Below are 72,089 nucleotides of genomic sequence, written 5' to 3'. Positions count from 1 at the left end.
AGAAAAGGGGCCATGTTAGGAAAAAGTGGGTTGAAGATTGTAAGACCTGGTTCCTGGGTGCCAAATAATTCACAAGTTGGAATAAGCTGGGTTTTTGTAACACTTCTCTATGACTGCCATTGATACTGAACTATGCCAAGGAACTAAGTCCTACCAAGGAAAAGCAGGAGGAAAACAGGTGTAAGAAAACATTTCCTGTCAGTGTGTCCAGAGATAGCATGAGTCAACAGCGGCTCCTCATGAAGCCATCGATTCGTAACACTGGAGTATCTAGAATGCATCTGGGTCGAATTATTAAAAAGAAAGTTCTTCTCAAGCTAGTTGTAATGGTAGCTAATTTAAAAAATTAATGTTCTGCGATTCTGATAAAAATCTATGTGGTGAACCAACAATAAAGGCGGCTGAAGATATTGGTATGAAATAGTTATTTTTCCTTATATACCTGGATGTTCATGTAAGAAATTATACTTTTGGAAGGTCTGTCATATTCTCAGTGTATAAGAGTGGAATCATTTTTAGAAGTTATTGTCAGAATTTTGCTTTAATAGTGCAATAAAGTGTGCATTCTCTCTCTCTCATTTTCATTCAACAGCCTCTACAAATTGAGCCTGGCTCAAAGGTCTTTCCCTCTTGGAATATGACTCCTCCCCTGTCCCTCTACATAGGCTATTCTATAACAAATTATTTGGCTGTCTTGATTTTTTCAGAGACCTCATGCTAGTAGTAGAGAGCCAGGAGAAAGTGAGATGTCCTATATAAAAGGCCTGCTAGAAAAAGAAATCAGCACTGAGTTCTAAGGATACTGAACAACTTTTTAAAAAACAAGCAAGCCATATTAAACACATTAGTTACAACCAAATTAGATAAAACAATGAAAATTATCCAAGAAGAAAAAGTACATCACCTGTCTAGGTTTAAAATTGCTTAAGGCTGCCATCCAAGGACCATCTATGATAACAAATACAGTAGTCTGTATTGACACAAAGTTTTAGTGATAGACGTAATTACATTCTTCTGCTGGTGGTGTTCTAGAATAAATGGAATATCTGCTGATCAAATCTGAATGCATCCCATAATATTAGCATGTAGGATCCCAGATCTGCAGGCACTATCTCTTTCTCAGATCTACACTTTGAATATTATGTTAGTTAAAATGAGAAGTATGTTAGAAAATGTCTTTTAGAAAAGAAATATTGGCTGAGTATGGTGGCTCATGCCTGTAATCCCAACACTCTGGGAGGCCAAGGTGAGAAGATCTCTTGAGCTCAAGAATTTGAGACCAGCTTGGGCAACATATCTATAAAAAATTTTAAAAATTAGCCAGTGTGGTGGTGCACACCTATAGGCACAGCTACTTCAGAGGCTGAATCAAGAGGATCACTTGAGCTTGGGAGTTTGAGGTTGCAGTGAACTATGAACATGGCACTGAACTCCAGTCTGGGCAACAGAGTGAGAACTTGTCTTCAAAAAAATAAAAAAGAAGAAAAAAATAGGAAACATTGTGTTCACATATGCTATGGTACTCTTTCTTATATAAACTATTTCTTTGCAGTATTCTAGAGGATTTAAGACAAATTTACCACTGAATAATTTCATATGGTATATTATTGCATTAGTATAGTATGTTATTATATAATTAGTATAAGTGACCAGTGCTGCAACAACCACATTCCAAAAAGTATTGTGATCCTCCAAAATTACAATGTCTAAATGACATTATTCTCCTTCATGAGACCATTATACCTTAATTTTTCAGCACCATGAAAATCTACAAACGCCCTCTAAACTATATTTAGAAAACGTGGGAAAAAAATAGATACAGTTTCAGAAGATACATATATTTTGAAAATTAGCCTTTTTGGAATAAATTATTCTTTATGACATATAAATAAACACATTTTTCAGACTGGCGGGGTAACATTTGCATCAGTCAAAATAATTAGATTACTAAAACCTGTAATCTTATTAGAAAAATGGTTTATTCAGAGAATCATTGGAATTATTAGCCTTCAAGCTGCTATATATTGAATCTGATCAAAATAATTAAGATAATATTATTTCATTTTTCAGTATAATATCTCCTTAGTATTTGTGTTTCTTATTTAATATGTGATTATATTTACTTCTGTGAATAATATGGATGAAGATCATTACAGTGTCAAGATCACTGGGTTCAGAACACAGAAACCTCAAGTCTATTCTTTTTTCTTAAATACCTGTAAGACTTTAAAGAAGACAGAGTTTCTGGACTCTAATTTCTCTATCTGTAGAATAAATGGGTTAGACCAAATAACTCCCTTCTGCTTATAAATTTTCTAATTATATGACTGGGCTTACACCTGGAAAACAGTCTATCTCCTGTATAAATTAATGATAGAAATGAAAACCACCATGTTTCATGAAATTAACCACATAAATATTAACATCAACTGCTCAGAAGGACTTAAGTGCAAGTATCACAGGAATTCTGAAGCACAGAGAACTAAATATAAGAAATGTAACACTTCGTATTTTCAAAGAAGATTTTAATAATATATGTAAACACAGTAGCCTGTTCATAAGAAAAAAGAAAAGTGACGTCTTAGCATATTCAGGGTTCAACCAAAACTACTACTGGAATGTAAATCAAAGTAATATTCACCTAACTGTCATAATTGGCATGAATAATTTTAAGTAAAACACTTTTGACATTAAATGTGAACAATAAGCCAAAACAGAGAAAATTAATCAATTGATCATTTATTGAAACTGAAATAAAAATATATAATTATTGAAGCCTCTTATATACATAAACCAATCATTGCTTAAATGAGCTGACATACTAGCTCCATAGTTTTATGTCACTAAGGAACTCTTTTGAACACAATAAAGAAACCAGAATTGAGCACAAAGAATGATGAACTGGGAAGTTCATGGCTTTCTATCTACTAATTAGGAGTACAATCATTAAGTCAAACAGCCACTCAACAAACATTTAGCATACAGCTTCTGGATACCAGGTACTGGTGTAGGTGCTAGAGCAACAAGGAAATATTCCCTGCATTCAGTGAGCTCACAGGCAAGTAAACAAGTAAGTATAAAGACTGCATGACTGATTGGGAGTGGTGGCTCATGCCTGTAATCCCAGCACTTTGGGAGGCCAACGTGGGCAGATCACGAGGTCAAGAGATCGAGACCATCCTGGCCAACATAGTGAAACCCCGTCTCTACTAAAAATACAAAAATTAGCTGGGCACGGTGGTGCATGGCTTTAGTTACTTGGGAGGCTGAGGCAAGAGAATCAATTGAACCTGGAAGGTAAAGGTTGCAGTGAGCTGAGATCACACCACTGCACTCCAGCCTGGTGACAGAGTGAGACTCTGTCTCAAAAAAAAAAAAAAAAGACTCCATGATAAATGTGTATCTACAAAAGGGCACAAAGGAATGAGTAGCTAATCCCCAAAGCCATATGGAGCAGTCAGTATAAGCTTCAGGAAAAGAAACTGAAGTAAAAAACTAACCTGAATCTGAAAAAAATGAGTAGGTATTTTCCAAGCATGTTTCAGGGGAAAAGTTGCAGGATGCAGAAGTCCTCCCAAGTACAAAAAGAGAATGAACTCTGGACAACTGGCAATTTATGGCACACAGGAATCAGTAAATGTAGGGATGAGAGGCACACAGAAACGTGGGCAAAAACAGGAATTTTGACTTTATTCCATAAATCATGGAAAGCCACCAATGGGTTTTAAGTAATAAAATACTAAGACCGGGTTTGCATTTTAGAAAGATCAATTTGATTTCAGTGAGGAGGTCCAAAAATGAGAGCAGCAAGGCCAGATAGAAGGTCCTACTGCAACTAGCTATGGTTAGAGATGCAGACCAAAACTAAGGTGAAATCATTTAGAAGAAATAACGTGGATATAAGAGCCATTGGTTTGGCCTCTCCACATCATTTTTTTTAATTTTATTTTCATTTATTTATTTATTTTTTTTTTTTTTTGAGGCAGAGTCTCGCTCTGTCACCAAGGCTGGAGTGCAGTGGCGTGATCTTGACTCACTGCAAGTTCTGCGTCCCGGGTTCACACTATTCTCCTGCCTCAGCCTCCCGAGTAGCTGGGACTACAGGCACGCGCCACCACGACCAGCTAATTTTTTCTATTTTTTAGGAGAGATGGGGTTTCACCGTGTTAGCCAGGATGGTCTCGATCTCCTGACCTCGTGATCCACCCACCTCGGCCTCCCAATGTGCTGGGATTACAGGCTTGAGCCACCATGCCCAGCTGGCCTCTCCACATCTTTACTGTTATACTGATAACATGGGGATGAAAATAAATATTATTTGTATTTAAACTATTATTGTTATGTGAAAATTAAACAAATAACATACTATGATAATATCTGAGGTTCAAGAAATATTAAGTCCTGAAAATAGGAAAGATGAAAGGAAGGAAACAGGGAGTGGGGAGGAAAGTAGGAGAAAGGAGAGAATATAGGAATGAGAGAGGAGGAAAATAATAAGAAAGAAGTAGAAAGCTAGGTACAGTTGCTCATGACTGTAATCCCAGTGCTTTGGGAGGCCGAGTCAGGCAGATCACAAGGTCAGGAGTTCAAGACCAGCCTGGCCAATATGGTGAAACCTTGTCTCCACTAAAAATACAAAAATTAGCTGGGTGTGGTGGCAGGCACCTATAGTCCCAGCTACTCGGGAGGCTGAGGCAGGAGAATCACTTGACCCTGGGAGGCAGAGGTTGCAGTGAGCTGAGATCACACCACTGCACTCCAGCCTGGGTGACAGAGAAAGATGCTGTCTCAAGAAAAAAAAAAAAAAAAAAAAGAAAGAAGTAGAAAAAGATATAGTATTTCTTAATCAGCAGAAGCTACTCTTATTTTTCAATACTCTACCTTTCTAATGTGTCACTGACAAGGAAAGGTCTTGAATAATTGACTGAAGTCAGAATAGGTAAGGCACTCTAGCTGTGGATACGTGAGAGGCCTTAAAAAGTTCATGGAAAATGTATATTATGAAAAAAACTATGCAAAGGTTTCAATATTGGCAGCAAAATAAACTCATACTAATTTATTATAGCATGTTTGAACAGGATCTAGTTTGAGACAGTAAGAAGGAGTAGACATTAGTTTGAAAAGAGCCCCTAGCAGAGCAATGTAAATTCTGCTAAAATTGAAGCAAGAACAAACATTAGATTATGATGAAGCTTGAGTGAAAGAATGGTGAAATCACTGATGCTTTACAAGAAGCTTGAGGGGACAATGCACCAAAGAAATCAGTAGTTCACAAGCGGACAGCTTTTTTAAAGAAGAAACGAGATGATGTGGAAGATGAAGTCCACAGGGACAGATCATCCATATCAATTTTCAAGGAAAAAAATTAATCTTGTTTGTGCCCTAATTGAAGAGGACTGATAATCAACAGCACAAACAATAGCCAACATCGTAGACATCTTAATTGGTTCAGCTTACACAGTTCTGACTAAAAAATTAAAGTTGAACCAACTTTCCACTGCATGGGTGCCAAAAGTGTTGTGCTCAGATCAGCTGCAGACAAGAGGAGAGCTCTCAATGGAAATTTTAAAGAACTAGGGTCAAGATCCTGAAGGATTTCTTTGAAGAATTGTAACAGAAGATAAAACATGGCTTTCCCAGTATGATCCTGAGGGCAAAACACAATCAAAGCAATGGCTACCAAAGGTGGAAGTGGTCCAGTCAAAGCAAAAGGGGATCACTCAAGAGCAAAGGTCACGGCAACAGTTTTTTGGGGACATTCCAGGCATTTTGCTTGTTGACTTTGTGGAAGGTCAAAGAACAATAATATCTGCATATCATGAGAGTGTTTTGAATAAGTTAGCCAAAGTTTTAGGGCAAAATACCTGGGAAAGCTTTAGCAGACAGTCCTCTAACACCACAATGTTTCTGCTCATTCCTGTCATCGAGCAAAGGCAATTTTGTGAGAGTCTCAATGGGAAATTGTCAGGCATCCACCTTACAGCTCTGATTTGGCTCCTTCTGACTTCTTTTTGTTTCCCAATCTCAACAAATGTGGAAAGGGCACCCATTTTTCTTAAGTTAATAATGTATAAGAGACTGCATTGACATTGTTAAGTTCCCAGGACCATCAGTTCTTTAGGGATGAAAACCGAAGATCACATTTTCAATGTTTATCTTTTAACTTCATTTTTCCACAAACTTTTTGAAGTTTCTCCATACAAATGTCTCCATACAAATGAGCACTTGCAAAATAAGCAGAGAGTCTCATTCAATGGACAGAATGTTCTGTGCCATCTAAAAATTATCTTAAGCAAGTTCAATGTGTAGCAACAGACTGTATTGATAAATATCAGTTAGGTTGACTTCTGCAATGACCATGATGGAGTAACAAGAACTAGACTTTCTCTCCCTCCTGAAACAACCAAAAAAATGGCCAAAATGTATGCCACAAAAGTTTGCAAGACCCTGTAAAGTCAGTCTCAAACAAGGTGAGCCTATCAACTGCCCTAATTTATGCCTGGAGAAAGTTTTCCAGCCCACTACTCCAGGAGAAGAGCCCAAGAGGAGCCCATTGTTCTCCCTGAGCTGAGGGGACAGAGCTGAGAGTCCACAGAAACCATGTTGACATGAGCTCTCAGGACAAGGTTTCCGAGAAGAAGGGGCTGCACAGAAAGAGAACTCCAGAGCTCTGCAAAGGGTCCCCCTAAAGTACATAGCTAAGTAATTGTTAGGACAGGCCTAGAGAAAAGTACCTACGGTTGGGGAAACAACACACAGATAAGATGAAAAGTAACAGTACACATGCTCACCAAGGTCCAGTAATAGTGCTTATTTTATCAGCCAACCCAGAAACACCTCAAGATTCCCAGGGATACCCAGAAGGATCTTGCCTCACTAGTTGGGAGTGATTAGCTCTAAAATGAGAACTGGTCTGATCCCACCTAATGAATTTTTAAAGCAAGACCAAAAAGAGTCAAACTCTTTCCAACTAAACTTAAATACATACCAATACAAAGATCAAGAATATTTATATATACTTCCAGCACTCAATAAGATAAAAGTCACCGTATCTGACATCCAGACACAGTTTAGTAGAGACGCAACAGTAACAACAAAAGACAGAAGAACGTGGCTCATAATAAGGAGAAAAATCACTGAGTCAGAACTGATCCAGAGTAAATCAAGGTGCCAGAGTTATCAGTTAAGAACATTAAAATGCTTATTGAAACAGTATTCTATATGTTCTAAAATAGAGACATGCAAGATACACTAAAGGAGGCTGGGCGCAGTGGCTCACGCCTGTAATCTCAGCATTTTGCGAGGCCGAGGCAGGTGGATCACGAAGTCAGGAGTTCAGGAGCAGCCTGACCAATATGGTGAAATCCCATCTCTACTAAAAATACAAAAATTAGTGGGGCATAGTAGCATGCGGCTGTAGTCCCAGCTACATGGTAGGCTGATAGCACATTAGTCATTAAAGAAGAAAAGATAGACACCTCTCAAAATAAAATATAGAGAGAAAATAAATTTTTAAAAAACATGAACAGAGCAATAGTAGACAGTACATTTCAAGTAACTGAATTTACGTGTAATCTCAGTTCCCAAAGGAGAGGAGAGGGAAGATGTGAAAACATTTGGGACTTTGAGTCAGGCAAAGCTTTCTTTGATATGACCCCACAGCATGATTTATATAATAATATATTGATAAGAAAAACTCATCAAATTTAAAAAAAAGAATCTGCTCTTCAAAAGAATCTATTAAGAGACTGAAAAGACAAGCTGCAGGCTGGGAGAAAATATTTGCAACTCATATATCTGATAAAAGGCTTGCATCAAAAATATATTTTAAAAGCTCAAAATTTAATAATGAAAAACAAACAACCCCATTTAAAACTTGGGTGAAAGACTGGAACAGACATTTCAAAGTAGACATTTGTTTGGTAAATAAGCACATATGCTCAACATAATTAATGCTTAGGGCAATGCAAATTAAAACCAAAATGAGACGCCACTATCTATTTTTAAATAGCTAAGATTAGCATGACTGATAATAGCCAAGCACTGGCTTGGATGTGGAGAAGCTGAAACTCTCATACACTGCTGATGGGAATACAAAAAAGTGTAACCTTTGAAAAACAGTTCAAGAGTCCCTTAAAACGTTAAACATACTTCTGCCGTAAGACTAAGCCATTGCACTCCTGGGTATTTACCCAAGAGAGATAAAAGTAGGTGTTCATATAATGATATCAACACAAATGTTCATAGCACATGTATTCATAATAGCCCAAACTAGAAACAGTCTAAATATCAATCAATACATTAATGAATTAACTTGCTTTATCCGAATTAATTATGGATACATACTATAACATGAATGAATCTCAAAATAATTATACTAAGTGAAACAAGGCAGACTCTAGAGGTAAAACATGCAGAGAAAAAAACATAAAATGTCAGACAAAAAAGTGCATAGTGTAAAATTGTATTTATATACATTTTTTGACTGTATAAATTACTGTCCAGTGACAGAAAGCAGTTTGGTGGTTTTTAAGGGCCAGGAATGAGGGGCCAGAGAAATGTATTATAAAGAGGCATCAGGAAACTGGAGGTGAAGTATATTTCCATCACCTCGATTGTGTGCTGATGGTTTCTAAACTTTCAATATTTTTAGTTTATTATATGTTATACAAAATAAAGCTTGTAATAAAAATCAAAAGATTGAGCCATCCTTATTTTCTCTATAAAAGAGCAGAATTCTCCTTTTAGAGATTTGGAAAGATTATTAAAAGATAAGTTACAAAATACAGTACCTGACACGTATAAAATATTAAATAAATATTAGCCATGCTTAATTATTTTGTTTTAAGTCTATATGAGTCAAGTTTTAGTAGAAATATGGGCTAGAAAAAAAAAAAACAGAAAGCGGGACTCTGTGATCCGACTTGGGCTTATAGAACAGACTGTACTAGTTTGTTCTCATGCTGCTAATAAAGTCCTACCCAAGACCGGGTAATTTATAAAGGAAAGAGGTTTAATGAACTCACAATTCCACATGGCTGGGGAGGCCTCACAGTCACGGCAGAAGGCAAAAAAGAAGCAAAGGCACATCTTAAATGGTAGCAGAGAAGAAAGCTTGTGTAGGAAAACTCCCATTTTAAAAGCATCAGATCTCGTGAGACTTATTCGCTACCAGGAGAACAGTAGGGGGAACCCGCCCCTATGATTCAATTATCTCCACCTGACTCCATCCTTGACATGCGGGGATAATTACAATCAAGGTGAGATTCGGCCGGAGACACAGCCGAATCATATCAATGACTAATGAGAGTTATGTCCAGAACCTAATGAAAACCTGTCTGAGGCCACATTCCCTGTAAAGCAGATTTGAGATAGAGATTTGTGTAGAGAACATTTAACTGGGTAAAATCCTAGGAACCAACAACTGTGGCAAAAAAGCTGAATTGGATAAAGGGAGTTGAGATGTGAGGCAGTCACAACAAATACCTCAGCTAATCTCAAGGGGGAGCTGAGAAGCTGGGGTGACCCTTCAGAGTTGCCCTAAATTGAGGCAGGAGTATGGAGTTTTAATACCTTTCACTGACCATTCTTCAGATACGAGTTGTCCCCAAGGATGGACATCAGCTTGACAAGTTATTAATTAGATCTCCTGAAAATAAATTCTAGACAGAATCAGCTGAGAGGCATGAATTGCCAACACTCCCAATAGCTGGGCAAACTTCAGTTTTGAGGGAGGATTTGGGTCACACACAAAAGTCTCCACAACCAATTATTCATGGGAAATTCTATGTAGGCAGAGCTATTTCATGGCCAGTTAATCAAAACTACATAATCTATTTGGTTAAGCAAAAGAAATTAAAAAGATAAAATAAAATCTATATATTAACACTCAATAGTTTTTAATGCATTTGCCTTGCATTTCTTGTGTTTTGCCTTCCATTTCAAATGTTTTGCCTTGCATTTGTTTATTTGCTTTTAAGAACCTTTAGAGAACAATAATTACCAATATAATATGGAGTAGCACAGCATAGACGAGGGAAGATAACTCTCTCCCTTTTCCCAGAACCTGGAACAGCTAAAGATCCTAAGCATTGTCAGCTTTGGTATCTGACATAGTTTGGATGTTTGTCCCCTTCAAATCTCACGTTAAAATGTGATCCCCAATGTTGGAGATAGATGCCTCCTGAATGGCTTGGTGCTGTCCTCTTGGTAATGAATGAGTTCTTACCCTGTGAGTTCATGCGATATCTGGTTGTTTAAAAGAGACTGACACCTCCTCCCTGTCTCTCTTGCTTCCTCTCTCACCATGTGATATGCTGGTTTTCCTTCACCTTCCACCATGATTGGAAGGTTCCTGAGGCCCTCCCTGGAAGCAGGTGCCAGTACTATGCTTCATGTACAGCCTTCAGAACAAGGAGCCAAATAAACCTCATTTCTTTATAAATTACCCAGCCTCAGGTATTTCTTTATAACAATGCAAATGGGCTAACAGAGTATCATTCATGGACAGTGAGTGTATTAGTCAATTTTCATGCTGCTGATAAAGACATACCCAAGACTGGGTAATTTATAAAGAAAAAGAGGTTTAATGAATTCACATATCTGCACCGCTACCTGTATAAATATGGAAATATCTTCACCGCTACCTGTACAAACATGGAAATATCTACACTGCTACCTGTATAAACATGGAAATATCTACACCGCTATCTGTATAAACATGGAAATAACTACACCGCTATCTCTATAAATATAGAAATATCTACACCGCTGTCTCTATAAACATGGAAATGTCTACCACGCTATCTGTAGAAACATGGAAATATCTACACCGCTATCTCTATAAACATGGAAATATCTACACCACTATCTGTATAAACATGGAAACATCCACACCGCTATCTGTATAGACATGAAAATATCTACACCGCTATCTGTATAAACATGGAAATATCTACACCGCTATCGGTATAAACATCCGTACTTGCTCTTAATTTATACCCAAGGCTGGGATGTTTCATATGATAAAAAGACCAAATACAGAATTAGTCTATATTTGGTCTGGCAATTGATCTCTGCAATAATCAAACCTCAAAGACAATCAAACCTGAAATCTAAGCTACATATTAAATAGCTTGGTTTTTAGGTTGCACGTTGCTGTGTATGCTGGCTTCATAGAAAATGCAAGTAGCAATGGCCATTTTTTAATAGTCATTAGCCTTGAAGCTCTCCTAGTTTTGAATCACATAGAAATAGAAATCAAATCTCACTAGATTTTTTTTTTTGAAACAGGGTCTGGCTTCTTTGCCCAGGCTGAAGAGCAGGGCATGATCTTGGCTCACACCTCTGCCTCTCGGACTCAAGTCATCCTCCCACCTCAGCCTTGGAGTAGCTGGGACCACAGGCATGTGCCACCATATCCAGCTAATATTTTTATTTTTGTACAAATGGGGTTTGTCATCTTTCCCAGGCAGGCCTCAAACTCCAAGACTCAAGCAATCCACCTGCCTTGAATTCCCAAAGTACTGGGTTCACAGGTGACAGCCACTACGCCCAGCAACTAAACTTCTAAAAATCAATTTTACATAAAATTATCTAAGCGTGCAAGGAAAGATAAGAAGCCTAAGGAACCAGTGAGTTGAAGAATAAATGCAGTTTAAATCATACATGTAAACAACATTATGTGATGTGGTAGGAATCATCTAGCATGCTTTAAAGCATGAGTAAAAAGTCTTTTCTTAGAAAACTGGATCTTAGTTTAGGATATCTTTAGATAAGAGTATGAAAAGTCATATCATATTGATAAGTAAAGTGCTTCCTTTGGCTAATTTTAAGGATAGGACATTTACTTTCATATAATTCATAGGAATCTTAGACTGAAAAATAAAATTTCCCTTCTCAAATCCTTACTTTCATACATTTTTTGCATTTCTTTCACTTTTGTGTTAATGGCCTATGTCTCAACATATTCTATTAAGCCTTCTGGAAACACATACTTTGTTTCCAGCCTCTTCAGAGAACCATCACTCCACTTCCTAGGCTTCTGAAGAAGCAGACCCAAGCTTATAGTTATTACATATTTCTAAATCTAGGTGACCAAGAAAAATTGATACTTTTCCCATCATACCTTTAAGTTAATAATCAGGTGAATGCTGAGAGGTAAAGACCCAAGAGTGTTGGTTGTCTAATTGTGCAGCTGTATAAACAAATCTTAATGCTTGAAAATATTCAAAGGTTATTCTCACGTTGATTGTTGGTAACTATGTGTAACAACATGAAAAGAAAAAAAAATCAAAGAATTACGTCTGAGGATAATACACAATCTCTAAGGGTAAGAAGAGCAACAAAAATTCTGCTTCAATTACCACTGAAATAATATATTTATCCTGTAAAATCTATGGTGGCTGGTTGTAAAAATTAGGCATTAGCAAACTGATAAAGACTTTTTAATGAAAACATTATGAAACAGAGTTTTTAAAAAGTTAAATACACCCACACCAGTTTTTCACATTCTTTGGCCTGCTTTAATGCTGCCATTAAATAATTGATTTAGTTGTGACATAGATCCTATGTTCCATTGAGTCTACCATTCATAAAGATGCAATGTAACGTAACAAAAATATAAATTGTGTGTGTGTGGGGGGAGAAGTCAAGAGTATTTTTATGTGACAGAAGTTAAGTTGTTATCAGTGTAAAATAGTCTGTTACAAATACAGGACTCTGTATGTTAGTTTCACTAACCAGAAAGAAATAAATTACAGCAGATACACACACACACACCAAAAAAGGGAAAAGAAACAAAGCTTAGCACCACAGAAAACCACCAAACTAGAGAGATAAACAATAAGAAAGGAAGAAGTGAAAAAGTAATCTAAAAAACAACTAATGAAATGGTAGAAGGAAGTCCTAATTTATCAATAATAAACTTCAATAGAAGTGGATTAAACTCTAGTTAAAAGATATAAAGTGGATGAATGGATTCAGATAGCAAAACCCACCTATATGCTGCCTACATGATACTTACCTCACTATTAAAGATAAATAGACTGAAAGTGAAGAGATGGAAAAATATATTTTATGCAAACAAATGAAAAGCAAGCAGGAGTAGCCACAGTCATGTCATATTTTAAAAGGCTTTAAATAAAAAAACTATATAAAAAAAGAATGTCGCTGTATAATGAAATGATAAAAGGCCCAATTCAATAAGAGGACATAACATATATATTACTTAGGTGTAACTATATATGTACCCAACACCAGAACAACCAGATATATAAAGCAAATATTAGATTTAAAGGTAGAGATTGACTGCAATACAATATTAGTAGGAAATTTCAACACTCCACTTTAAAAATGGACAGATTATATGAAGAGAAAATCAACCAAAAAATGACAGACACAAACTATACCATAGACCAAATGGACCTAGCAGGTAAAGAAGATCTCACCTGATATGGTTTGGCTGTATATCCCCACCCAAATCTCATCTTGATTATAGCTCCCATAATTCATACATGTTGTGGGAGGGAACCAGTGGGAGATAATTGAATCATGGGGGCGGTTTCCCCCATACTGTTCTTGTGGTAGTGAATACGTCTAACAAGATCTGATGGTTTTATAAGGGGGAACCCTTTCACTTGGTTCTCAATTCTATTTTGTTTGCTACCATGTAAGATGTGCCTTTCGCCTTCCATCATGATTGGGAGACCTCCCCAGCCACGTGGAACTATGAGTCCACTAAACCTCTTTTTCTCTGTAAATTACCCAGTCTCGGGTATGTCTTTATCAGCAGTATGAAAACAGACTAATACATCATCCAACAGCTGCAGAATACAAATTATTCTCAACTGTACACCAAACATTCTCTAGGACCAATCATACATTATGACACATAATAAGTCTTAACAAACTTAAGAAGACAGATATCATATGAAGTATCTTTTCTGATTACAGTGATATAAAGCCAGAAATCAACAACAGGAAAGCCCTTGGAAATTTTATAAAAACATGGAAATTAAATAGCATGCACCCAAGAAATCAATAGGTCTCATTAAGACATTAATAGGAAAATTTCAAAAGTCGCTGAGACAAGTAAGAATGAAAATCCAACATACCCAAACCTATGGAACGTAGCAAAAGCAGTTCTAAGAGGGAAATTTATAGCAATAAAAGCCTACACCAAAAATGAAGAAAGATTTTCAAATCACAAAGCAAAATTATACACTTCAAGTAACTAGAACATCAAAAAGAAACTAAACCCAAAATTCGTAGAAGGAAGGAAATAATAAAGCTCACAGCAGATATAAAGGAAACAGACACTAAAAAATATTTCAAAAGATAAATAAGACAAAGTGTAAAGGTAAAACTGACAAACCTTTAGCTAAACTAAGACAAAAGGAGAGAAAATTCAAATAAATAAAAGATGAAAAAGGAGACATTACAACTGATACACCACAGAAATATAAGGGATTGTAAGACATTACTCATAACTATATGCCAACAAATGTGATAATGTAGAATAAAATGAATAAATTTCTGCACACATACAACTACCCAGATTAAATTGTGAGGAAATATAACATCTGAACACATCAATAATGAGTTTGGAAATTGAATCAATAATAAAACATCTTCCATCAAAACAACAACAACAACAACCAACACCCAGGACCTGATGTCTTCACTGCTGAATTCTACCAAACAGTTAAAGAATAACTACCAATTCTCCACAAACTTTTCCACAAAAGTAATGAGGAAGGAATACTTCCATACTCATCTTATGAGGCTCGCAATATCCTGATTCTAAAACCAGACAAAGACACGCACAAAATGAAAATAACAGGCCAATATTCCTGAAGAACATAGATACAAAAATTCTCAACAAGATACAAGTGAACTGACTTCGACAGCACACTAAAAAGAGTATTCACTATAATCAAGTGGGATTCATCCCAGGGATGAAAGGATGGCTTAACATGCACAAATCAGTAAATATGATACACCACCACAATAGAAAGAAAAACAAAAACCATGTGATCATTTCAACAGATGCAAAAAGAACACTTGACAAAAGTCAACATTCGTTTATGATAAAAACTGTCAAGAAAGTAGGTATAGGAGTGTACCTCAACGCAGTAAAGGCCATATGTGACAAACCCACAGCTAACATCTTATTTATGGTGAATAGTTAAATGCTTTTCCTCTCTGATATGGAGGAAGACAAGGATGTCAACTTCTACCACTTCTATTTAGCATAGTACTGGAGGTCAGAGCCAGAGCAATTAGACAAAAGAAATAAATAAGAGGGATCCAAACTGGAAAGAAGGAAGTCAGATTGTTTCTGTTTGTAGAAAATGTGATCTCACATACATATGTATACATCTATATATATGATCATATAGATATATATGATCTCTCTCTCTTTAGGGTTCTTTCTATATATACTTATATAGAGTGAGAACCCTAAAGACTTGACCAAAAACTACTAGAAATCATAAATAAATTCAGTAAAGTTGTAGTATACAAAATCAACACAGAAAATTCAGTGGTGTTTCTATACACTAATAGTGAACTATCTGAAAAAGTCATCAAGAAAGGAATTCCATTTACAATAGCTACCAAGAAATCTGCAGATAAATTTAATCAAGGTCATGAAAGATCTCTTCAATGAAAACTATAACACACTGATGGAAAAATTTACGATACACAAAAAATGGACACTATATACTCATGGAATGGAAGAATTGATACTATTGAAATGACCATACTAACAAAATGTCCTACAGATTCAATGCAATCCCTATCAAAATAACAATGAAATTCTTCACAGAAATAGAAAAAAATACCCTAAAATTTGTATGAAACCAGAAAAGACCCCAAATAACCAAAGCAATCCTGTGCAAAAATAACAAAGCTGGAGGCACCACACTACCTGACTTCAAAATATACTACAAAGCCATAGTAAGCAAAACAGCATGGCACTGCCATAAAGCAAACACATAGACCAATGGAAGAGAATATACAGCTCAGAAATAAATTCTCATACCTAAAGTCAACTGATTTTCAAAAAAGGAGTCAAGAGCACACACAGGGGTAAAGACAGTGTCTTCATTAAATGGTACTGAGAAGATTGGATATCTATATGTGGGATAATGAAATCAGACCCCTATCTTTTACCTTATACAAAATCAACTCAAATGCGATTAAAGACCTAAAGGTAAGATTGAAAACTATGAAAAACTACTAGAAGATAACATGTGGGAAATTCTCTATAACTTTGGGTTGTACAAGGATTTTTTAAATGAGACGTCAAAAGCACAGGCAACAAAAGCAAAAATAGATAAATGGGGTTTCATCAAACTAAAATGCTTTTGCACAGCAAAGGAAACTTAACAGAGTGAAAAAACAACTTACAGAATGGGATACAATATTTGCAAACTATACATCTGCTAAGGAGTTAATGCCCAGATTATATAAGAAACTTAAACAACTCAACAGCAAAAACGTAAGAAACTTATTTAAAAATGGGCAAAACTGGGAGGCTGAGGCAGGTGGATTGCCTGAGGTCAGGAGTTTGAGACCAGCCTGACCAATATGGTGAAATCATTTCTCTACTAAAAATACAAAAATTTAGCCAAACATGATGGCGTGTGCCTGTAACCCCGGCTACTCAGCAGGCTGAGGCAGGGGAATTGCTTGAACCAGGGAGATGGAGGTTGCCGTGAGCCCCGATTGCACCACTGTACTCCAGCTTGGGAAACAGAGCAAGACTCCTTCTCAAAAAAAAAAAAAAGGACAAAATAAACTAAAAGACATGCCACAAGAGAAAATATAGAAATGGTCAAGACGAATATATAATAAAATCATGTTCAACATCACTAACCATCAGGGAAATGCAAATCAAAACCACAATGAGATACCAGTTCACCCATTAGAATGGCTATTACCAAAAAGGGAAAAGATAACAAGAGTTGGCAAGGAAGTGGAGAAAAGGGAACACTTACACACTGTTGATGGAGTTGTAAACTAGTACAACCATTAAGCAAAACTTTATGGAAGTTCGCTAAAAAATAAAAAAAAAAAAAAAACAATTATTCGATCACATAACCCAGCAATCCCACTACTGGGTATATATCCATAGGAAATGAAATCATTGTGTTTGAAAAATACCTGCACTCTTATGTTTACTGTAGCACTATTTCTAATAATCAGATATGGAATCAACCTATGTGTCTAAAAACAAAGAAGTGAATTATATATATATAATATATATTATGTATATTATACATAATATATATTATGTATATTATACATAATATATATTATGTATAATATACATAATAAATATCATGTATATTATGTATAATATATATCATGTATAATATATATAATATATATCATGTACAATATATATAATATATATCATGTACAATATATATAATATACGTTATGTATATTATATATAATATACGTTATGTATATTATATATTACATATAATATATATTATTATTATATATAATTATATATAATTATAATTATAATTATATATAATTTTATGTGTAATTATAATTATACATAAAATTAATTATAATTATATATAATTTTATGTGTAATTATAATTATACATATTATTATATATAATATATATATATATGGACACACACACAATGAAATACTATTCAGCAATAAAAAAAGAATGAAATTCTGCCAGTTGCAACAACATGGATGACCCTGTAGGATACAATGTTAGGTGAAATAAGCCAGACACAGAAAGCAAATACCGCATGATCTCTCTCATATGTGGAATCTTAAAAAAAAATGTTAATAGAGAAGTAGAGTAGAATAGTGGTTACCAAACAGCGAGGAAGAAGTGGGGAGGGCAAAATGGAGATAGGTTGGTTAACAGTTATGAAATCACAATTATATAGGAAGAATAAGTTGAAGTGTTCTTTGCAAAGCAGGGTGACTATAGTTAAAAGTAAAATATTGTATATTACAATGTATCTAGAAGAAAGGATTTTGAAATTTCTTATGAAAAAGAAATGATAAATGCATGAGGTAATTAATACACTAAGTATCCTTATTGGATCATTAGACAACATACATATTCATTGAAACATCAAATTGTATCCTATAAATCTATATGATTACAATGTGAAAATTTTTTAAAAATAAATTAATGAATTAAATAACAATTTTAAAATGTTCTCAATCACCAATGCAAAGTTTAGGAGCTTTGTTCTTGACTCAGCCTTAAGACTGAAAACTAATGTGTTAGAAATATTTGTAGATCCTCTCAATTTTGAAAGAATCCTAGCTAAACTACTGAAATATAAAATATATTTTATGTAATATGCTCTTAGGTATATTCTTAGGTGAACTCTGCTTTTAGATGAAGCTTATAAAAATGAAAAACGTATCTGAAATAAAATTTTAAAGTATTTGGAAAATTACACCTTAATCTATTAAAGACAAATTTTCTATACAGTAACCTTTTTATGTGCTTTTGAAAAGGGATATACAATTATTTTCCCTGATGTGAAACAAAATATAGAAAGTTGGCATTTTATCTAAGAAGTTAACTTAGGAAGAAAGAGTGAGAGGCAGAGGAATGAGGGAAGAAAGGAAGGCTGATGATGGGATAACTTATCAAGTTGCCTAATGCTGTATTGGAACCTTATAGGCCTTCTAAGGAGTTTTATTACATAATGCAAGACTCCTCAATCTGGGAGGAAGAAAGGGCTTTATTTTTGAGTGGTCACAGGTTGCCCCATGGGCATAAACTCTACCAAGCTTCTAGGTTACACCTACATGAGCATCCCACCTGCTTAAGTGAGAGCAGCCACAAACTGTGGGCCATTCCAGGTAAGTGTCATATCACACCTGCACCAAGTAGTCAAAGCCTGGGTCAAAGCCTGTGCAGAACTGATTGCTACAGCAGAGGCTAAAATAAGAAATGGGGCTAAGAGAATGAAAAGCAGTGCCCATATGTATCCAAAAACAGGTTGAAGATATCTTTAGGAAGGAACAGATAATTTTTTTTATTCATACAATAACAGATGCATATGAACTCCTCGAGTAGTCACCCATTCCTGTCAGCCCTTGAGCTTCATAACTAAATCACTCTTCCTTTGTAATCCAGTCCCACATTTTCAGCTATCTCTCTATGTTTATTATCTTAAATATTTCTTTGCTCTATACTCTTCCCCTAGTCTTCAACCAATTTCTTTCTTTATTGTCCCAACCCACAGACTGTTATTTCCACTTCGATGTCCCATAGAAGCTTCAAGGGTTTGAAATACCTAAAAAACAACTCATCTTTCTCCCTAAAACTGCCTCTCCTTCTCCCACTTCAAAATTTCAACTAATGGCTCCCCCTGTTATCCCTACCAGAATCCTGAATGATCCCTGTTTCTCCTCATTCACTCCATACATGTAAATCTCATTAACGTTACTTTCTAGATATTTCATGAATCCTTTCCATTCATTCTGTACTAGAAAGTGTTCCCAGTTTAGACCCTGGTGGTTGGTGGCCTCTTACCTAGGCGCTCTCTCTCTCTCTCTCTCTCTCTGTGGGTGTGGGTGTGGGTGTGTGTGTCCTGAGAATTTATTTACTTCTGGATTTTGTTTGTTTTTTAGTATCCAGAATCTACAGGGAACTTAAATCAATTAGAAAAAAAAATAACCCAATTAAAAAATGGGCAAAGGACATGAACAAACTCATCTCAAAAGAGCACATACAAATGGCCAACAAATACAAAAAAAAAAATGATTAGAATCACTAATCATCAGAAAATTGCAAATCAAAACACAATGAGATACCATTTCATACCGGTTGGAATGGCTATTATTAAAAAGTCAAAATACAACAGATGCCAGCAGGGCTGTAGAAAAGAGGAAGTGTCTGTATATTTTTAGCTATAGCCCTACTTCAAACGTGTCCCCCTTACAGCCAAAAGAGCGGCCTATCTAAAGGACTGTTCTGATCAGCTCACTTACCTGACTGAAACCTTCAGTGACTCCCATGGCCTGCAGGTCAATGCACTAATTCATGACTATAACATCTGAGATATCCTTGATCTGGCTACTGGTCTAGCCCTCTCTGACTCACGCTTTATAAACCATGCATTCTGGAACTTTTTAGTTGTTTCCCACATCAGCATGCTACTTCCCATCCATGTAGATTTGCAGAGACCTCCTCATCTTTTTAATTCCCAGTTCCCACTCTCAACATGGGCCATCTCCTACCCACACTTCAAAACCTAAGCAAAACAACACCTTCCGTGACACCTCCATGCTGAGTCAGATGCCATCCCCTTTGTATTGTAGTTCTTTGCTTGTGTGCCTTTGTCTCACTTTGTTCTCTTTAAAATAAACTCCATGAGGACAATGATCACCTGCTATTTGTGTTAATATCTGCACCAAGTGGCATAGTGTCTGGAGTATAGTAGGATCTATTTTCAAGGAACAAAAGATTATATCTATACCAATAGACATGAATTAGCGCTTTTTTTTTAAAGATAAGCTCCCTTTGAACTAAGTCAATGTTTACAAGAAGAGTTATACTAAAAGGTTCACTTTTGCTGCTTACGTTTCATTTATTTCAGGCAATTAATTCATTGTTATTGGTAAATCGATACTTTTTATTGATACTGAAAAGAGAGAAATAAACTAATGACTATCTCTGTTAGAGTAGATTTGTTCATATCTATCAGTAAAATGTTAATTATCTGAAAGTCAATAATAAAACATAAACTGTGATCTTAAATATTTTTTAGGGGCTCAAAAATAATTAGAATTCATGTCAGCATATACAAAAAGATCAGAGTATTTTTAAGATAGGATAAAATTTTATTTTAGTTTCTTAATAGGGATTTTTGTGACCTTACAGAGTTCAACTAATTACAATTTTAAAAATAGGATTGATAGAGTTTTAGAATTAGAAACAATTTATAGATTATTTTATTTTTCTTTTGAGGAATCAGGTCATCAGAAGATCAAGGAACACCTATAATGTCACTAGATCCTAATTTAATTTAAATTTTAGAATCCAGGTATTCTAACTCTTGTCTTGATACTATTTCTACTTTATTATGTTGCTTCCCAGGGCTTTAAAAAATAAAAGCTGGGAAATTACATTTGCTTTGCACATACAGCACCAATTATCAAATTCAGCATAAAAGCATAACATGTATACATCAAAAAGAAAACATAAAAACTTCATATTAAAAGCATCTCAAAACAATTGAATATAATAGGGAAACCTTATACAAATGCAACACTCCCCCATTAATAAAAAGAAACCAATTGGAGAAAAAAGAAATTCAATATAAACATGTTGGAATATAACCTAATTCATTTTAATCCAATGCTTCAAATTGAAAAAAATTAGCACTAGTGTTATTTTCCTTTATCATTACAATCTTGCTTTTCATTACATTATGCTATGTTTTGTATTAAACATAAAATCAATTTTTCACCTTAACACATGCTAGAAATACAGAGTCACCATGCTGGAAATCAGTAGAAAGTGTCTTTGTTTCTACTTTTTTTTTTCTTTGAAAAAGCTTTGGGAAAAAAATCATTTACAATGTTTAATTTTAATAACTTAAAGAATGTAATTGATTTTTGTTTGTTTTTGACATGGAGTTTCACTCTTGTCACTCAGGCTGGAGTACAATGGCATGATCTCGGCTCACTGTAACCTCCACCTCCCAGGTTCAAATGATTCTCCTGTCTCAGCCTCCCGAGTAGCTGGGATGACAGGCACTCGCCACCACACCTGGCTAATTTTTGTATTTTTAGTAGAGATGGGGTTTCATCATGTTGGCCAGGCTGGTCTCAAACTCCTGACCTCAGGCAATCCGCCCACCTCGGCCTCCCAAAGAGCTGGGACTACAGGCGTGAGCCACCGCGCCCAGCCAATTGAATAGTTTTTAACTCAGAGGATAAATGCTTGAGGGGATGGAAAGCCCATTCCTCATGATGTGATTATTTCACACTGCATGCCTGTATTAAAACATCTCATGTACCCCACAAATATATAAACCTCCTTTGTACCCACAAACATTTTATAAAATAATGAAAATATTTTAAAACTAAAAAAATTGTTTTTTAATTAAGCAACCTTATTTAAATAAAATCATTCTTCCTCATCCTCAGTCCTGCGATCTACCAGAAAGAATTAGCAACATCTTAAAGATGACAAAGTGTTAAAGATAAGCTGCTATTAAGTAAAAGTGTGAAGTGTGGAGGGGACAAGCTGGATGCCTGAACCATTTTGTTCTATCTTTAGGACACTGAAAGAGCAAGATGCAGGATTGGGGTGGGGGACACTTATTCTGTTGAGCATTGTCACCACTATATTCACTGAAATTCATCTGCATGCTTGTATGTATACTGTTGATTCACCTGATACACTGAAAATTATATGAAATTGTTCTCTATTGTTTAGATAATTATAATCTAAGTGCTAATATGAAGCTTAGAATTTATATGAAATAATTATGCCCACAACAAGACATTTCAGCTAATTCCTAGATAATAATCTCACTTCACCCTGCACAAAACAGGCACATGATCATGTCACTCTGACCTGGTTTGAGTCCAAGGAGACTTTTGTTTTTAAAATAATTTAGGTTAGTAGTTAAAATATGAACTTTGGGCCAGGAGTGGCGGCTCATGCCTATAATCCCAGCACTTCGGGAGGCTGAGGCGGGCGGATGACTTGAAGTCAGGAGTTGGAGACTGGCCTGGCCAACATGCTGAAACCCCATCTCTACTAAAAAAAAAAAATACAAAAATTAGCTGGGTGTGGTGGCAGGCACCTATAATCCCAGCTACTTGGGAGACTGAGGCAGGAGAATTGCTTGAGCCTGGGAAGTGGAGGTTGCAGTGAGCAGAGATCTTACCACTACACTCCAAAACAAACAACAAACAAAAAAATTCTAGAGTCACACTGAAAATCTTAACAACCTGCTTCTACTTCTCATTTTTTTTTATTTTGACCTGATTTTAGACTGATAGTAAAATGCACAAATAACACAAAGTGCCCCCTATGTCCCTCACCCTGCTTCCTCTACTACTAACATTTTCAGAGCCATCCTTATTTTCTCTATAAAAAAGCAGAATTCTCCTTTTAGAGATTTGGAAAGATTATTAAAAGATAAGTTACAAAATACAGTACCTGACACGTATAAAATATTAAATAAATATTAGCCATGCTTAATTATTTTGTTTTGAGTCTTTATGAGTCAAGTTTTAGTAGAAATATGGGCTAGAAAAAAAAAAGAAACAGAAAGCGGGACTCTGTGATCCGACTTGGGCTTATAGAACAGACTGTACTAGTTTGTTCTCATGCTGCTAATAAAGTCCTACCCAAGACCGGGTAATTTATAAAGGAAAGAGGTTTAATGAACTCACAATTCCACATGGCTGGGGAGGCCTCACAGTCACGGCAGAAGGCAAAAAAGAAGCAAAGGCACATCTTAAATGGTAGCAGAGAAGAAAGCTTGTGTAGGGAAACTCCCATTTGAAAACCATCAGATCTCGTGAGACTTATTCGCTACCAGGAGAACAGTAGGGGGAACCCGCCCCTATGATTCAATTATCTCCACCTGACTCCATCCTTGACATGCCGGGATAATTACAATCAAGGTGAGATTCGGGCAGAGACACAGCCGAATCATATCAATGACTAATGAGAGTTATGTCCAGAACCTAATGAAAACCTGTCTGAGGCCACATTCCCTGTAAAGCAGATTTGAGATAGAGATTTGTGTAGAGAACATTTAACTGGGTAAAATCCTAGGAACCAACAACTGTGGCGAAAAAGCTGAATTGGATAAAGGGTTTTGAGATGTGAGGCAGTCACAACAAATACCTCAGCTAATCTCAAGGGGGAGCTGAGAAGCTGGGGTGACCCTTCAGAGTTGCCCTAAATTGAGGCAGGAGTATGGAGTTTTAATACCTTTCACTGGCCATTCTTCAGATACGAGTTGTCCCCAAGGATGGACATCAGCTTGACAAGTTATTAATTAGATCTCCTGAGAATAAATTCTAGAGAGAATCAGCTGAGAGGCATGATTTGCCAACACTCCCAATAGCTGGGCAAACTTCAGATTTGAGGGAGGATTTGGGTCACACACAAAAGTCTCCACAAATAATTATTCATGGGAAATTCTATGTAGGCAGAGCTATTTCATGGCCAGTTAATCAAAACTACATAATCTATTTGGTTAAGCAAAAGAAATTAAAAAGATAAAATAAAATCTATACATTAACACTCAAAAGTTTTTAATGCATTTGCCTTGCATTTCGTATGTATTGCCTTGCATTTCATATGTTTTGCCTTGCATTTGTTTATTTTCTTTTAAGAACATTTAGAGAACAATAATTACTAATATAATATGCAGTAGCACAGCATAAACGAGGGAAGCTAACTCTCTCCCTTTTCCCAGGACCTGGAACAGCTAAAGATCCTAAGCATTGTCAGCTTTGGTATCTGACATAGTTTGGATGTTTGTCCCCTTCAAATCTCACGTTAAAATGTGATCCCCAATGTTGGAGACAGATGCCTCCTGAATGGCTTGGTGCTGTCCTCTTGGTAATGAATGAGTTCTTACCCTGTGAGTTCATGCAATATCTGGTTGTTTAAAAGAGACTGACACCTCCTCCCTGTCTCTCTCGCTTCCTCTCTCACCATGTGATATGCTGGTTTCCCTTCACCTTCCACCATGCTTGGAAGGTTCCTGAGGCCCTCCCTGGAAGCTGGTGCCAGTACTATGCTACACGTACAGCCTTCAGAACAAGGAGCCAAATAAACCTCATTTCTTTATAAACCACCCAGCCTCAGGTATTTCTTTATAACAGTGCAAATGGGCTAACAGAGAATCATTCATGGACAGTGAGTGCATAGGTCAATTTTCATGCTGCTGATAAAGACATACCCAAGACTGGGTAATTTATAAAGAAGAAGAGGTTTAATGAATTCACATATCTGCACCGCTACCTGTATAAATATGGAAATGTCTTCACCGCTACCTGTACAAACATGGAAATATCTACACCGCCATCTCTATAAAAATGGAAATATCTACACCGCCATCTGTATAAACATGGAAATATCTATACCGCCATCTCTATAAACATGGAAATATCTAAACCGCCATCTGAAGGAACATGGGAATATCTACACCGCTATCTCTATAAAGGTTGAAATATCAACACCGCCATCTGTATAAACATGGAAATATCTACACAGCTATCTGTATAAAGATGGAAATATCTACACCACCATCTCTATAAAAGTGGAAATATCTACACCGCCATCCATATGAACATGGAAATATCTACACCGCCATCTGTATGAACATGGAAATATCCACACCGCCATATCTAGGAACATGGAAATATCTACACCGCCATCTGAATGAACATGGAAATATCTACACTACTATCTGTATGAACATGGAAATACCTACACCGCTATCTGTATAAACATGGAAATATCTACACCGCTATCACTATAAACATGGAAATATCTACACCGCTATCTGTATCAACACGGAAATATCTACACCGCCATCTCTATAAACATGGAAATATCAACATTGCAATCTGCATAAACATGGAAGTATCTACACCGCTATCTGTATATACATGGAAATATTTACACCGCCATTAATATAAACATGGAAATATCTACACCGTTATCTGTATAAATGTGGAAATAACTACACCGCTCTGTCTACAAACACGGAAATATCTACACCGCTATCTGCATAAACATGGAAATATCTACACCGCCATCTCTATGAACATGGAAATACCTACACAGCCATCTGTACGAACATGGGAATATCTACACCGCAATCTGTATGAACATGTAAATATCTACACCGCCATCTGTATGAACATGGAAATATCTACCCCGCTATCTGTATGAACATGGAAATATCTATACCGCTATCTGTATGAACATGCAAATATCTACACAGCTATCTGTTTATCAATGGAAATATCTGCACTGCTATCTCTATAAACATGGAAATAACTACACTGCTATCTGTATAAACATGGAAATATCTACACCGCCACCTGTATGAACATGGAAATATCTACACTGCCACCCGTACGAACATGGAAATATCTACACCGCCATCTGTATGAATATATAAATATCTACAATGGCATCAGTATGAACATAGAAATACCTACACCGCTGACTGTATGAACATGGAAATATCTACACCGCTATCTGTATGAACATGGAAATATCTACACCCCTAACTGTATGAAAATGGAAATATCTGCACCGCCATCTGTACGAATATGGACATATCTACACCACCGTCTGTATTAAGATGGAAATATCTACACCGCTATCTGTATAAACATGGAAATATCTGCAACACTATCTGTATAAACATGGAAATATCCGCACCGCTATCTGTATGAACATGCAAATATCTACACAGCTATTTGTAGATCAATGGAAATATCTACACAGCTATCTCTATAAACATGGAAATAACTACACTGCTATCTGTAAAAACATGGAAATATCTACACCGCCATCTCTATGAACATGGAAATATCTACACCGCCATTTGTATGAACATGGAAATAACCAAACCGCAAACTCTATGAACATGGAAATATCTACACCGCCATTAGTATGAACATGGAAATATCTACACCGCTAACTGTATGAACATGGAAATATCTAAACCGCTATCTGTATGAACATGGAAATATCTACACCGTTTTCTGTATGAACATGGAAATATCTACACCGCTATCTGTATGAACATGCAAATATCTACACCGCCTTCTGTACGAAAATGGAAATATCTACACGGCTATCAGTATGAACATGCAAACATCTTCACAGCTATATGTATATCAATGGAAATATCTACATTGCTATCTCTATAAACATGGAAATAACTACACTGCTATCTGTATAAACATGGAAATATCTACACCGCCACCTGTACGAACATGGAAATATCTACACTGCCATCCGTACGAACATGGAAATATCTACACCGCCATCTGTATGAACATGTATGTATCTACACAGCTATCTGTATATCAGTGGAAATATCTACACTGCTCTCTCTATAAACATGGAAATAACTACACTGCTATCTGTATGAACATGGAAATATCTACACGGCCACCTGTATGAACATGGAAATAACTACACTGCCATCCGTACAAACATGGAAATATCTACACCGACATCTGTATGAACATGTAAATATCTACACCGCCATCTGTATGAACATGGAAATATCTACACCGCTTACTGAATGAACATGGAAATATCTACACCGCTATCTGTATGAACATGGAAATATCTACACCGCTATCTGTATGAACATGGAAATATCTACACAGCTATCTGTATATCAATGGAAATATCTACACCGCTATCTCTATAAACATGGAAATATCTACATTGCTATCTGTATAAACATGGAAATATCTACACCGCCATCTCTATGAACATGGAAATATCTACACCGCAATTTGTATGAACACGGAAATATCTACACCGCCATCTGTATGAACATGGAAATATCTACACCGCCATTAGTATGACCATGGAAATATCTTCACCGCCCTCTGTACGAACATGTAAATATCTTCACCGCCATCTGTATGAAAATGGAAATATCTACACCGCTAAATGAATGAACATGGAAATGTCTACACCGCTATTGGTATGAACATGGAAATATCTACACCGCTAACCATATGAACATGGAAATATCTACACCGCTATCTGTATGAACATGGAAATATCTACACCGCCATCTGTATGAACATTGAAATATCTACACCACCATCTCTATAAACGTGGAAATATGTACACTGCTATCTGTATAAAATTGAAATTATCTACAACACTATCTCTATAAACATGGAAATATCTACACCGCTATCTGTATAAACATGGAAATATCTTCACTGCTATCTGTATAAACATGGAAATATCTACAACGCTGTCTCTATAAACTTGGAAATAACTACACCACTATCTCTGTAAACATGAAAATATCTAGACCGCCATCTCTATAAACATGGAAATACCTACACCACCATCTGTATAAACATGGAAATAACTATACCGCTATCTGCATAAACATGGAAATATCCACACCGCCATCTCTATGAACATGGAAATATCTACACTGCCATCTGTACGAACATGGAAATATCTCTACCGTTATCTGTATGAACTTGGAAATATCTACACCGCTATCTGTATGAACATGGAAATATCTATACCGCTATCTGTATGAACATGGAAATATCTACACCACTATCTGTATGAACATGCAAATATCTATACAGCTATCTGTATAACAATGGAAATATCTACACTGCTATCTCTATAAACATGGAAATAACTACACTGCTATCTGCATAAACACGGAAATATCTACACCGCCACCTGTATGAACATTGAAATATCTACACCGCCATCCGTACGAACATGGAAATAGCTACACCGCCATCTGTATGAACATGTAAATATCTACACCGCCATCTGTACGAACATGGAAATATCTACACCGCTAACTGTATGAACATGGTAATACCTACACCGCTATCGGTATGAACATGGAAATATCTACACCGCTATCTGTATGAACATGGAAATATCTGCACCGCTATCTGTATAAACATGGAAATATCTACACTGCTATCTGCATAAACATGGAAATATCCACACCACTATCTGTGTAAACATGGAAATGTCTACACCGCTATCTGTGTAAACATGGAAATATCTACACCGCCATCTCTATAAACATGGAAATATCTACACCGCTATCTGCATGAACATGGAAATATCTACACCGCCATCTCTATAAACGTGGAAATATCTACACCGCTATCTGTATGAACATGGAAATATCTACACCGCTATCTGTACGAACATGGAAATATCTACACCGCTATCTGTATGAACATGGAAATATCTACACCGCTATCAGTATGAACATGGAAATATCTACACCGCTATCTGTATGAGCATGCAAATATCTACACAGCTATCTGTATATCAATGGAAATATCTACACAGCTATCTCTATAAACATGGAAATAACTACACTGCTATCTGTAAAAACATGGAAATATCTACACCGCCATCTCTATGAACATGGAAATATCTACATCGCCATCTCTACGAACATGGAAATATCTACACCGCCATTTGTATGAACATGGAAATAACCACACCGCAATCTCTATGAACATGGAAATATCTACACTGCCATTAGTATGAACATGGAAGTATCTACACCGCTAACTGTATGAACATGGAAATATCTACACCGCTATCTGTATGAACATGGAAATATCTACACCGTTTTCTGTATGAACATGGAAATATCTACACCGCTATCTGTATGAACATGGAAATATCTACACCGCCTTCTGTACGAAAATGGAAATATCTACACGGCTATCAGTATGAACATGCAAACATCTTCACAGCTATATGTATATCAATGGAAATATCTACATTGCTATCTCTATAAACATGGAAATAACTACACTGCTATCTGTATAAACATGGAAATATCTACACCGCCACCTGTACGAACATGGAAATATCTACACTGCCATCCGTACGAACATGGAAATATCTACACCGCCAGCTGTATGAACATGTATGTATCTACACAGCTATCTGTATATCAGTGGAAATATCTACACTGCTCTCTCTATAAACATGGAAATAACTACACTGCTATCTGTATGAACATGGAAATATCTACACCGCCACCTGTATGAACATGGAAATAACTACACTGCCATCCGTACAAACATGGAAATATCTACACCGACATCTGTATGAACATGTAAATATCTACACCGCCGTCTGTATGAACATGGAAATATCTACACCGGTTACTGAATGAACATGGAAATATCTACACCGCTATCTGTATGAACATGGAAATATCTACACCGCTATCTGTATGAACATGGAAATATCTACACAGCTATCTGTATATCAATGGAAATATCTACACCGCTATCTCTATAAACATGGAAATATCTACATTGCTATCTGTATAAACATGGAAATATCTACACCGCCATCTCTATGAACATGGAAATATCTACACCGCAATTTGTATGAACACGGAAATATCTACACAGCCATCTGTATGAACATGGAAATATCTACACCGCCATTAGTATGAACATGGAAATATCTTCACCGCCCTCTGTACGAACATGTAAATATCTTCACCGCCATCTGTATGAAAATGGAAATATCTACACCGCTAAATGAATGAACATGGAAATGTCTACACCGCTATTGGTATGAACATGGAAATATCTACACCGCTAACTATATGAACATGGAAATATCTACACCGCTATCTGTATGAACATGGAAATATCTACACCGCCATCTGTATGAACATTGAAATATCTACACCACCATCTCTATAAACGTGGAAATATGTACACTGCTATCTGTATAAAATTGAAATTATCTACAACACTATCTCTATAAACATGGAAATATCTACACCGCTATCTGTATAAACATGGAAATATCTTCACCGCTATCTGTATAAACATGGAAATATCTACAACGCTGTCTCTATAAACTTGGAAATAACTACACCACTATCTCTGTAAACATGAAAATATCTAGACCGCCATCTCTATAAACATGGAAATACCTACACCACCATCTGTATAAACATGGAAATAACTATACCGCTATCTGCATAAACATGGAAATATCCACACCGCCATCTCTATGAACATGGAAATATCTACACTGCCATCTGTACGAACATGGAAATATCTCTACCGTTATCTGTATGAACTTGGAAATATCTACACCGCTATCTGTATGAACATGGAAATATCTATACCGCTATCTGTATGAACATGGAAATATCTACACCACTATCTGTATGAACATGCAAATATCTATACAGCTATCTGTATAACCATGGAAATATCTACACTGCTATCTCTATAAACATGGAAATAACTACACTGCTATCTGCATAAACACGGAAATATCTACACCGCCACCTGTATGAACATTGAAATATCTACACCGCCATCCGTACGAACATGGAAATAGCTACACCGCCATCTGTATGAACATGTAAATATCTACACCGCCATCTGTACGAACATGGAAACATCTACACCGCTAACTGTATGAACATGGTAATACCTACACCGCTATCGGTATGAACATGGAAATATCTACACCGCTATCTGTATGAACATGGAAATATCTGCACCGCTATCTGTATAAACATGGAAATATCTACACTGCTATCTGCATAAACATGGAAATATCCACACCACTATCTGTGTAAACATGGAAATGTCTACACCGCTATCTGTGTAAACATGGAAATATCTACACCGCCATCTCTATAAACATGGAAATATCTACACCGCTATCTGCATGAACATGGAAATATCTACACCGCCATCTCTATAAACGTGGAAATATCTACACCGCTATCTGTATGAACATGGAAATATCTACACCGCTATCTGTACGAACATGGAAATATCTACACCGCTATCTGTATGAACATGGAAATATCTACACCGCTATCAGTATGAACATGGAAATATCTACACCGCTATCTGTATGAGCATGCAAATATCTACACAGCTATCTGTATATCAATGGAAATATCTACACAGCTATCTCTATAAACATGGAAATAACTACACTGCTATCTGTAAAAACATGGAAATATCTACACCGCCATCTCTATGAACATGGAAATATCTACATCGCCATCTCTACGAACATGGAAATATCTACACCGCCATTTGTATGAACATGGAAATAACCACACCGCAATCTCTATGAACATGGAAATATCTACACTGCCATTAGTATGAACATGGAAGTATCTACACCGCTAACTGTATGAACATGGAAATATCTACACCGCTATCTGTATGAACATGGAAATATCTACACCGTTTTCTGTATGAACATGGAAATATCTACACCGCTATCTGTATGAACATGGAAATATCTACACCGCCTTCTGTACGAAAATGGAAATATCTACACGGCTATCAGTATGAACATGCAAACATCTTCACAGCTATATGTATATCAATGGAAATATCTACATTGCTATCTCTATAAACATGGAAATAACTACACTGCTATCTGTATAAACATGGAAATATCTACACCGCCACCTGTACGAATATGGAAATATCTACACTGCCATCCGTACGAACATGGAAATATCTACACCGCCATCTGTATGAACATGTATGTATCTACACAGCTATCTGTATATCAGTGGAAATATCTACACTGCTCTCTCTATAAACATGGAAATAACTACACTGCTATCTGTATGAACATGGAAATATCTACACCGCCACCTGTATGAACATGGAAATAACTACACTGCCATCCGTACAAACATGGAAATATCTACACCGACATCTGTATGAACATGTAAATATCTACACCGCCGTCTGTATGAACATGGAAATATCTACACCGGTTACTGAATGAACATGGAAATATCTACACCGCTATCTGTATGAACATGGAAATATCTACACCGCTATCTGTATGAACATGGAAATATCTACACAGCTATCTGTATATCAATGGAAATATCTACACCGCTATCTCTATAAACATGGAAATATCTACATTGCTATCTGTATAAACATGGAAATATCTACACCGCCATCTCTATGAACATGGAAATATCTACACCGCAATTTGTATGAACACGGAAATATCTACACAGCCATCTGTATGAACATGGAAATATCTACACCGCCATTAGTATGAACATGGAAATATCTTCACCGCCCTCTGTACGAACATGTAAATATCTTCACCGCCATCTGTATGAAAATGGAAATATCTACACCGCTAAATGAATGAACATGGAAATGTCTACACCGCTATTGGTATGAACATGGAAATATCTACACCGCTAACTATATGAACATGGAAATATCTACACCGCTATCTGTATGAACATGGAAATATCTACACCGCCATCTGTATGAACATTGAAATATCTACACCACCATCTCTATAAACGTGGAAATATGTACACTGCTATCTGTATAAAATTGAAATTATCTACAACACTATCTCTATAAACATGGAAATATCTACACCGCTATCTGTATAAACATGGAAATATCTTCACCGCTATCTGTATAAACATGGAAATATCTACAACGCTGTCTCTATAAACTTGGAAATAACTACACCACTATCTCTGTAAACATGAAAATATCTAGACCGCCATCTCTATAAACATGGAAATACCTACACCACCATCTGTATAAACATGGAAATAACTATACCGCTATCTGCATAAACATGGAAATATCCACACCGCCATCTCTATGAACATGGAAATATCTACACTGCCATCTGTACGAACATGGAAATATCTCTACCGTTATCTGTATGAACTTGGAAATATCTACACCGCTATCTGTATGAACATGGAAATATCTATACCGCTATCTGTATGAACATGGAAATATCTACACCACTATCTGTATGAACATGCAAATATCTATACAGCTATCTGTATAACCATGGAAATATCTACACTGCTATCTCTATAAACATGGAAATAACTACACTGCTATCTGCATAAACACGGAAATATCTACACCGCCACCTGTATGAACATTGAAATATCTACACCGCCATCCGTACGAACATGGAAATAGCTACACCGCCATCTGTATGAACATGTAAATATCTACACCGCCATCTGTACGAACATGGAAATATCTACACCGCTAACTGTATGAACATGGTAATACCTACACCGCTATCGGTATGAACATGGAAATATCTGCACCGCTATCTGTATAAACATGGAAATATCTACACTGCTATCTGCATAAACATGGAAATATCCACACCACTATCTGTGTAAACATGGAAATGTCTACACCGCTATCTGTGTAAACATGGATATATCTACACCGCCATCTCTATAAACATGGAAATATCTATACCGCTATCTGCATGAACATGGAAATATCTACACCGCCATCTCTATAAACGTGGAAATATCTACACCGCTATCTGTATGAACATGGAAATATCTACACCGCTATCTGTACGAACATGGAAATATCTACACCGCTATCTGTATGAACATGGAAATATCTACACCGCTATCAGTATGAACATGGAAATATCTACACCGCTATCTGTATGAGCATGCAAATATCTACACAGCTATCTGTATATCAATGGAAATATCTACACAGCTATCTCTATAAACATGGAAATAACTACACTGCTATCTGTAAAAACATGGAAATATCTACACCGCCATCTCTATGAACATGGAAATATCTACATCGCCATCTCTACGAACATGGAAATATCTACACCGCCATTTGTATGAACATGGAAATAACCAAACCGCAAACTCTATGAACATGGAAATATCTACACCGCCATTAGTATGAACATGGAAATATCTACACCGCTAACTGTATGAACATGGAAATATCTAAACCGCTATCTGTATGAACATGGAAATATCTACACCGTTTTCTGTATGAACATGGAAATATCTACACCGCTATCTGTATGAACATGCAAATATCTACACCGCCTTCTGTACGAAAATGGAAATATCTACACGGCTATCAGTATGAACATGCAAACATCTTCACAGCTATATGTATATCAATGGAAATATCTACATTGCTATCTCTATAAACATGGAAATAACTACACTGCTATCTGTATAAACATGGAAATATCTACACCGCCACCTGTACGAACATGGAAATATCTACACTGCCATCCGTACGAACATGGAAATATCTACACCGCCATCTGTATGAACATGTATGTATCTACACAGCTATCTGTATATCAGTGGAAATATCTACACTGCTCTCTCTATAAACATGGAAATAACTACACTGCTATCTGTATGAACATGGAAATATCTACACGGCCACCTGTATGAACATGGAAATAACTACACTGCCATCCGTACAAACATGGAAATATCTACACCGACATCTGTATGAACATGTAAATATCTACACCGCCATCTGTATGAACATGGAAATATCTACACCGCTTACTGAATGAACATGGAAATATCTACACCGCTATCTGTATGAACATGGAAATATCTACACCGCTATCTGTATGAACATGGAAATATCTACACAGCTATCTGTATATCAATGGAAATATCTACACCGCTATCTCTATAAACATGGAAATATCTACATTGCTATCTGTATAAACATGGAAATATCTACACCGCCATCTCTATGAACATGGAAATATCTACACCGCAATTTGTATGAACACGGAAATATCTACACCGCCATCTGTATGAACATGGAAATATCTACACCGCCATTAGTATGACCATGGAAATATCTTCACCGCCCTCTTTACGAACATGTAAATATCTTCACCGCCATCTGTATGAAAATGGAAATATCTACACCGCTAAATGAATGAACATGGAAATGTCTACACCGCTATTGGTATGAACATGGAAATATCTACACCGCTAACCATATGAACATGGAAATATCTACACCGCTATCTGTATGAACATGGAAATATCTACACCGCCATCTGTATGAACATTGAAATATCTACACCGCCATCTCTATAAACGTGGAAATATGTACACTGCTATCTGTATAAAATTGAAATTATCTACAACACTATCTCTATAAACATGGAAATATCTACACCGCTATCTGTATAAACATGGAAATATCTTCACTGCTATCTGTATAAACATGGAAATATCTACAACGCTGTCTTTATAAACTTGGAAATAACTACACCACTATCTCTGTAAACATGAATATATCTAGACCGCCATCTCTATAAACATGGAAATACCTACACCACCATCTGTATAAACATGGAAATAACTATACCGCTATCTGCATAAACATGGAAATATCCACACCGCCATCTCTATGAACATGGAAATATCTACACTGCCATCTGTACGAACATGGAAATATCTCTACCGTTATCTGTATGAACTTGGAAATATCTACACCGCTATCTGTATGAACATGGAAATATCTATACCGCTATCTGTATGAACATGGAAATATCTACACCACTATCTGTATGAACATGCAAATATCTATACAGCTATCTGTATAACAATGGAAATATCTACACTGCTATCTCTATAAACATGGAAATAACTACACTGCTATCTGCATAAACACGGAAATATCTACACCGCCACCTGTATGAACATTGAAATATCTACACCGCCATCCGTACGAACATGGAAATAGCTACACCGCCATCTGTATGAACATGTAAATATCTACACCGCCATCTGTACGAACATGGAAATATCTACACCGCTAACTGTATGAACATGGTAATACCTACACCGCTATCGGTATGAACATGGAAATATCTACACCGCTATCTGTATGAACATGGAAATATCTGCACCGCTATCTGTATAAACATGGAAATATCTACACTGCTATCTGCATAAACATGGAAATATCCACACCACTATCTGTGTAAACATGGAAATGTCTACACCGCTATCTGTGTAAACATGGAAATATCTACACCGCCATCTCTATAAACATGGAAATATCTACACCGCTATCTGCATGAACATGGAAATATCTACACCGCCATCTCTATAAACGTGGAAATATCTACACCGCTATCTGTATGAACATGGAAATATCTTCACCGCTATCTGTATAAACATGGAAATATCTACAACGCTGTCTCTATAAACTTGGAAATAACTACACCACTATCTCTGTAAACATGAAAATATCTAGACCGCCATCTCTATAAACATGGAAATACCTACACCACCATCTGTATAAACATGGAAATAACTATACCGCTATCTGCATAAACATGGAAATATCCACACCGCCATCTCTATGAACATGGAAATATCTACACTGCCATCTGTACGAACATGGAAATATCTCTACCGTTATCTGTATGAACTTGGAAATATCTACACCGCTATCTGTATGAACATGGAAATATCTATACCGCTATCTGTATGAACATGGAAATATCTACACCACTATCTGTATGAACATGCAAATATCTATACAGCTATCTGTATAACCATGGAAATATCTACACTGCTATCTCTATAAACATGGAAATAACTACACTGCTATCTGCATAAACACGGAAATATCTACACCGCCACCTGTATGAACATTGAAATATCTACACCGCCATCCGTACGAACATGGAAATAGCTACACCGCCATCTGTATGAACATGTAAATATCTACACCGCCATCTGTACGAACATGGAAATATCTACACCGCTAACTGTATGAACATGGTAATACCTACACCGCTATCGGTATGAACATGGAAATATCTGCACCGCTATCTGTATAAACATGGAAATATCTACACTGCTATCTGCATAAACATGGAAATATCCACACCACTATCTGTGTAAACATGGAAATGTCTACACCGCTATCTGTGTAAACATGGAAATATCTACACCGCCATCTCTATAAACATGGAAATATCTATACCGCTATCTGCATGAACATGGAAATATCTACACCGCCATCTCTATAAACGTGGAAATATCTACACCGCTATCTGTATGAACATGGAAATATCTACACCGCTATCTGTACGAACATGGAAATATCTACACCGCTATCTGTATGAACATGGAAATATCTACACCGCTATCAGTATGAACATGGAAATATCTACACCGCTATCTGTATGAGCATGCAAATATCTACACAGCTATCTGTATATCAATGGAAATATCTACACAGCTATCTCTATAAACATGGAAATAACTACACTGCTATCTGTAAAAACATGGAAATATCTACACCGCCATCTCTATGAACATGGAAATATCTACATCGCCATCTCTACGAACATGGAAATATCTACACCGCCATTTGTATGAACATGGAAATAACCAAACCGCAAACTCTATGAACATGGAAATATCTACACCGCCATTAGTATGAACATGGAAATATCTACACCGCTAACTGTATGAACATGGAAATATCTAAACCGCTATCTGTATGAACATGGAAATATCTACACCGTTTTCTGTATGAACATGGAAATATCTACACCGCTATCTGTATGAACATGCAAATATCTACACCGCCTTCTGTACGAAAATGGAAATATCTACACGGCTATCAGTATGAACATGCAAACATCTTCACAGCTATATGTATATCAATGGAAATATCTACATTGCTATCTCTATAAACATGGAAATAACTACACTGCTATCTGTATAAACATGGAAATATCTACACCGCCACCTGTACGAACATGGAAATATCTACACTGCCATCCGTACGAACATGGAAATATCTACACCGCCATCTGTATGAACATGTATGTATCTACACAGCTATCTGTATATCAGTGGAAATATCTACACTGCTCTCTCTATAAACATGGAAATAACTACACTGCTATCTGTATGAACATGGAAATATCTACACGGCCACCTGTATGAACATGGAAATAACTACACTGCCATCCGTACAAACATGGAAATATCTACACCGACATCTGTATGAACATGTAAATATCTACACCGCCATCTGTATGAACATGGAAATATCTACACCGCTTACTGAATGAACATGGAAATATCTACACCGCTATCTGTATGAACATGGAAATATCTACACCGCTATCTGTATGAACATGGAAATATCTACACAGCTATCTGTATATCAATGGAAATATCTACACCGCTATCTCTATAAACATGGAAATATCTACATTGCTATCTGTATAAACATGGAAATATCTACACCGCCATCTCTATGAACATGGAAATATCTACACCGCAATTTGTATGAACACGGAAATATCTACACCGCCATCTGTATGAACATGGAAATATCTACACCGCCATTAGTATGACCATGGAAATATCTTCACCGCCCTCTTTACGAACATGTAAATATCTTCACCGCCATCTGTATGAAAATGGAAATATCTACACCGCTAAATGAATGAACATGGAAATGTCTACACCGCTATTGGTATGAACATGGAAATATCTACACCGCTAACCATATGAACATGGAAATATCTACACCGCTATCTGTATGAACATGGAAATATCTACACCGCCATCTGTATGAACATTGAAATATCTACACCGCCATCTCTATAAACGTGGAAATATGTACACTGCTATCTGTATAAAATTGAAATTATCTACAACACTATCTCTATAAACATGGAAATATCTACACCGCTATCTGTATAAACATGGAAATATCTTCACTGCTATCTGTATAAACATGGAAATATCTACAACGCTGTCTTTATAAACTTGGAAATAACTACACCACTATCTCTGTAAACATGAAAATATCTAGACCGCCATCTCTATAAACATGGAAATACCTACACCACCATCTGTATAAACATGGAAATAACTATACCGCTATCTGCATAAACATGGAAATATCCACACCGCCATCTCTATGAACATGGAAATATCTACACTGCCATCTGTACGAACATGGAAATATCTCTACCGTTATCTGTATGAACTTGGAAATATCTACACCGCTATCTGTATGAACATGGAAATATCTATACCGCTATCTGTATGAACATGGAAATATCTACACCACTATCTGTATGAACATGCAAATATCTATACAGCTATCTGTATAACAATGGAAATATCTACACTGCTATCTCTATAAACATGGAAATAACTACACTGCTATCTGCATAAACACGGAAATATCTACACCGCCACCTGTATGAACATTGAAATATCTACACCGCCATCCGTACGAACATGGAAATAGCTACACCGCCATCTGTATGAACATGTAAATATCTACACCGCCATCTGTACGAACATGGAAATATCTACACCGCTAACTGTATGAACATGGTAATACCTACACCGCTATCGGTATGAACATGGAAATATCTACACCGCTATCTGTATGAACATGGAAATATCTGCACCGCTATCTGTATAAACATGGAAATATCTACACTGCTATCTGCATAAACATGGAAATATCCACACCACTATCTGTGTAAACATGGAAATGTCTACACCGCTATCTGTGTAAACATGGAAATATCTACACCGCCATCTCTATAAACATGGAAATATCTACACCGCTATCTGCATGAACATGGAAATATCTACACCGCCATCTCTATAAACGTGGAAATATCTACACCGCTATCTGTATGAACATGGAAATATCTTCACCGCTATCTGTATAAACATGGAAATATCTACAACGCTGTCTCTATAAACTTGGAAATAACTACACCACTATCTCTGTAAACATGAAAATATCTAGACCGCCATCTCTATAAACATGGAAATACCTACACCACCATCTGTATAAACATGGAAATAACTATACCGCTATCTGCATAAACATGGAAATATCCACACCGCCATCTCTATGAACATGGAAATATCTACACTGCCATCTGTACGAACATGGAAATATCTCTACCGTTATCTGTATGAACTTGGAAATATCTACACCGCTATCTGTATGAACATGGAAATATCTATACCGCTATCTGTATGAACATGGAAATATCTACACCACTATCTGTATGAACATGCAAATATCTATACAGCTATCTGTATAACCATGGAAATATCTACACTGCTATCTCTATAAACATGGAAATAACTACACTGCTATCTGCATAAACACGGAAATATCTACACCGCCACCTGTATGAACATTGAAATATCTACACCGCCATCCGTACGAACATGGAAATAGCTACACCGCCATCTGTATGAACATGTAAATATCTACACCGCCATCTGTACGAACATGGAAATATCTACACCGCTAACTGTATGAACATGGTAATACCTACACCGCTATCGCTATGAACATGGAAATATCTACACCGTTTTCTGTATGAACATGGAAATATCTACACCGCTATCTGTATGAACATGGAAATATCTACACCGCCTTCTGTACGAAAATGGAAATATCTACACGGCTATCAGTATGAACATGCAAACATCTTCACAGCTATATGTATATCAATGGAAATATCTACATTGCTATCTCTATAAACATGGAAATAACTACACTGCTATCTGTATAAACATGGAAATATCTACACCGCCACCTGTACGAACATGGAAATATCTACACTGCCATCCGTACGAACATGGAAATATCTACACCGCCAGCTGTATGAACATGTATGTATCTACACAGCTATCTGTATATCAGTGGAAATATCTACACTGCTCTCTCTATAAACATGGAAATAACTACACTGCTATCTGTATGAACATGGAAATATCTACACCGCCACCTGTATGAACATGGAAATAACTACACTGCAATCCGTACAAACATGGAAATATCTACACCGACATCTGTATGAACATGTAAATATCTACACCGCCGTCTGTATGAACATGGAAATATCTACACCGGTTACTGAATGAACATGGAAATATCTACACCGCTATCTGTATGAACATGGAAATATCTACACCGCTATCTGTATGAACATGGAAATATCTACACAGCTATCTGTATATCAATGGAAATATCTACACCGCTATCTCTATAAACATGGAAATATCTACATTGCTATCTGTATAAACATGGAAATATCTACACCGCCATCTCTATGAACATGGAAATATCTACACCGCAATTTGTATGAACACGGAAATATCTACACAGCCATCTGTATGAACATGGAAATATCTACACCGCCATTAGTATGAACATGGAAATATCTTCACCGCCCTCTGTACGAACATGTAAATATCTTCACCGCCATCTGTATGAAAATGGAAATATCTACACCGCTAAATGAATGAACATGGAAATGTCTACACCGCTATTGGTATGAACATGGAAATATCTACACCGCTAACTATATGAACATGGAAATATCTACACCGCTATCTGTATGAACATGGAAATATCTACACCGCCATCTGTATGAACATTGAAATATCTACACCACCATCTCTATAAACGTGGAAATATGTACACTGCTATCTGTATAAAATTGAAATTATCTACAACACTATCTCTATAAACATGGAAATATCTACACCGCTATCTGTATAAACATGGAAATATCTTCACCGCTATCTGTATAAACATGGAAATATCTACAACGCTGTCTCTATAAACTTGGAAATAACTACACCACTATCTCTGTAAACATGAAAATATCTAGACCGCCATCTCTATAAACATGGAAATACCTACACCACCATCTGTATAAACATGGAAATAACTATACCGCTATCTGCATAAACATGGAAATATCCACACCGCCATCTCTATGAACATGGAAATATCTACACTGCCATCTGTACGAACATGGAAATATCTCTACCGTTATCTGTATGAACTTGGAAATATCTACACCGCTATCTGTATGAACATGGAAATATCTATACCGCTATCTGTATGAACATGGAAATATCTACACCACTATCTGTATGAACATGCAAATATCTATACAGCTATCTGTATAACCATGGAAATATCTACACTGCTATCTCTATAAACATGGAAATAACTACACTGCTATCTGCATAAACACGGAAATATCTTCACCGCCACCTGTATGAACATTGAAATATCTACACCGCCATCCGTACGAACATGGAAATAGCTACACCGCCATCTGTATGAACATGTAAATATCTACACCGCCATCTGTACGAACATGGAAATATCTACACCGCTAACTGTATGAACATGGTAATACCTACACCGCTATCGGTATGAACATGGAAATATCTACACCGCTATCTGTATGAACATGGAAATATCTGCACCGCTATCTGTATAAACATGGAAATATCTACACTGCTATCTGCATAAACATGGAAATATCCACACCACTATCTGTGTAAACATGGAAATGTCTACACCGCTATCTGTGTAAACATGGAAATATCTACACCGCCATCTCTATAAACATGGAAATATCTATACCGCTATCTGCATGAACATGGAAATATCTACACCGCCATCTGTATAAACGTGGAAATATCTACACCGCTATCTGTATGAACATGGAAATATCTACACCGCTATCTGTACGAACATGGAAATATCTACACCGCTATCTGTATGAACATGGAAATATCTACACCGCTATCAGTATGAACATGGAAATATCTACACCGCTATCTGTATGAGCATGCAAATATCTACACAGCTATCTGTATATCAATGGAAATATCTACACAGCTATCTCTATAAACATGGAAATAACTACACTGCTATCTGTAAAAACATGGAAATATCTACACCGCCATTTGTATGAACATGGAAATAACCACACCGCAATCTCTATGAACATGGAAATATCTACACTGCCATTAGTATGAACATGGAAGTATCTACACCGCTAACTGTATGAACATGGAAATACCTACACCGCTATCTGTATGAACATGGAAATATCTACACCGTTTTCTGTATGAACATGGAAATATCTACACCGCTATCTGTATGAACATGGAAATATCTACACCGCCTTCTGTACGAAAATGGAAATATCTACACGGCTATCAGTATGAACATGCAAACATCTTCACAGCTATATGTATATCAATGGAAATATCTACATTGCTATCTCTATAAACATGGAAATAACTACACTGCTATCTGTATAAACATGGAAATATCTACACCGCCACCTGTACGAACATGGAAATATCTACACTGCCATCCGTACGAACATGGAAATATCTACACCGCCATCTGTATGAACATGTATGTATCTACACAGCTATCTGTATATCAGTGGAAATATCTACACTGCTCTCTCTATAAACATGGAAATAACTACACTGCTATCTGTATGAACATGGAAATATCTACACCGCCACCTGTATGAACATGGAAATAACTACACTGCCATCCGTACAAACATGGAAATATCTACACCGACATCTGTATGAACATGTAAATATCTACACCGCCGTCTGTATGAACATGGAAATATCTACACCGGTTACTGAATGAACATGGAAATATCTACACCGCTATCTGTATGAACATGGAAATATCTACACCGCTATCTGTATGAACATGGAAATATCTACACAGCTATCTGTATATCAATGGAAATATCTACACCGCTATCTCTATAAACATGGAAATATCTACATTGCTATCTGTATAAACATGGAAATATCTACACTGCCATCTCTATGAACATGGAAATATCTACACCGCAATTTGTATGAACACGGAAATATCTACACAGCCATCTGTATGAACATGGAAATATCTACACCGCCATTAGTATGAACATGGAAATATCTTCACCGCCCTCTGTACGAACATGTAAATATCTTCACCGCCATCTGTATGAAAATGGAAATATCTACACCGCTAAATGAATGAACATGGAAATGTCTACACCGCTATTGGTATGAACATGGAAATATCTACACCGCTAACTATATGAACATGGAAATATCTACACCGCTATCTGTATGAACATGGAAATATCTACACCGCCATCTGTATGAACATTGAAATATCTACACCACCATCTCTATAAACGTGGAAATATGTACACTGCTATCTGTATAAAATTGAAATTATCTACAACACTATCTCTATAAACATGGAAATATCAACACCGCTATCTGTATAAACATGGAAATATCTTCACTGCTATCTGTATAAACATGGAAATATCTACAACGCTGTCTCTATAAACTTGGAAATAACTACACCACTATCTCTGTAAACATGAAAATATCTAGACCGCCATCTCTATAAACATGGAAATACCTACACCACCATCTGTATAAACATGGAAATAACTATACCGCTATCTGCATAAACATGGAAATATCCACACCGCCATCTCTATGAACATGGAAATATCTACACTGCCATCTGTACGAACATGGAAATATCTCTACCGTTATCTGTATGAACTTGGAAATATCTACACCGCTATCTGTATGAACATGGAAATATCTATACCGCTATCTGTATGAACATGGAAATATCTACACCACTATCTGTATGAACATGCAAATATCTATACAGCTATCTGTATAACCATGGAAATATCTACACTGCTATCTCTATAAACATGGAAATAACTACACTGCTATCTGCATAAACACGGAAATATCTACACCGCCACCTGTATGAACATTGAAATATCTACACCGCCATCCGTACGAACATGGAAATAGCTACACCGCCATCTGTATGAACATGTAAATATCTACACCGCCATCTGTACGAATATGGAAATATCTACACCGCTAACTGTATGAACATGGTAATACCTACACCGCTATCGGTATGAACATGGCAATATCTACACCGCTATCTGTATGAACATGGAAATATCTGCACCGCTATCTGTATAAACATGGAAATATCTACACTGCTATCTGCATAAACATGGAAATATCCACACCACTATCTGTGTAAACATGGAAATGTCTACACCGCTATCTGTGTAAACATGGAAATATCTACACCGCCATCTCTATAAACATGGAAATATCTACACCGCTATCTGTATGAACATGGAAATATCTACACCGCTAACTGTATGAACATGGAAATATCTACACCGCAATCTGTATGAACATGGAAATATCTACACCGTTATCAGTATGAACATGGAAATATCTACACCGCTATCTGTATGAACATGGAAATATCTACACCTCTATCTGTTTGAACATGGCAATATCTACACCGCTATCTGTATGAACATGCAAATATCTACACAGCTATATGTATATCAATGGAAATATCTACATTGCTATCTCTATAAACATTGAAATAACTACACTGCTATTTGTATAAACATGGAAATATCTACACCGCCACCTGTACGAACATGGAAATATGTACACTGCCATCCATACAAACATGGAAATATCTACACTGCCATCTGTATGAACATGTAAATATCTACACAGCTATCTGTATATCAATGGAAATATCTACACTGCTATCTCTATAAACATGGAAATAACTACACTGCTATCTGTATGAACATGGAAATATCTACACCGCCACCTGTATGAACATGGAAATATCTACACTGCCATCCGTACGAACATGGAAATATCTACACCGCCATCTGTATGAACATGTAAATATCTACACCGCCATCTGTATGAACATGGAAATATCTACACCGCCATCTGTATGAACATGGAAATATATACACCGCTAACTGTATGAACATGGAAATAACTACACCGCTATCTGTATGAACATGGAAATATCTACAACGCTAACTGTATGAACATGGAAATATCTGCACCGCTATCTGTATGAACATGGAAATATCTACACAGCTATCTGTATATCAAGGGAAATATCTACACTGCTATCTCTATAAACATGGAAATAACTACACTGCTATCTGTACAAACATGGAAATATCTACACCGCCATCTCTATGAACATGGAAATATCTACACCGCCATTTGTATGAACATGGAAATATCTACACCGCCATCTCTATGAACATGGAAATATCTACACCGCCATGTGTATGAACATGGAAATATCTACACCGCCATCTGTATGAACATGGAAATATCTTCACCGCCATCTGTATGAACATGGAAATATCTACACCGCTATGTGTATGAACATGGAAATAACTACACCGCTATCTGTATGAACAGGGAAATATCTACACCGCTATCTGTATGAACATGCAAATATCTACCCAGCTATCTGTATATCAATGGAAATATCTACACTGCTATCTCTATAAACACGGAAATAACTACACAGCTATCTGTAAAAACAGGGGAATATTTCCCCCGCTCCTGTATGAACATGGAAATATCTACACTGCCATCCGTCCGAACATGGAAATATCTACACCGCCATCTGTATGAACATGTAAATATCTACACGGCCATCTGTATGAACATGGAAATATCTACACCGCCATCTGTATGAACATGGAAATATCTACACTGCTAACTGTATGAACAAGGAAATATCTACACCACTATCAGTATGAACATGGAAATATCTACACCGCTATCTGTATGAACATGCAAATATCTACACAGCTATCTGTATATCAATGGAAATATCTACACTGCTATCTCTATAAACATGGAAATATCTACACTGCTATCTGTATAAACATGGAAATATCTACACCGCCATCTCTATGAATATGGAAATATCTACACCGCCATTTGTACGAACATGGAAATATCTACACCGCTATCTGTATGAACATGCAAATATCCGCACAGCTATCTGTATATCAATGGAAATATCCACACAGCTATCTCTATAAACATGGAAATAACTACACTGCTATGTGTATAAACATGGAAATATCTACACCGCCACCTGTATGAACGTGGAAATATCTACACTGCCATCCGTACGAACATGGAAATATCTACACCGCCATCTGTATGAACATGTAAATATCTACACCGCCATCTGTATGAACATGGAAATATCTACACCGCTAACTGTATGAACATGGAAATATCTACACCGCTATTGGTATGAACATGGAAATATCTACACTGCTATCTGTATGAACATGGAAATATCTACACAGCTATCTGCATATACATGGAAATATCTACACAGCTTTCTATATAAACATGGAAATAACTACACCGCCATCTCTATAAACTTGGAAATATGTACACCGCCATCTGTAGGAACATGGAAAAATCTACACCGCCATCTGTAGGAACATGGAAATATCTACACTGCCATCTGTATTAAGATGGAAATATCTGAACCGCTATCTGTATAAACATGGAAATATCTACACCGCTGTCTGTATAAACATGGTGATATCCACACCGCTATCTGTGTAAACATGGAAATATCTACACCGCTATCTGTATAAACATGGAAATATCCACACAGATATATGTATAAACATGGAAATATCCACACCGGTATCTGTATAAACATGGAAATATCAGCACTGCTGTCTGTATAAACATGGAAATATCTACACCGCTCACTGTATAATCCATGAAATATCCACACCGCTATCTGTGTAAACATGGAAATAACTTCACCGCTATCTGTATAAACATGGAAATAACTTCACCACTATCTCTATAAACATGTAAATATCTACAACGCTGTCTGTTTCCACAAGGAAAGGTCTACACCACTATCTGTGTAAACATGGAAATATCTACACCGCTACCTGTATGAACATGGAAATATCCACTCTGCTATCTGTATGAACATGGAAATATATACATCGCTGTCTGTAAGAACTTGGAAATATCTGCATAGCTATATGTATATACATGGAAAACTCTACACCGCTGTCTCTATAAACATGGAAATAACTACACCACTATCTCTACAAAACTGGAAATATATGCAGCGCCATCTGTATGAACATGGAAATATCTTCAGCGCCATCAGTAAAAACATGGAAATATCTACACCGCCATCTGTATTAAGATGCAAATATCCACACCGCTATCTGTAGAAACATGGAAATATCTACACCGATATCTGTATAAACATGGAAATATCTACACCAGTATCTGTATAAACATGGAAATATCTACACAGATATCTGCATACACATGGAAATATCTACACAGCTTTCTATATAAGCATGGAAATATCTACACTGCCATCTCCATAAACTTGGAAATATCTACACCGCCATCTGTAGGAACATGGAAAAATCTACACCGCCATCTGTAGGAACATGGAAATATCTACACCGCCATCTGTATTAAGATGGAAATATCAGAAGCGCTATCTGAAGAAACATGGAAATATCTACACCGCTATCTGCATAAACGTGGAAATATACACACCGCTATCTGTGTAAACATGGAAATGTCTACAACGCTATCTGTGTAAACATGGAAGTATCTCCACCGCCATCTGTGTAAACATGAAAATATCTACACCGCCATCACTAAAAACATGGAAATATCTACACCGCCATCTGTATGAACATGGAAATATCTACACCACCATCTCTATAAACGTGGAAATATCTACACCGCTATCTGTATGAACTTGGAATTATCTACACTGCTATCTGTATAAAATTGAAATTATCTACACCACTATCTCTATAAACATGGAAATATCTACACTGCTATCTGTATAAACATGGAAATATCTATACCGCTATCTGTCTAAACATGGAAATATCTTCACCGCTATCTGTAGAAAAATGCAAATATCTACAACGCTGTCTCTATAAACTTGGAAATAATTACACCACTATCTCTATAAACATGGAAATATCTAGACCGCCATCTCTATAAACATGGAAATATCTACACCACCATCTGTATAAACATGGAAATATCTGTACCGCTATCTGCATAAACATGGAAATATCTACAACGCCATCCCTATGAACATGGAAATATCTTCCCCGCCATCTGTACGAACATGGAAATATCTACAACGCCATCTGTATGAACATGTAAATATCTACACCGCCATCTGTATGAACATGGAAATATCTACACCGCTAACTGTATGAACATGGAAATATCTACACCGCAATCTGTATGAACATGGAAATATCTACACCGTTATCAGTATGAACATGGAAATATCTACACCGCTATCTGTATGAACATGGAAATATCTACACCTCTATCTGTTTGAACATGGCAATATCTACACCGCTATCTGTATGAACATGCAAATATCTACACAGCTATATGTATATCAATGGAAATATCTACATTGCTATCTCTATAAACATTGAAATAACTACACTGCTATTTGTATAAACATGGAAATATCTACACCGCCACCTGTACGAACATGGAAATATGTACACTGCCATCCATACAAACATGGAAATATCTACACTGCCATCTGTATGAACATGTAAATATCTACACAGCTATCTGTATATCAATGGAAATATCTACACTGCTATCTCTATAAACATGGAAATAACTACACTGCTATCTGTATGAACATGGAAATATCTACACCGCCACCTGTATGAACATGGAAATATCTACACTGCCATCCGTACGAACATGGAAATATCTACACCGCCATCTGTATGAACATGTAAATATCTACACCGCCATCTGTATGAACATGGAAATATCTACACCGCCATCTGTATGAACATGGAAATATATACACCGCTAACTGTATGAACATGGAAATAACTACACCGCTATCTGTATGAACATGGAAATATCTACAACGCTAACTGTATGAACATGGAAATATCTGCACCGCTATCTGTATGAACATGGAAATATCTACACAGCTATCTGTATATCAAGGGAAATATCTACACTGCTATCTCTATAAACATGGAAATAACTACACTGCTATCTGTACAAACATGGAAATATCTACACCGCCATCTCTATGAACATGGAAATATCTACACCGCCATTTGTATGAACATGGAAATATCTACACCGCCATCTCTATGAACATGGAAATATCTACACCGCCATGTGTATGAACATGGAAATATCTACACCGCCATCTGTATGAACATGGAAATATCTTCACCGCCATCTGTATGAACATGGAAATATCTACACCGCTATGTGTATGAACATGGAAATACCTACACCGCTATCTGTATGAACAGGGAAATATCTACACCGCTATCTGTATGAACATGCAAATATCTACCCAGCTATCTGTATATCAATGGAAATATCTACACTGCTATCTCTATAAACACGGAAATAACTACACAGCTATCTGTAAAAACAGGGGAATATTTCCCCCGCTCCTGTATGAACATGGAAATATCTACACTGCCATCCGTCCGAACATGGAAATATCTACACCGCCATCTGTATGAACATGTAAATATCTACACGGCCATCTGTATGAACATGGAAATATCTACACCGCCATCTGTATGAACATGGAAATATCTACACCGCTAACTGTATGAACAAGGAAATATCTACACCACTATCAGTATGAACATGGAAATATCTACACCGCTATCTGTATGAACATGCAAATATCTACACAGCTATCTGTATATCAATGGAAATATCTACACTGCTATCTCTATAAACATGGAAATATCTACACTGCTATCTGTATAAACATGGAAATATCTACACCGCCATCTCTATGAATATGGAAATATCTACACCGCCATTTGTACGAACATGGAAATATCTACACCGCTATCTGTATGAACATGCAAATATCCGCACAGCTATCTGTATATCAATGGAAATATCCACACAGCTATCTCTATAAACATGGAAATAACTACACTGCTATGTGTATAAACATGGAAATATCTACACCGCCACCTGTATGAACGTGGAAATATCTACACTGCCATCCGTACGAACATGGAAATATCTACACCGCCATCTGTATGAACATGTAAATATCTACACCGCCATCTGTATGAACATGGAAATATCTACACCGCTAACTGTATGAACATGGAAATATCTACACCGCTATTGGTATGAACATGGAAATATCTACACTGCTATCTGTATGAACATGGAAATATCTACACAGCTATCTGCATATACATGGAAATATCTACACAGCTTTCTATATAAACATGGAAATAACTACACCGCCATCTCTATAAACTTGGAAATATGTACACCGCCATCTGTAGGAACATGGAAAAATCTACACCGCCATCTGTAGGAACATGGAAATATCTACACTGCCATCTGTATTAAGATGGAAATATCTGAACCGCTATCTGTATAAACATGGAAATATCTACACCGCTGTCTGTATAAACATGGTGATATCCACACTGCTATCTGTGTAAACATGGAAATATCTACACCGCTATCTGTATAAACATGGAAATATCCACACAGATATATGTATAAACATGGAAATATCCACACCGGTATCTGTATAAACATGGAAATATCAGCACTGCTGTCTGTATAAACATGGAAATATCTACACCGCTCACTGTATAATCCATGAAATATCCACACCGCTATCTGTGTAAACATGGAAATAACTTCACCGCTATCTGTACAAACATGGAAATAACTACACCACTATCTCTATAAACATGTAAATATCTACAACGCTGTCTGTTTCCACAAGGAAAGGTCTACACCACTATCTGTGTAAACATGGAAATATCTACACCGCTACCTGTATGAACATGGAAATATCCACTCTGCTATCTGTATGAACATGGAAATATATACATCGCTGTCTGTAAGAACTTGGAAATATCTGCATAGCTATATGTATATACATGGAAAACTCTACACCGCTGTCTCTATAAACATGGAAATAACTACACCACTATCTCTACAAAACTGGAAATATATGCAGCGCCATCTGTATGAACATGGAAATATCTTCAGCGCCATCAGTAAAAACATGGAAATATCTACACCGCCATCTGTATTAAGATGCAAATATCCACACCGCTATCTGTAGAAACATGGAAATATCTACACCGATATCTGTATAAACATGGAAATATCTACACCAGTATCTGTATAAACATGGAAATATCTACACAGATATCTGCATACACATGGAAATATCTACACAGCTTTCTATATAAGCATGGAAATATCTACACTGCCATCTCCATAAACTTGGAAATATCTACACCGCCATCTGTAGGAACATGGAAAAATCTACACCGCCATCTGTAGGAACATGGAAATATCTACACCGCCATCTGTATTAAGATGGAAATATCAGAAGCGCTATCTGAAGAAACATGGAAATATCTACACCGCTATCTGCATAAACGTGGAAATATACACACCGCTATCTGTGTAAACATGGAAATGTCTACAACGCTATCTGTGTAAACATGGAAGTATCTCCACCGCCATCTGTGTAAACATGAAAATATCTACACCGCCATCTCTAAAAACATGGAAATATCTACACCGACATCTGTATGAACATGGAAATATCTACACCGCCATCTCTATAAACGTGGAAATATCTACACCGCTATCTGTATGAACTTGGAATTATCTACACTGCTATCTGTATAAAATTGAAATTATCTGCACCACTATCTCTATAAACATGGAAATATCTACACTGCTATCTGTATAAACATGGAAATATCTATACCGCTATCTGTCTAAACATGGAAATATCTTCACCGCTATCTGTAGAAAAATGCAAATATCTACAACGCTGTCTCTATAAACTTGGAAATAATTACACCACTATCTCTATAAACATGGAAATATCTAGACCGCCATCTCTATAAACATGGAAATATCTACACCACCATCTGTATAAACATGGAAATATCTGTACCGCTATCTGCATAAACATGGAAATATCTACAACGCCATCCCTATGAACATGGAAATATCTTCCCCGCCATCTGTACGAACATGGAAATATCTACAACGCCATCTGTATGAACATGTAAATATCTACACCGCCATCTGTATGAACATGGAAATGTCTACACCGCTAACTGTATGAACATGGAAATATCTACACCGCAATCTGTATGAACATGGAAATATCTACACCGTTATCAGTATGAACATGGAAATATCTACACCGCTATCTGTATGAACATGGAAATATCTACACCTCTATCTGTTTGAACATGGCAATATCTACACCGTTATCTGTATGAACATGCAAATATCTACACAGCTATATGTATATCAATGGAAATATCTACATTGCTATCTCTATAAACATTGAAATAACTACACTGCTATTTGTATAAACATGGAAATATCTACACCGCCACCTGTACGAACATGGAAATATGTACACTGCCATCCATACAAACATGGAAATATCTACACTGCCATCTGTATGAACATGTAAATGTCTACACAGCTATCTGTATATCAATGGAAATATCTACACTGCTATCTCTATAAACATGGAAATAACTACACTGCTATCTGTATGAACATGGAAATATCTACACCGCCACCTGTATGAACATGGAAATATCTACACCTCCATCTGTATGAACATGGAAATATCTTCACCGCCATCTGTATGAACATGGATATATCTACACCGGCATCTGGATGAACATGGAAATATCTACACCGCTATCTGCATGAACATGGAAATATCTACACAACTATCTGCATATACATGGAAATATCTACACAGATTTCTCTATAAATTTGGAAATAACTACAGCGCTATCTCTATAAACTTCGAAATATCTACACCGCCATCCCTATGAACATGCAAATACCTACACTGCCATCTGTACGAACATAGATATATCTACACCGCCATCAGTATTAAGATGGAAATATCTACACCGCTATCTGAATAAACATGGAAATATCTGCCCAACTATCTGTATAAACATGGAAATATCCGCACTGCTATCTGTATAAACATGGAAATATCTACATCGCTATCTGCATAAACGTGGAAATATACACACCGCTATCTGTGTAAACATGGAAATGTCTAAAACGCTATCTGTGTAAACATGGAAGTATCTCCACCGCCATCCGTGTAAACATGAAAATATCTACACCGCCGTCTCTAAAAACATGGAAATATCTACACCGCCATCTGTATGAACATGGAAATATCTACACCGTTATCTGTATGAACATGGAAATATCTACACCGCTATCTGTATGAACATGGTAATATCTACACCTCTATCTGTATGAACATGGCAATATCTACACCGCTATCTGTATGAACATGCAAATATCTACACGGCTATATGTATATCAATGGAAATATCTACATTGCTATCTCTATAAACATTGAAATAACTACACTGCTATCTGTATGAACATGGAAATATCTACACCGCCACCCGTATGAACATGGAAATATCTACACTGCCATCCGTACGAACATGGAAATATCTACACCGCCATCTGTATGAGCATGTAAATATCTAAAACGCCATCTGTATGAACATGGAAATATCTACACCGCCATCAGTATGAACATGGAAATATCTACACCGCTAACTGTATGAACATGGAAATAAGTACACCGCTATCTGTATGAACATGGAAATATCTACACAGCTATCTGTATGAACGTGGAAATATCTGCACCGCTATCTGTATGAACATGGAAATATCTACACAGCTATCTGTATATCAATGGAAATATCTACACTGCTATCTCTTTAAACATGGAAATAACTACACTGCTATCTGTACAAACATGGAAATATCTACACCGCCATCTCTATGAACATGGAAATATCTACACCGCCATTTGTATGAACATGGAAATATCTACACCGCCATCTCTATGAACATGGAAATATCTACACCACCATGTGTATGAACATGGAAATATCTACACCGCCATCTGTATGAACATGGAAATATCTTCACCGCCATCTGTATGAACATGGATATATCTACACCGGCATCAGGATGAACATGGAAATATCTACACCGCTATCTGCATGAACATGGAAATATCTACACCGCTAACTGTATGAACATGGAAATATCTACACCGCTATCTGTGTGAACATGGAAATATCTACACCGCTATCTGTATGAACATGCAAATATCTACACTGTTATCTGTATGAAAATGGAAATATCTACACCGCTATGTGTATGAACATGGAAATATCTACACCGCTATCTGTATGAACATGGAAATATCTACACCGCTATCTATATGAACATGCAAATATCTACACAGCTATCTGTATATCAATGGAAATATCTACCCTGCTATCTCTATAAACACGGAAATAACTACACAGCTATCTGTAAGAACAGGGGAATATCTACACCGCCACCTGTGTGAATATGGAAATATCTACACTGCCATCCGTACGAACATGGAAATATCTACACCGTCATCTGTATGAACATGTAAATATCTACACCGCCATCTGTATGAACATGGAAATATCTACACCGCCATCTGTATGAACATGGAAATATCTACAACGCTAACTGTATGAACATGGAAATATCTACACCGCTATCTGTATGAACATGCAAATATCTACACCGCTATCTGTATGAACATGCAAATATCTACACGGCTATCTGTATATCAATGGAAATATCTACACTGCTATCTCTATAAACATGGAAATAACTACACTGCTATCTGTATAAACATGGAAATATCTACTCCGCCATCTCTATGAATATGGAAATATCTACACCGCCATTTGTATGAACATGGAAATATCTACACCGCCATCTCTATGAACATGGATATATCTACACCGCCATGTGTATGAACATGGAAATATCTACACCGCCATCTGTATGAACATGGATATATCTACACCAGCATCTGGATGAACATGGAAATATCTACACCGCTATCTGCATGAACATGGAAATATCTACACAGCTATCTGCATATACATGGAAATATCTACACAGATTTCTCTATAAATTTGGAAATAACTAGAGCGCTATCTCTATAAACTTCGAAATACCTACACCGCCATCCCTATGAACATGCAAATATCTACACCGCCATCTGTACGAACATAGACATACCTACACCGCCGTCTGTATTAAGATGGAAATATCTACACCGCTATCTGTATAAACATGGAAATATCTGCCCAACTATCTGTATAAACATGGAAATATCCGCACCGCTATCTGTATAAACATGGAAATATCTACACCGCTATCTGCATAAACGTGGAAATATACACACCGCTATCTGTGTAAACATGGAAATGTCTACAACGCTATCTGTGTAAACATGGAAGTATCTCCACCGCCATCTGTGTAAACATGAAAATATCTACACCGCCATCTCTAAAAACATGGAAATATCTACACCGCCTTCTGTATGAACATGGAAATATCTACACCGCCATCTCTATAAACGTGGAAATATCTACACCGCTATCTGTATGAACTTGGAATTATATACACTGCTATCTGTATAAAATTGAAATTATCTACACCACTATCTCTATAAACATGGAAATATCTACACCGCTATCTGTATAAACATGGAAATATCTACACCACTATCTGTATTAACATGGAAATATCTTCACCGCTATCTGTATAAACATGGAAATATCTACAACGCTGTCTCTATAAGCTTGAAAATAACTACACCACTATCTCTATAAACATGGAAATATCTAGATCACCATCTCTATAAACATGGAAATATCTACACCACCATCTGTATAAACATGAAAATATCTATACCGCTATCTGCATAAACATGGAAATATCTACACCGCCATCTCTATGAACATGGAAATATCTACACCGCCATCTGTACGAACGTGGAAATATCTAAAACGCCATCTGTATGAACAAGTAAATATCTACACAGCTATCTGTATATCAATTGAAATATCTACACTGCTATCTCTATAAACATGGAAATAACTACACCGCTATCTGAATGAACATGGAAATATCTACACAGCTATCTGTATGAACGTGGAAATATCTGCACCGCTATCTGTATGAACATGGAAATATCTACAAATCTATCTGTATATCAATGGAAATATCTACACTGCTATCTCTTTAAACATGGAAATAACTACACTGCTATCTGTACAAACATGGAAATATCTACACCGCCATCTCTATGAACATGGAAATATCTACACCACCATTTATATGAACATGGAAATATCTACACCGCCATCTCTATGAACATGGAAATATCTACACCGCCATGTGTATGAACATGGAAATATCTTTACCGCCATCTGTATGAACATGGATATATCTACACCGGCATCAGGATGAACATGGAAATATCTACACCGCTATCTGCATGAACATGGAAATATCTACACCGCTAACTGTATGAACATGGAAATATCTACACCGCTATCTGTGTGAACATGGAAATATCTACACCGCTGTGTGTATGAACATGCAAATATCTACACCGTTATCTGTATGAACATGGAAATATCTACACCGCTATGTGTATGAACATGGAAATATCTACACCGCTATCTGTATGAACATGGAAATATCTACACCGCTATCTGTATGAACATGGAAATATCTACACAGCTATCTGTATATCAATGGAAATATCTACCCTGCTATCTCTATAAACACGGAAATAACTACACAGCTATCTGTAAAAACAGGGGAATATCTACACCGCCACATGTATGAACAGGGAAATATCTACACTGCCATCCGTACGAACATGGAAATATCTACACCGCCATCTGTATGAACATGGAAATATCTACACGGCCATCTGTATGAACATGGAAATATCTACACCGCCATCTGTATGAACATGGAAATATCTACACTGCTAACTGTATGAACATGGAAATATCTACACCGCTATCTGTATGAACATGGAAATATCTACACCGCCATCTGTATGAACATGGATATATCTACACCGGCATCTGGATGAACATGGAAATATCTACACCGCTATCTGCATGAACATGGAAATATCTACACAGCTATCTGCATATACATGGAAATATCTACACAGATTTCTCTATAAATTTGGAAATAACTACAGCGCTATCTCAATAAACTTCGAAATATCTACACCACCATCCCTATGAACATGCAAATATCTACACCGCCATCTGTACGAACATAGACATACCTACACCGCCATCTGTATTAAGATGGAAATATCTACACCGCTATCTGTATAAACATGGAAATATCTGCCCAACTATCTGTATAAACATGGAAATATCTACACCACCATCTGTATAAACATGGAAATATCTATACCGCTATCTGCATAAAGATGGAAATATCTAAAACGCCATCCCTATGAACATGGAAATATCTTCCCCGCCATCTGTACGAACGTGGAAATATCTACAACGCCATCTGTATGAACATGTAAATATCTACACCGCCATCTGTATGAACATGGAAATATCTACACCGCTAACTGTATGAACATGGAAATATCTACACCGCTATCTGTATGAACATGGAAATATCTACACCGTTATCAGTATGAACATGGAAATATCTACACCTCTATCTGTATGAACATGGCAATATCTACACCGCTATCTGTATGAACATGCAAATATCTACACAGCTATATGTATATCAATGGAAATATCTACATTGCTATCTCTATAAACATTGAAATAACTACACTGCTATTTGTATAAACATGGAAATATCTACACCGCCACCTGTACGAACATGGAAATATGTACACTGCCATCCATACAAACATGGAAATATCTACACCGCCATCTGTATGAACATGTAAATATCTGCACAGCTATCTGTATATCAATGGAAATATCTACACTGCTATCTCTATAAACATGGAAATAACTACACTGCTATCTGTATGAACATGGAAATATCTACACCGCCACCTGTATGAACATGGAAATATCTACACTGCCATCCGTACGAACATGGAAATATCTACACCGCCATCTGTATGAACATGTAAATATCTACACAGCTATCTCTATATCAATGGAAATATCTACACTGCTATCTCTATAAACATGGAAATAACTACACTGCTATCTGTATGAACATGGAAATATCTACACCGCCACCTGTATGAACATGGAAATATCTACACTGCCATCCGTACGAACATGGAAATATCTACACCGCCATCTGAATGAACATGTAAATATCTACACCGCCATCTGTATGAACATGGAAATATCTACACCGCCATCTGTATGAACATGGAAATATCTACACCGCTATCCGTATGAACATGGAAATATCTACACAGCTATCTGTATATCAAGGGAAATATCTACACTGCTATCTCTATAAACATGGAAATAAATACACTGCTATCTGTACAAACATGGAAATATCTACACCGCCATCTCTATGAACATGGAAATATCTACACCGCCATTTGTATGAACATGGAAATATCTACACCGCCATCTCTATGAACATGGAAATATCTACACCGCCATGTGTATGAACATGGAAATATCTACACCGCCATCTGTATGAACATGGAAATATCTTCACCGCCATCTGTATGAACATGGATATATCTACACCTCTATCTGTATGAACATGGCAATATCTACACCGCTATCTGTATGAACATGCAAATATCTACACAGCTATATGTATATCAATGGAAATATCTACATTGCTATCTCTATAAACATTGAAATAACTACACTGCTATCTGTATGAACATGGAAATATCTCACCGCCACCTGTATGAACATGGAAATATCTACACTGCCATCCGTACGAACATGGAAATATCTACACCGCTATCTGTATGAACATGGAAATATCTACACCTCTATCTGTATGAACATGGCAATATCTACACCGCTATCTGTATGAACATGCAAATATCTACACAGCTATATGTATATAAATGGAAATATCTACATTGCTATCTCTATAAACATTGAAATAACTACACTGCTATCTGTATGAACATGGAAATATCTACACCTCTATCTGTATGAACATGGCAATATCTACACCGCTATCTGTATGAACATGCAAATATCTACACCGCTATCTGTATGAACATGGAAATATCTACACCGCTATCTGTATGAACATGGAAATATCTACACCTCTATCTGTATGAACATGGCAATATCTACACCGCTATCTGTATGAACATGCAAATATCTACACAGCTATATGTATATCAATGGAAATATCTACATTGCTATCTCTATAAACATTGAAATAACTACACTGCTATCTGTATGAACATGGAAATATCTCACCGCCACCTGTATGAACATGGAAATATCTACACTGCCATCCGTACGAACATGGAAATATCTACACCGCCATCTGTATGAACATGTAAATATCTACACCGCCATCTGTATGAACATGGAAATATCTACACCGCCATCTGTATGAACATGGAAATATCTACACCGCTAACTGTATGAACATGGAAATAACTACACCGCTATCTGAATGAACATGGAAATATCTACACAGCTATCTGTATGAACGTGGAAATATCTGCACCGCTATCTGTATGAACATGGAAATATCTACAAATCTATCTGTATATCAATGGAAATATCTACACTGCTATCTCTTTAAACATGGAAATAACTACACTGCTATCTGTACAAACTTGGAAATATCTACACCGCCATCTCTATGAACATGGAAATATCTACACCGCCATTTATATGAACATGGAAATATCTACACCGCCATCTCTATGAACATGGAAATATCTACACCGCCATGTGTATGAACATGGAAATATCTTTACCGCCATCTGTATGAACATGGATATATCTACACCGGCATCAAGATGAACATGGAAATATCTACACCGCTATCTGCATGAACATGGAAATATCTACACCGCTAACTGTATGAACATGGAAATATCTACACCGCTATCTGTGTGAACATGGAAATATCTACACCGCTGTGTGTATGAACATGCAAATATCTACACCGTTATCTGTATGAACATGGAAATATCTACACCGCTATGTGTATGAACATGGAAATATCTACACCGCTATCTGTATGAACATGGAAATATCTACACCGCTATCTGTATGAACATGGAAATATCTACACAGCTATCTGTATATCAATGGAAATATCTACCCTGCTATCTCTATAAACACGGAAATAACTACACAGCTATCTGTAAAAACAGGGGAATATCTACACCGCCACATGTATGAACAGGGAAATATCTACACTGCCATCCGTACGAACATGGAAATATCTACACCGCCATCTGTATGAACATGGAAATATCTACACGGCCATCTGTATGAACATGGAAATATCTACACCGCCATCTGTATGAACATGGAAATATCTACACCGCTAACTGTATGAACATGGAAATATCTACACCGCTATCTGTATGAACATGGAAATATCTACACCGATATCTGTATGAACATGCAAATATTTACACATCTATCTGTATATCAATGGAAATATCTGCACTGCTATCTCTATAAACATGGAAATAACTACACTGCTATCTGTATAATCATGGAAATATCTACACCGCCATCTCTATGAATATGGAAATATCTACACCGCCATTTGTATGAACATGGAAATATCTACACCGCCATCTCTATGAACATGGATATATCTACACCGCCATTTGTATGAACATGGAAATATCTACACCGCCATCTGTATGAACATGGATATATCTACACCGGCATCTGGATGAACATGGAAATATCTACACCGCTATCTGCATGAACATGGAAATATCTACACAGCTATCTGCATATACATGGAAATATCTACACAGATTTCTCTATAAATTTGGAAATAACTAGAGCGCTATCTCTATAAACTTCGAAATATCTACACCGCCATCCCTATGAACATGCAAATAACTACACCGCCATCTGTACGAACATAGACATACCTACACCGCCATCTGTATTAAGATGGAAATATCTACACCGCTATCTTTATAAACATGGAAATATCTGCCCAGCTATCTGTATAAACATGGAAATATCCGCACCGCTATCTGTATAAACATGGAAATATCTACACCGCTATCTGCATAAACGTGGAAATATACACACCGCTATCTGTGTAAACATGGAAATGTCTACAACGCTATCTGTGTAAACATGGAAGTATCTCCACCGCCATCTGTGTAAACATGAAAATATCTACACCGCCATCTCTAAAAACATGGAAATATCTACACCGCCATCTGTATGAACATGGAAATATCTACACCGCCATCTCTATAAACGTGGAAATATCTACACTGCTATCTGTATGAACTTGGAATTATATACACTGCTATCTGTATAAAATTGAAATTATCTACACAACTATCTCTATAAACATGGAAATATCTACACCGCTATCTGTATAAACATGGAAATATCTACACCACTATCTGTATAAACATGGAAATATCTTCACCGCTATCTGTATAAACATGGAAATATCTACAACGCTGTCTCTATAAACTTGAAAATAACTACACCACTATCTCTATAAACATGGAAATATCTAGACCACCATCTCTATAAACATGGAAATATCTACACCACCATCTGTATAAACATGAAAATATCTATACCGCTATCTGCATAAACATGGAAATATCTACACCGCCATCTCTATGAACATGGAAATATCTACACCGCCATCTGTACGAACGTGGAAATATCTACAACGCCATCTGTATGAACATGTAAATATCTACACCGCCATATGTATGAACATGGAAATATCTACACCTCTAACCGTATGAACATGGAAATATCTACACCGCTATCTGTATGAACATGGAAATATCTACCCCGTTATCTGTATGAACATGGAAATATCTACACCGCTATGTGTATGAACATGGAAATATCTACACCTCTATCTGTATGAACATGGAAATATCTACACTGCTATCTGTATGAACATGCAAATATCTACAAACCTATATGTATATCAATGGAAATATCCACATTGCGATCTCTATAAACATTGAAATAACTACACTGCTATCTGTATAAACATGGAAATATCTACACCGCCACCTGTACGAACATGGAAATATCTACACTGCCATCCGTACGAACATGGAAATATCTACACCGCCATCTGTATGAACATGTAAATATCTACACCGCCATCTGTATGAACATGGAAATATCTACACCGCCATCTGTATGAACATGTAAATATCTACACGGCCATCTGTATGAACATGGAAATATCTACACCGCCATCTGTATGAACATGTAAATATCTACACGGCCATCTGTATGAACATGGAAATATCTACACCGCCATCTGTATGAACATGGAAATATCTACACCGCTAACTGTATGAACATGGAAATATCTACACCGCTATCAGTATGAACATGGAAATATCTACACCGCTATCTGTATGAACATGCAAATATCTACACAGCTATCTGTATATCAATGGAAATATCTACACTCCTATCTCTATAAACATGGAAATATCTACACTGCAATCTGTATAAACATGGAAATATCTACACCGCCATCTCTATGAATATGGAAATATCTACACCGCCATTTTTATGAACATGGAAATATCTACAGCGCCATCTCTATGAACATGGATATATCTACACCGCCATGTGTATGAACATGGAAATATCTACACCGCCATCTGTATGAACATGGAGATATCTTCACCGCCATCTGTATGAACATGGATATATCTACACCGGCATCTGGATGAACATGGAAATATCTACAGCGCTATCTGCATGAACCTGGAAATATCTACAAAACTATCTGCATATACATGGAAATATCTACACAGATTTCTCTATAAATTTGGAAATAACTACAGCGCTATCTCTATAAACTTCGAAATATCTACACCGCCATTCCTATGAACTTGCAAATATCTACACCGCCATCTGTACGAACATAGACATATCTACACAGCCATATGTATTAAGATGGAAATATATACACCGCTATCTGTACGAACATAGACATATCTACACAGCCATATGTATTAAGATGGAAATATCTACACCGCTATCTGTATAAACATGGAAATATCTGCCCAAATATCTGTATAATCATGGAAATATCCGCACCGCTATCTGTATAAACATGGAAATATCTACACCGCTCTCTGCATAAACGTGGAAATATACACACCGCTATCTGAGTAAACATGGAAATGTCTACAACGCTATCTGTATAAACATGTAAGTATCTCCACCGCCATCTGTGTAAACATGAAAATATCTACACCGCCATCTCTAAAAACATGGAAATATCTACACCGCCATCTGTATGAACATGGAAATATCTACACCGCCATCTCTATAAACGTGGAAATATCTACACCGCTACCTGTATGAACTTGGAACTATCTACACTGCTATCTGTATAAAATTGAAATTATCTACACCACTATCTCTATAAACATGGAAATATCTACACTGCTATCTGTATAAACATGGAAATATCTATACCGCTATCTGTCTAAACATGGAAATATCTTCACCGCTATCTGTATAAACATGGAAATATCTACAACGCTGTCTCTATAAACTTGGAAATAACTACATCACTATCTCTATAAACATGGAAATATCTAGACCGCCATCTCTATATACATGGAAATATCTACACCACCATCTGTATAAACATGGAAATATCTATACCGCTATCTGCATAAAGATGGAAATATCTAAAACGCCATCCCTATGAACATGGAAATATCTTCCCCGCCATCTGTATGAACATGGAAATATCTACAACGCCATCTGTATGAACATGTAAATATCTACACCGCCATCTGTATGAACATGGAAATATCTACACCGCTAACTGTATGAATATGGAAATATCTACACCGCTATCTGTATGAACATGGAAATATCTACACCGTTATCAGTATGAACATGGAAATATCTACACCTCTATCTGTATGAACATGGCAATATCTACACCGCTATCTGTATGAACATGCAAATATCTACACAGCTGTATGTATATCAATGGAAATATCTACATTGCTATCTCTATAAACATTGAAATAACTACACTGCTATTTGTATAAACATGGAAATATCTACACCGCCACCTGTACGAACATGGAAATATGTACACTGCCATCCGTACAAACATGGAAATATCTACACCGCCATCTGTATGAACATGTAAATATCTACACAGCTATCTGTATATCAATGGAAATATCTACACTGCTATCTCTATAAACATGGAAATAACTACACTGCTATCTGTATAAACATGGAAATATCTACACCACCACCTGTACGAACATGGAAATATCTACACTGCCATCTGTATGAACATGGAAATATCTACACTGCGAACAGTACGAACATGGAAATATCTACACCGCCATCTGTATGAACATGTAAATATCTACACCGCCATCTGTATGAACATGGAAATATCTACACCGCCATCTGTATGAACATGGAAATATCTACACCGCTAACTGTATGAACATGGAAATAACTACACCGCTATCTGTATGAACATGGAAATATCTACACCGCTATCTGTATGAACATGGAAATATCTGCACCGCTATCCGTATGAACATGGAAATATCTACACAGCTATCTGTATATCAAGGGAAATATCTACACTGCTATCTCTATAAACATGGAAATAAATACACTGCTATCTGTACAAACATGGAAATATCTACACCGCCATCTCTATGAACATGGAAATATCTACACCGCCATTTGTATGAACATGGAAATATCTACACCGCCATCTCTATGAACATGGAAATATCTACACCGCCATGTGTATGAACATGGAAATATCTACACCGCCATCTGTATGAACATGGAAATATCTTCACCGCCATCTGTATGAACATGGATATATCTACACTGGCATCTGGATGAACATGTAAATATCTACACGGCCATCTGTATGAACATGGAAATATCTACACCGCCATCTGTATGAACATGTAAATATCTACACGGCCATCTGTATGAACATGGAAATATCTACACCGCCATCTGTATGAACATGTAAATATCTACACGGCCATCTGTATGAACATGGAAATATCTACACCGCCATCTGTATGAACATGGAAATATCTACACCGCTAACTGTATGAACATGGAAATATCTACACCGCTATCAGTATGAACATGGAAATATCTACACCGCTATCTGTATGAACATGCAAATATCTACACAGCTATCTGTATATCAATGGAAATATCTACACTCCTATCTCTATAAACATGGAAATATCTACACTGCAATCTGTATAAACATGGAAATATCTACACCGCCATCTCTATGAATATGGAAATATCTACACCGCCATTTTTATGAACATGGAAATATCTACAGCGCCATCTCTATGAACATGGATATATCTACACCGCCATGTGTATGAACATGGAAATATCTACACCGCCATCTGTATGAACATGGAGATATCTTCACCGCCATCTGTATGAACATGGATATATCTACACCGGCATCTGGATGAACATGGAAATATCTACAGCGCTATCTGCATGAACCTGGAAATATCTACAAAACTATCTGCATATACATGGAAATATCTACACAGATTTCTCTATAAATTTGGAAATAACTACAGCGCTATCTCTATAAACTTCGAAATATCTACACCGCCATTCCTATGAACTTGCAAATATCTACACCGCCATCTGTACGAACATAGACATATCTACACAGCCATATGTATTAAGATGGAAATATATACACCGCTATCTGTACGAACATAGACATATCTACACAGCCATATGTATTAAGATGGAAATATCTACACCGCTATCTGTATAAACATGGAAATATCTGCCCAAATATCTGTATAATCATGGAAATATCCGCACCGCTATCTGTATAAACATGGAAATATCTACACCGCTCTCTGCATAAACGTGGAAATATACACACCGCTATCTGAGTAAACATGGAAATGTCTACAACGCTATCTGTATAAACATGTAAGTATCTCCACCGCCATCTGTGTAAACATGAAAATATCTACACCGCCATCTCTAAAAACATGGAAATATCTACACCGCCATCTGTATGAACATGGAAATATCTACACCGCCATCTCTATAAACGTGGAAATATCTACACCGCTACCTGTATGAACTTGGAACTATCTACACTGCTATCTGTATAAAATTGAAATTATCTACACCACTATCTCTATAAACATGGAAATATCTACACTGCTATCTGTATAAACATGGAAATATCTATACCGCTATCTGTCTAAACATGGAAATATCTTCACCGCTATCTGTATAAACATGGAAATATCTACAACGCTGTCTCTATAAACTTGGAAATAACTACATCACTATCTCTATAAACATGGAAATATCTAGACCGCCATCTCTATATACATGGAAATATCTACACCACCATCTGTATAAACATGGAAATATCTATACCGCTATCTGCATAAAGATGGAAATATCTAAAACGCCATCCCTATGAACATGGAAATATCTTCCCCGCCATCTGTATGAACATGGAAATATCTACAACGCCATCTGTATGAACATGTAAATATCTACACCGCCATCTGTATGAACATGGAAATATCTACACCGCTAACTGTATGAATATGGAAATATCTACACCGCTATCTGTATGAACATGGAAATATCTACACCGTTATCAGTATGAACATGGAAATATCTACACCTCTATCTGTATGAACATGGCAATATCTACACCGCTATCTGTATGAACATGCAAATATCTACACAGCTATATGTATATCAATGGAAATATCTACATTGCTATCTCTATAAACATTGAAATAACTACACTGCTATTTGTATAAACATGGAAATATCTACACCGCCACCTGTACGAACATGGAAATATGTACACTGCCATCCGTACAAACATGGAAATATCTACACCGCCATCTGTATGAACATGTAAATATCTACACAGCTATCTGTATATCAATGGAAATATCTACACTGCTATCTCTATAAACATGGAAATAACTACACTGCTATCTGTATAAACATGGAAATATCTACACCACCACCTGTACGAACATGGAAATATCTACACTGCCATCTGTATGAACATGGAAATATCTACACTGCGAACAGTACGAACATGGAAATATCTACACCGCCATCTGTATGAACATGTAAATATCTACACCGCCATCTGTATGAACATGGAAATATCTACACCGCCATCTGTATGAACATGGAAATATCTACACCGCTAACTGTATGAACATGGAAATAACTACACCGCTATCTGTATGAACATGGAAATATCTACACCGCTATCTGTATGAACATGGAAATATCTGCACCGCTATCCGTATGAACATGGAAATATCTACACAGCTATCTGTATATCAAGGGAAATATCTACACTGCTATCTCTATAAACATGGAAATAAATACACTGCTATCTGTACAAACATGGAAATATCTACACCGCCATCTCTATGAACATGGAAATATCTACACCGCCATTTGTATGAACATGGAAATATCTACACCGCCATCTCTATGAACATGGAAATATCTACACCGCCATGTGTATGAACATGGAAATATCTACACCGCCATCTGTATGAACATGGAAATATCTTCACCGCCATCTGTATGAACATGGATATATCTACACTGGCATCTGGATGAACATGGAAATATCTACACCGCTATCTGCATGAACATGGAAATATCTACACCGCTAACTGTATGAACATGGAAATATCTACACCGCTATGTGTATGAACATGGAAATATCTTCACCGCTATCTGTTTGAACAGGGAAATATCTACACCGCTATCTGTATGAACATGCAAATATCTACACAGCTATCTGTATATCAATGGAAATATGTACCCTGTTATCTCTATAAACACGGAAATAACTACACAGCTATCTGTAAAAACAGGGGAATATCTACACCGCCACCTGTATGAACATGGAAATATCTACACTGCCATCCGTACGAACATGGAAATATCTACACCGCCATCTGTATGAACATGGAAATATCTACACCGCAAACTGTATGAACATGGAAATATCTACACCACTATCAGTATGAACATGGAAATATCTACACCGCTATCTGTATGAACATGCAAATATCTACACAGCTATCTGTATATCAATGGAAATATCTACACTGCTATCTCTATAAACATGGAAATATCTACACTGCTATCTGTATAAACATGGAAGTATCTACACCGCCATCTCTATGAAGATGGAAATATCTACACCGCCATTTGTATGAACATGGAAATATCTACAGCGCCATCTCTATGAACATGGATATATCTACACCGCCATGTGTATGAACATGGAAATATCTACACCGCCATCTGTATGAACATGGAAATATCTTCACCGCCATCTGTATGAACATGGATATATCTACACCGGCATCTGGATGAACATGGAAATATCTACACCGCTATCTGCATGAACATGGAAATATCTACACAAACATCTGCATATACATGGAAATATCTACACAGATTTCTCTATAAATTTGGAAATAACTAGAGCGCTATCTCTATAAACTTCGAAATATCTACACCGCCATCCCTATGAACATGCAAATATCTACACCGCCATCTGTACGAACATAGACATACCTACACCGCCATCTGTATTAAGATGGAAATATCTACACCGCTATCTGTATAAACATGGAAATATCTGCCCAACTATCTGTATAAACATGGAGATATCCGCACCGCTATCTGTATAAACATGGAAATATCTACACCGCTATCTGCATAAACGTGGAAATATACACACCGCTATCTGTGTAAACATGGAAATGTCTACAACGCTATCTGTGTAAACATGGAAGTATCTCCACCGCCATCTGTGTAAACATGAAAATATCTACACCGCCTTCTCTAAAAACATGGAAATATCTACACCGCCATCTGTATGAACATGGAAATATCTACACCGCCATCTCTATGAACATGGAAATATCTACACCGCCATGTGTATGAACATGGAAATATCTACACCGCCATCTGTATGAACATGGAAATATCTTCACCGCCATCTGTATGAACATGGATATATCTACACTGGCATCTGGATGAACATGGAAATATCTACACCGCTATCTGCATGAACATGGAAATATCTACACCGCTAACTGTATGAACATGGAAATATCTACACCGCTATGTGTATGAACATGGAAATATCTTCACCGCTATCTGTTTGAACAGGGAAATATCTACACCGCTATCTGTATGAACATGCAAATATCTACACAGCTATCTGTATATCAATGGAAATATGTACCCTGTTATCTCTATAAACACGGAAATAACTACACAGCTATCTGTAAAAACAGGGGAATATCTACACCGCCACCTGTATGAACATGGAAATATCTACACTGCCATCCGTACGAACATGGAAATATCTACACCGCCATCTGTATGAACATGGAAATATCTACACCGCAAACTGTATGAACATGGAAATATCTACACCACTATCAGTATGAACATGGAAATATCTACACCGCTATCTGTATGAACATGCAAATATCTACACAGCTATCTGTATATCAATGGAAATATCTACACTGCTATCTCTATAAACATGGAAATATCTACACTGCTATCTGTATAAACATGGAAGTATCTACACCGCCATCTCTATGAAGATGGAAATATCTACACCGCCATTTGTATGAACATGGAAATATCTACAGCGCCATCTCTATGAACATGGATATATCTACACCGCCATGTGTATGAACATGGAAATATCTACACCGCCATCTGTATGAACATGGAAATATCTTCACCGCCATCTGTATGAACATGGATATATCTACACCGGCATCTGGATGAACATGGAAATATCTACACCGCTATCTGCATGAACATGGAAATATCTACACAAACATCTGCATATACATGGAAATATCTACACAGATTTCTCTATAAATTTGGAAATAACTAGAGCGCTATCTCTATAAACTTCGAAATATCTACACCGCCATCCCTATGAACATGCAAATATCTACACCGCCATCTGTACGAACATAGACATACCTACACCGCCATCTGTATTAAGATGGAAATATCTACACCGCTATCTGTATAAACATGGAAATATCTGCCCAACTATCTGTATAAACATGGAGATATCCGCACCGCTATCTGTATAAACATGGAAATATCTACACCGCTATCTGCATAAACGTGGAAATATACACACCGCTATCTGTGTAAACATGGAAATGTCTACAACGCTATCTGTGTAAACATGGAAGTATCTCCACCGCTATCTGTGTAAACATGAAAATATCTACACCGCCTTCTCTAAAAACATGGAAATATCTACACCGCCATCTGTATGAACATGGAAATATCTACACCGCCATCTCTATAAACGTGGAATTATCTACACCGCTATCTGTATGAACTTGGAATTATATACACTGCTATCTGTATAAAATTGAAATTATCTACACAACAATCTCTATAAACATGGAAATATCTACACCGCTATCTGTATAAACA

This window comes from Gorilla gorilla, chromosome 9, assembly GCF_029281585.2.
Source record: "Gorilla gorilla gorilla isolate KB3781 chromosome 9, NHGRI_mGorGor1-v2.1_pri, whole genome shotgun sequence".
In the NCBI taxonomy this organism is placed as follows: Eukaryota; Metazoa; Chordata; class Mammalia; order Primates; family Hominidae; genus Gorilla; species Gorilla gorilla.
Note: the sequence above shows the minus strand (reverse complement) of the source record.